General features: G+C 49.7%; 1 protein-coding gene across 3 annotated transcripts; it reads right to left on the bottom strand.

Annotated features, from left to right (window-relative positions):
• Nucleotides 1-15,642: 15,642 nt before the first annotated feature.
• On the bottom strand, nucleotides 15,643-54,369 carry POU2F2 (POU class 2 homeobox 2). Of its 3 annotated transcripts, XM_040419785.1 has the most exons (15): nucleotides 54,290-54,368; nucleotides 48,496-48,555; nucleotides 45,386-45,420; nucleotides 45,264-45,305; nucleotides 44,240-44,404; nucleotides 35,758-35,946; nucleotides 34,222-34,327; nucleotides 33,364-33,455; nucleotides 33,060-33,206; nucleotides 32,189-32,330; nucleotides 31,965-32,113; nucleotides 31,661-31,837; nucleotides 31,215-31,278; nucleotides 30,321-30,462; nucleotides 15,643-15,866 (listed from the first exon to the last, which is right to left on the bottom strand). In XM_040419785.1, exons 1-15 carry the CDS (start codon nucleotides 54,315-54,317, stop codon nucleotides 15,827-15,829), a joined length of 1,578 nt encoding a protein of 525 aa, XP_040275719.1. In that variant the 5' UTR covers nucleotides 54,318-54,368; the 3' UTR covers nucleotides 15,643-15,826. The 3 variants fall into 3 exon arrangements, with proteins under 3 accessions (XP_040275719.1, XP_040275724.1, XP_040275722.1); XM_040419790.1 differs by lacking the exon at nucleotides 35,758-35,946 and having other exon boundaries at nucleotides 30,321-30,483; XM_040419788.1 differs by lacking the exon at nucleotides 15,643-15,866 and having other exon boundaries at nucleotides 29,911-30,483; nucleotides 54,290-54,369.
• Between the last annotated feature and the right edge of the window lie 17,720 nt (nucleotides 54,370-72,089).

Consider the following 72,089-nt stretch of genomic DNA (forward strand, 5'->3'; position numbering starts at 1 on the left):
GGGAGGCAGCACTCTTGGCATTGGGGCGCGACCACAGAACCATCAAACGTGTTGCAGATAGTCAGCAGTGATGGTCAGTTCGCAGTGTTCGCCAGCGGCCATCTTTAGTAAGGTCAGACCCGTCCGGCGATGCACAGGTAAGCCCTTACCTGAGCCGGTCTGAAATCAAATGCGGTCACCGGGAGCAGGCAGTTCAGAGAAGAGCCCGATGAAGGTCCCCGGCGGCTGTTCTCGGAACTGCCTGCTCCCGGTGACTGCGTTTGATTTCAGACCGGCTCCCGACACAGGTAAGGGCTTTCCTGTGCATCGCCGGACGGGTGAGTCTACCTTACTAAAGATGGCAGCCCGCATGTGTTCGCTGGTGAACATTGCGAAATGACCATCACTGGTCAACAGGGCTGCAAGAAAACGCTAATTACCTGCCAAAGATTAGAGAAGAATGAGACGTGAAGCGACCAGGAAGCCATTCTCCTCCAGAGCTGCAACCTCCCGGAGCGCCCAGACGTACAAGGGGCCCATTCACTATGGAGTCTGCGCCTGTTCTCAGGAGTACATAAGCTGTTTCAGACCGTCCTACTTTTTAAGTCTCATTTAGGATTTTGCGCCTGTTTAGCGCTTTGTTCATCTCATTCTCATTTTGAGACTAATTTTGGAGTTGTCTTTGTTTTGTGCCTTATTTCAGATGTATTTATGTTGGTGCGCCGTATATTGCGCCTGAATTTGGAGCAGAAGCAGTTTTCTTTCTACACCGCCCTGGAGGAGGCTTATTGTCACCATCTGTTTTTAGTTGGAACTTGTGCAATTTTTGGCAATAAAGAGATGGAGTTGCGACTTTTTTCTGGTCATTTGTGCAATATTTTGATGTGCAAACCAATGAGACGAGTCTGAAGCCTTTATTACACGGCCCAGTGTGGCAGACCATTGTCGGGTAGGAAGCGCTCCCTCCCAGCAATCACCTGCTGTTACATGCAGCGTTCTCCTCCACAAAAAAATACAACATGTCCTAATCTTGTCCATTTTGTGGAAAAGTGCAGACATTGTTACAATGGGTCCGCAGCCCGGATTGGACAATGTCGGAATAAGTGGACAAATGTCCTCAACCTGGTGACACCCGACCGTTAATTTATACATTTCTAAGAGGAATAACAAAGGAACAGCACAATGCAGTTAGGCCTCTTTCACACGGGCGTGTGCGCCCCGTGGTCGTGCTGCAGGCCGCAATGCACAAGCACAGTCCGTGGGGCAGCCATATCGGATCGCAGACCCATTCAATTGAATGGGTCCGCGATCCGGCCGTTCCGCAAAAAGATAGGACATGTTCTCCGTAGTGCTTCCGTTGGGTTCCGTTCCGTGCTTCCATTCCGCACCTCCGGAATGCCCACGGAACGACACCCGTGTATTGCGGATCCGCAAATGCGGTCCGCAATACGGCAATGGGGCGCACACGCCCGTGTGAAAAAGGCCTTATAAGAAGAGATGCTCCAGTATTGTTATGTAGGGCTCATTCACACGAACGTGTGCTGCCCGTTGCCGCATTTGCGGATCCGCAATACACGGGCACCGTTCCGTGTGCCTTCCGCATCACGGATGCGGACCCATTCACTTCAATGGGTCCGCAAATCCAGAGATGTGGAATGGAAGCACGGAACTTTACGGAGTGCTTTCTAGGGTTCCGTTCCGTGCCTCTTGCTCTATCTTTTTGCGGAACGGACGGATCGCAGACCCATTCAAGTGAATAGGTCTGTGATCCCCACGTGGCTGCCCCACCTGCAATTTGCGGTCCACAGCACGGGCACGGGCTTCACGCGGTCGTGTGAACAAGCCCTTAATGAAGATATAAGGATTTACCAGCACCGACATGTTGGCTGATGGGTTCTCGTTAAAGGGGTTCTGCAGTTTGTTTAAACTGATGATCTATCTTCTCCTATTCTTGTCCGTTTTAGGCATTGTTACAATGGATCCGCAAAAAAAAAGGATGGCATATGGACGTCATCTGTTTTTTTTTTGCGGATCCGGACCGCAAAACACATACAGTAGTGTGCATGTAGCCTTAAGACACATGTAGCACACAACTGTTGTTTTTTGCGGTCCGCAAACCACGGATCCGCAAAAAACGGAAGCCGCCCGTGTGCCTTCCGCAATTTGCGGAACGGAACAGGCGGCCCATTGTAGACATGCCTTTTGTCCGCGAAAATGGACAAGAATAGGACATCTTATATTTTTTTTTGCGGGGCCACGGAACGGAGCAACGGATGCGGACAGCATTGAAGTGAATTGGTCCGCACCTGAGCCGCAAAAACTGCGGCTCAGATGTGGACCCGAACTACGGTCGTGTGCATGAGGCCTTATGACGATCCGTTTTTTTGCAGATCGATTGTAATAATGCCTATCCTTGTCCGCAAACTAGAAAAAAATAGGACATACACAATTTTTTTGCGGGGCTACGGAACGGACATACTGATGTGGACAGCACACGGTGTGCTGTCCGCATTTTTTGTGGACCCATTGAAATGAATGGGTCTGCATCCTATCAGCAAAAAAACGGAATGGACAAGGAAACAAAATACGGTCGTTTGCATGAGGCCTTACGACCGTAGTTCGGGTCCGCATCCGAGTCGCAGTTTTTGCAGCTCGGGTGCGGACCCATTCACTTCCGTTGCTCCGTTCCGTGGCCCCGCAAAAAAAAAAAACATGTCCTATTCGTCTGTTTTGCGGACAAGAATAGGCATGTCTACAATGGGCCGCCCGTTCCGTTCTGCAGGTAGCCTAAAGAACCAGTAAAAGCTCTCACACAAAGCAGTGATTTCTGCTGCTTTTCTCTTCGCTGATTTGGTGACCAAGTGATATAAAACCGTCATAGCAGCGACACCTTTAGTATCTGCAGACTGTCGCAGCACGGAGGCCCCTTCATCAGGTGTGCTCAGAAATGGGGGGAGTGGATTCCCCTGATGGAGTGGCCTCTGCGTCCGAGAACCTGCAGACAGTGACCGTACGGTGGAGCGTGATATCATGTCCGAGAACCTGCGGACAGTGACCGCACGGTGCAGGGTGATATCATGTCCGAGGACCTGCGGACAGTGACCGTACGGTGCAGCGTGATATCATGTCCGAGGACCTGCGGACAGTGACTGTACGGTGCAGCGTGATATCATGTCCGAGGACCTGCGGACAGTGACCGTACGGTGCAGGGTGATATCATGTCCGAGAACCTGCGGACAGTGACTGTACGGTGGAGCGTGATATGTCCGAGGACCTGCGGACAGGGACCGTACGGTGGAGCGTGATATCATGTCCGAGGACCTGCGGACAGTGACTGTACGGTGCAGCGTGATATCATGTCCGAGGACCTGCAGACAGTGACCGTACGGTGGAGCGTGATATCATGTCCGAGGACCTGCGGACAGTGACCGTACGGTGCAGTGTGATATCATGTCCGAGAACCTGCGGAAAGTGACCGTACGGTGCAACGTGATATCATGTCCGAGGACCTGCGGACAGTGACCGCACGGTGCAGGGTGATATCATGTCCGAGGACCTGCGGACAGTGACCGTACGGTGCAGCGTGATATCATGTCCGAGGACCTGCGGACAGTGACTGTACGGTGCAGCGTGATATCATGTCCGAGGACCTGCGGACAGTGACCGTACGGTGCAGGGTGATATCATGTCCGAGAACCTGCGGACAGTGACTGTACGGTGGAGCGTGATATGTCCGAGGACCTGCGGACAGGGACCGTACGGTGGAGCGTGATATCATGTCCGAGGACCTGCGGACAGTGACTGTACGGTGCAGCGTGATATCATGTCCGAGGACCTGCAGACAGTGACCGTACGGTGGAGCGTGATATCATGTCCGAGGACCTGCGGACAGTGACCGTACGGTGCAGTGTGATATCATGTCCGAGAACCTGCGGAAAGTGACCGTACGGTGCAACGTGATATCATGTCCGAGGACCTGCGGACAGTGACTGTACGGTGCAGCGTGATATCATGTCTGAGGACCTGCGGACAGTGACCGTACGGTGCAGTGTGATATCATGTCCGAGGACCTGCGGACAGTGACTGTACAGTGCAGGGTGATATCATGTCCGAGGACCTGCGGACAGTGACTGTATGGTGCAGCGTGATATCATGTCCGAGGACCTGCGGACAGTGACTGTACGGTGCAGGGTGATATCATGTCCGAGGACCTGCGGACAGTGACCGTACGGTGCAGTGTGATATCATGTCCGAGGACCTGCGGACAGTGACTGTACGGTGCAGCGTGATATCATGTCCGAGAACCTGCGGAAAGTGACCGTACGGTGCAACGTGATATCATGTCCGAGGACCTGCGGACAGTGACTGTACGGTGCAGCGTGATATCATGTCTGAGGACCTGCGGACAGTGACCGTACGGTGCAGTGTGATATCATGTCTGAGGACCTGCGGACAGTGACCGCACGGTGCAGGGTGATATCATGTCCGAGGACCTGCGGACAGTGACCGTACGGTGCAGTGTGATATCATGTCCGAGAACCTGCAGACAGTGACCATACGGTAGAGCGTGATATCATGTCCGAGGACCTGCGGACAGTGACCATACGGTAGAGCGTGATATCATGTCCGAGGACCTGCGGACAGTGACCATACGGTAGAGCGTGATATCATGTCCGAGGACCTGCGGACAGTGACCGCACGGTGCAGCGTGATATCATGTCCGAGGACCTGCGGACAGTGACCGTACGGTGGAGCGTGATATCATGTCCGAGGACCTGCGGACAGTGACCGTACGGTGCAGCGTGATATCATGTTCGAGGACCTGCGGACAGTGACCGTACGGTGGAGCGTGATATCATGTCCGAGAACCTGCGGACAGTGACCGTACGGTGCAGGGTGATATCATGTCCGAGGACCTGCGGACAGTGACCGTACGGTGCAGGGTGATTTCACGTCCGAGGACCTGCGGACAGTGACTGTACGGTGCATGGTGATATCATGTCCGAGGACCTGCGGACAGTGACTGTACGGTGCATGGTGATATCATGTCCGAGGACCTGCGGACAGTGACTGTACGGTGCAACGTGATATCATGTCCGAGGACCTGCGGACAGTGACTGTACGGTGCAGCGTGATATCGTGTCCGAGGACCTGCGGACAGTGACCGTACGGTGGAGCGTGATATCATGTCCGAGAACCTGCGGACAGTGACCGTACGGTGCAGGGTAATATCATGTCCGAGGACCTGCGGACAGTGACCGTACGGTGCAGGGTGATTTCACGTCCGAGGACCTGCGGACAGTGACTGTACGGTGCATGGTGATATCATGTCCGAGGACCTGCGGACAGTGACCGTACGGTGCAACGTGATATCATGTCCAAGAACCTGAGGACAGTGACTGTACGGTGCAGGGTGATATCATGTCCGAGGACCTGCGGACAGTGACCGTACAATGCAGCGTGATATGTCCGAGAACCTGCGGACAGTGACTGTACAGTGCAGGGTGATATCATGTCCGAGGACCTGCGGACAGTGACCGTACGGTGGAGCGTGATATCATGTCTGAGAACCTGCGGACAGTGACCGTACGGTGCAGCGTGATATCATGTCCGAGGACCTGCGGACAGTGACCGTACGGTGGAGCGTGATATCATGTCCGAGAACCTGCGGAAAGTGACCGTACGGTGCAGGGTGATATCATGTCCGAGGACCTGCGGACAGTGACCGTACGATGCAGTGTGATATCATGTCCGAGGACCTGCGGACAGTGACTGTACGGTGCAGCGTGATATCATGTCCGAGAACCTGCGGACAGTGACTGTATGGTGCAGCGTGATATCATATCCGAGGACCTGCGGACAGTGACCGTACGATGCAGTGTGATATCATGTCCGAGGACCTGCGGACAGTGACTGTACGGTGCAGCGTGATATCATGTCCGAGAACCTGCGGACAGTGACTGTATGGTGCAGCGTGATATCATATCCGAGAACCTGCGGACAGTGACCGTACGGTGGAGCGTGATATCATGTCCGAGAACCTGCGGACAGTGACCGTACGGTGCAGGGTGATATCATGTCCGAGAACCTGCGGACAGTGACCGTACGGTGCAGGGTGATATCATGTCCGAGGACCTGCGTACAGTGACCGTACAGTGCAGCGTGATATCATGTCCGAGGACCTGCGGACAGTGACCATACGGTGCAGTGTGATATCATGTCCGAGGACCTGCGGACAGTGACCGTACGGTGCAGGGTGATATCATGTCCGAGGACCTGCGGACAGTGACTGTACGGTGCAGCGTGATATCATGTCCGAGGACCTGCGGACAGTGACTGTACGGTGCATGGTGATATCATGTCCGAGGACCTGCGGACAGTGACCGTACAGTGCAGCGTGATATCATGTCCGAGGATCTGCGGACAGTGACCATACGGTGCAGTGTGATATCATGTCCGAGGACCTGCGGACAGTGACTGTACGGTGGAGCGTGATATCATGTCCGAGGACCTGCGGACAGTGACCGTACGGTGCAGGGTGATATCATGTCCGAGGACCTGCGGACAGTGACCGTACGGTGCAGGGTGATATCATGTCCGAGGACCTGCGGACAGTGACTGTACGGTGCAGCGTGATATCATGTCCGAGGACCTGCGGACAGTGACTGTACGGTGCATGGTGATATCATGTCCGAGGACCTGCGGACAGTGACCGTACGGTGGAGCGTGATATCATGTCCGAGAACCTGCGGACAGTGACCGTACGGTGCAGTGTGATATCATGTCCGAGAACCTGCGGACAGTGACCGTACGGTGCAGGGTGATATCATGTCCGAGGACCTGCGGACAGTGACTGTACGGTGCATGGTGATATCATGTCCGAGGACCTGCGGACAGTGACTGTACGGTGCAGGGTGATATCATGTCCGAGGACCTGCGGACAGTGACTGTACGGTGGAGCGTGATATCATGTCCGAGGACCTGCGGACAGTGACCGTACGGTGCAGGGTGATATCATGTCCGAGGACCTGCGGACAGTGACCGTACAGAGCAGGGTGATTTCGCGTCTCCAGACCATATAGATCTTCCCCTTTGCCGTACATTGTGACAGAGACAAGTAAAGAGTCGAGCGGCTGCGGAGCGCCCCTATTCATGATTTAAGATATGTTTAATAGCTTTTTTTTTTGTTTTGAATGTAGACCCCGAGGGGCCCAACTCATAACAGAACAACGACAAATACCACAGAATATACAATACACATCGCTTTCTTTAGGGGCTAGAACATATACTGAGGAGCGGGTTCAGTGTGATGACCGGGACCGAGATGTCAAAGTAACGCAAAACCAATGGCCAAAAATAAAACATAAAAAAGCGACATTTCATCAAGAGAAATAATGAGCACGGCGGCCCGACGGCGCCAGTCTCCTCCTCTCTGCTGCCGAGGCTGGACAGTGCAATGTGCTGCAGCCTCGGCAGCAGAGGAAGAAGGGTTAATCTGGCATCCACAAAGGGACTTGTTCACACCTCAGTCCTGGCGGGGCGAAGCGTGCGCCCTGCGGTCATTCCCTCCGGTTTCCTCTCTCAATTGCTTTGTATCTGGATCCACATTTACATTAAGTGATCGGTACGACGGTGCAACGGGGGCGCCGAGCGCTACTGTGACATACAGAGACGGCGAGGAGAAGGGACATACGATGTATATAACAAGATGGTTAGAGGAAAACGCCCTGCTATTCTCCGGTGGCCGAGATTAGACCGTCCCAACATTTCAACGGCACTTTAAAATAACTTTTTGCGATTTTCTTTTTCAGTGGCTGCGGTACATGGCGACCTCTGGTCACACGCAAGTCTCGGTTCATGTGCTGGTGCGGCGCTTCCCTATGGAATCGTAGCTGCGGATGAACTTGACATATCTGAAAAAGTTCAACCAGGCCAGATTATTTATTTTTTGGTGATTTTACCAAAATCAAATGTTGTCCTGTTCCTCGAACCCGCGCCTCTTCCAGCGCCCCCGATTCCTGGTGATGCATTTACGTATATAAAAATATCAGTGTAACTTCACTTTAATTGGGCTGAGCGCGATACCAAGCACAGGCGCTATACAATGGAGCGCCGGTGCCTTCCCGAGCAGCTGATTGGCAGAGGTCCCGGGTGTAGGACCCCCACCGATCAGACACTGATGACCTATCCTCAGGATCCTAGAAAAGCTCCTGGCCCCCAATAGAAACTCTGTAACCCCCCCCCCACACACACACACATGCCATGTTCCATTTATAATACTACCTCCTCATGTGGCAGGGCGGCCTTTGTGGTCGGGGCACAGCCACAGGGGAGCAGCGGTGTCAGGGGCACCCAGGCCCTGGAGCCCGAAGCTTCTTAAAGTCCATCTGCCACATAAGAGGCACCAGCATTATAAATGGCCCATGGCATATACAGTACAGACGAAAAGTTTGGACACACCTTCTCATTCAAAGAGTTTTCTTTATTTTCATGACTATGAAGGCATCAAAACTATGAATTAACACGTGGAATTATATACATAACAAACAAGTGTGAAACAACTGAAAATATGTCATATTCTAGGTTCTTCAAAGTAGCCACCTTGTGCTTTGATTACTGCTTTGCACACTCTTGGCATTCTCTTGATGAGCTTCAAGAGGTAGTCCCCTGAAATGGTTTTCACTTCACAGGTGTGCCCTGTCAGGTTTAATAAGTGGGATTTCTTGCCTTATAAATGGGGTTGGGACCATCAGTGGCGTTGAGGAGAAGTCAGGTGGATACACAGCTGATAGTCCTACTGAATAGACTGTTAGAATTTGTATTATGGCAAGAAAAAAGCAGCTAAGTAAAGAAAAACGAGTGGCCATCATTACTTTAAGAAATGAAGGTCAGTCAGTCAGCCGAAAAATTGGGAAAACTTTGAAAGTAAGGGCTATTTGACCATGAAGGAGAGTGATGGGGTGCTGCGCCAGATGACCTGGCCTCCACAGTCACCGGACCTGAACCCAATCGAGAAGGTTTGGGGTGAGCTGGACCGCAGAGTGAAGGCAAAAGGGCCATCAAGTGCTAAGCATCTCTGGGAACTCCTTCAAGACTGTTGGAAGACCATTTCAGGGGACTACCTCTTGAAGCTCATCAAGAGAATGCCAAGAGTGTGCAAAGCAGTAATCAAAGCAAAAGGTGGCCACTTTGAAGAACCTAGAATATGACATATTTTCAGTTGTTTCACACTTGTTTGTTATGTATATAATTCCACATGTGTTAATTCATAGTTTTGATGCCTTCATAGTCATGAAAATAAAGAAAACTCTTTGAATGAGAAGGTGTGTCCAAACTTTTGGTCTGTACTGTACGTGGGACCCTGTTAAAGATTTTGTGATGGTACCAGGGCCTGGGGGGAACTGTAACTTTTGCCCCCCATAGCTGCTGGGTCTGTATATGGATAACGTGAGAGAAGCGAAAACTATTGGGGGACGTGACCCCTGCTCTCTTCTGATGGGATCTGCTCCAGCGTCACAGTGTACACAACAGGTTGTCTGGACAGACACATGACGTATAGCCAGAGGAGACATTCAGGGGCACCTCAGTGATCAACCTATCTACAACTGGGGCCACAAGTGCCCCCATGACAGAGGGGCCCCGGATACATCTACTGTGTCGGATAATGGGCAGACGCCACTTCACCTGGTTACACGGACTACACGGCTGCTCTTGTGTATACAGTCAGGTATATCAGATGTACAGTGACTGCGGCGCTGCGCATACATTCAGAGGACTCATAGGGGCACATGGCCGACTCCTGGGGCAGAATTAAAGGGCCGGTATCCTAAAACAAACGCTGCTGCACCGCTGAAAATACTATGGGGGTGAGGGGAGGACTGCTGAGACCACCTCTTCCCAGCTGGGCTTCTGACGCTAGCTCAGTGCTCATTCGCCTCCATAAAATCTTTGAGGGGGGAATTTACTAAGGCTGGCGCGTGAATGATAACTTGGCGCACTATAACTGATTGCACCGGTGTGGCCTGCGTTGTAGTTTACGTCTTTCCAGCATCAGAATTGTGATGCAAATACAGTAATACATTTCTACCAATAAACCTCCACTAATTTGTGGCGCGGCGCGTGCTCAATGGGCGCCAGGAAAATCAGCGCAGTCAGGAGATGGCGAAAGTCCAAACATCTGCTGCACTGAGCAGATTGAACTCACAACGAATCAGAGGTCAGCGGCACTCCAGCTTTTGTGAAACTACAACTCCCAGCATGTTTAATTCACTTCTATGGGAGTTTCGAGAGAGGCCAAGCAAGTTTGCATGCTGGGAGTTGTAGAAGTTTTGTGCAGTCGGGTGACACTGACTTTCAACGAGGTGGCGGCTGTAATCTGCCGGCGTGCACAAGGCCTTGTGGACGGGAGGGAATCCCATCATCCACCTAACAGAGAGAATAAAATGCGTCATCAGTCCGTACATATAATGAGAAGAGAAATCTTCCGGACGACGCGCTCCGCCTATGGCTAACCTTCTTTCTATTGTACATGAGGAATAACACTGTCTGCCCACTATGACTTGGATTTAACCCTTAACTCTCTGTGCATAGCGAATGTCTAGTTTGCACTTCTCTCAGAGATGGTGGGGGGAGACTAGCTGCCATCCACAGCACACAGAAAGTAGAGGAGAATCTGCTTCCTAACCTTCTCTTACTCATTCAGAAACAGCCCCAGGATCACAGGGGACATAACAGAGAAGTACTGACTTGTATGGTTGTGCATTTAGCACTTGTGCTGAGATATAAACCTCCTATGTAGCTCTGTGGTCTCTTTAGTGTCTCTCCGTGGGTTCTGCCTCACTAATGCTGCTGCTCACTCCTCCTCCTCCCCTCTCCTTAGACTTGTTTTCACATGTGGAATAACATACTTCAGCAGAGCTGGAGATGGATTGAAAAGAAATTAGCAAGAAGAGGAGGGCAGGAGGAGAACTGGACATTTATCTCTGATGAGACATATTTGTGGTCACTTATACTACTGAAGAGTTAGTGACCATTTATGATCATGCAGATAAAACGTTCAAGCTGCTGTTGATGGATCTGGTATGGTTAATGGCTTCTGAGTCTGATTTAACAACCTATGTAATATTTGCCTTTCCGTCAATCTCCTTCCCAGAAATCTGTCAGCAGCATCCACCCTACTTGTTGACTGTTTCCAGATAACCTAACTCTGCTCTGCCAGCTTTTATATACTCATTGTGACCGAGGAAATAAAAGGGAGATGGCAGCCCTTTATCTCCGCAGGCGTCATCGTCCCGTCAGTACTCGGAGCAGAGACCTCCCACAAAACCAGAAGCCCCCCTCCCCCCACGCCGGTTTACTTGCTGCTTATTTACTGGGATCCATGTGAATCTTACGCCTCATTTATGGCTCATTTTAGGTTCTCTGTTCTGGGATGTTTATGGCCATGAATTTGAGAAGGTCTGGATGCCCTGGAGGACTTAGCATGCATGTGAATGGGGTTTCTGCAGCCATGTCACTAAGAGAACCCTTTCCATATGTCCTGCCTGAGCTGAGAGTTGTCGAAGCCCCCGAGGATCGCACTATTATGGAGGACTAGCGTTTGTACAGATTCTTGTTCTCGTTCCTGTTAACCGCACTATGTAAAGGTGTCGACCATCACCTGACATAGGATGATCGCATGGGGCACATAAAATCTTCACCCGTTGGCAGCAGATCGTCCGGTGTCAACATGTGCTGCCAGCAAACAATGAATCCGTACGGGGAGGAGCGATCGTCCATCGCCGATCATCGCTGCGTCTACATGCTGCTAGTGCATCAGCAGCTCTCGCTCTGCTCTACATTCGGGATGAGCATCATTCACAATGGATCATTTTTAGATGAGCAGCATAAGACCACGGTACAGCCGATGTGGGGGTCCATGAAGAAGTGACATTCCTATAAAATCTACGGCCAGCTTAATGGAACATTCTGGGCAAAACTTGCCCACTGCCTAGTGCTGGACCTGAGGGGGCGGAGCATGACAGAGGAAAACACCAATGAGAGAAGCCCTGTGTCATGCCCTGCCCCCTTTGGACCTCCACTAGGAAGAACACACCTCTGATATGTAAATCGGTGCAGGCGGTAAAGTGTTGCTCAGCCATGTCCCACCACACGATCCTGACATCATCCGTCACGCAGATGGTATAACGCAGGGATGGCCAACATGCAGCTGTTGCAAAACTACAACTCCCAGCATGCTGAGACTGCCCACAGATATCAGCCTACAGCAGGGAATGGTGGGAGTTGAAGTTTTACAACAGCTGGAGAGCCGCAGGTTGTAAATGGCTCCCATGAAATCACTTTGCGGCCACTAAAGCTTATCTGAGCGCCAAAGTCCAAACACAAGGCAGAAGTTTCTAATGGACTAAAGCGTGATAGCTGGAAACCGCATCACAGTGGCAAATAAGCTGCACGTGACATACGCAGCCGCCATCCCCAACAGTGCATTATCTGATGTAAGCGCCATGACGGAGGTCGTCCACGTAATATCCGAGCGCACATGGCCACGTAACAGATATATAACCCACTGACACCGTATGGCAGCTGGAAGGTGTTATACCTCTATATACCGCTTCAATCAGAGGAAGCGAACCCGTGACCCCGATGCTGCTGAAAATAAGGGGACGCAGTCAAGTGGAAAGGCCAAGTGATTGCTACCTCTCTCCATAGAGATGGATGGGATTATAGGTACATCTGAACGATCCCCCACAATCTCTATGGAAGGGTGAAGCGCTCGTTCACCCTACACTGCAGCAAAGGGAATTTGGGGAAATGGTTTATCAAGCTGTAAACGTGTCTGACAACCCTTTGTGGGGCCACAGCTTGAGTTTCACCCAAAAAATTGCACAGCTGATTGTAATGGCTGCATGGTTTTGTGTGTGAAACAGCTTGGGCGCCCTTAACGCCAGTATCGTGGTTGGTAGGCGCTCTCTTTACGTATGACTCTTACCACCACCAGGGTTGTCAGGACATAGAAGCATCCCACACATCTGCACATAAAGCAACTTCAAAGGGATTTTTTTTGCCTCGATTGGTAAATGTAGACATATTGGGCCTCATATCTAAGGCTACTGGAGGCAAAACCGGATCTGCCGCAGGCGACCAGATTCCAGTCGTTGCTGGGATCTCTGCATTTTGTCGGCATTAGTGGCATGGGGCCCAATATTCTAGCAATTCCGCCTATTTCTAGCACAATGTCAGTAGTACAGGTTCACATAATAAGAGGTACCAGGTTACTCGGTAGATTGCGGCGTTATCCGGGCCCTTGTTACCACAGGGTTCGCCAATTCATTAGGAATCAGAGCGGCAAGCCATCGTCAGTCTGTCCTCTCGGTCCCCCTTGGAGCACCCCGTTCTCACTACACTCAAAGTCGTACCACATGAATGAAAGCCGCGGGGCACAGAAAAGGCGGTTAACCCCTTCACTGCTAGAGAGTCTGCGACAAACGTCAAACTTCACCGGCAGGTAACAGGCTAAGCGACCTCAGGCCGCGTTTTGTAACGCCTCCCTTTTTTCACAGTATCATCTTTCTTTAACCCCTGATTATGTTTTTGATGTTTTTTTTGTTTTTTTTCATTTTTTTCCATCACATCTAAAGCTAAAGCTATAATGAGGCCCATGTCCCTTTAAGAAAGTTCAAAGTTCACATTTCCAAAAAAGGACAGCTAAAAAAAAAGGTAGAAAAAAAACAAAACGAAAGTAAAAGAAAAGGAAGAAGAAGAGAGAGGGAGAGGGTCATTTTTGGTCTTGTTTGTGTCTCTCTTTTCCTTTCATTCACGTTTCAGGTCATGTCCTCCACCGAATGTGGAAATTTTTGGTATGCGATTTGTTCCCCCTCATTTCCATGGCGCTTTCTCTGAAGTTTTAAAGTTTATAACTATTTTTTATACTTTGGCACAGAGAACAAAAAAAATTGTTCGTAAAACCCACAAATAAAATGGGAAAATAAAATGAGAAGTTTTCAAAGAGGCCGTTAAAGCTTTTTGGACGGGGATGCGGAGGGACCGTCGGAGCTCCTCGCACCTCACCGGAGTCTGAGTTTTTGGTTTCGGTAACATTCCCTCCTTGAGTTTCCTTTTTTTTTTTTTATAATATCGGCTTCTTCAGATGAGGTATATAAGACAGAGAAAGACGCACCCTGCAGCCCGCACCTTTGCGACTCTTGTATCGCGGTCCGTGGGGTGTTCGGGCTCAGAAGGAGGGGGAACATGAGATTTTTGGTAACTCTATTTCTTGGTATAGATCTTCCCTCTGCCAACACTCAGAGTCTGTACTTTGGCACAGCGTCAGCAAAGAATAAGTTTTTGTGTTTTTTTTTGGTTTCTCTTTTGTGTCTGTTTTGGTTTCATTTTTGGTTTGCTTGGTTTTTATTTTTGTCCATCCACAGAAATGTGTGATCCTGGAAATGTATCCCATGAGAAGAAGGCAAAAATAAAGCTTGGCAGCATCATAAATAAATAAATAGGCATGAAAGCAAAAAAAGGGCAAAAATATCTGAAAAAGCCATTGTGCAGAGTAAGGGGGGGGGGGGGAGTAAAATCTATAAATATCTGGTGAGTCGGGGAAGGGAAGAGTAAAACTACCGGTAAGTAATACATAAAAATATTACTAACTTCTTTATGAAAGATCTTAGAAAAAAACATCCGGGGAAAGGGGAACATTTTTTGATTTTTTTCCGTCAGCTCGGCAAAAACTACGTTTTCTAACCACATCTAGAGCTGGAACGGGAAATACAGACTGAGCTTTCTGTAAACAGGATTGCGATCAGTTCTTACGCATGGTACGGGGGTGTCAGGCATCTTCTAAATAAATACAGGGTAAATAACGGGGGTTCAGTGCTGGCGAAACATTAAAAAAAGCTATAAATGGATGTACTGGTGTTTTTGGCATGGACGTCACACGTATACACAGAGTTACTCTGAGGTTCTATGTTAGGCTTTGGATAAAGCTGTTATTTTGGTATTTGGTGTAGAAGGGGGGGAGCCATGGGCATCATCTCAGAAGGTCTCCCATGTTTCACCCATGCACCCCACCCTATGAGCGGACTCTCTCCCGCCGCCGCCGCCTCCTACCCTTCCTCCTAAAATCTGTGACATTCATTCTCACTCATAAGAGTACGTAAAGCGTCAGGAGGAAGGAGTTTGGAGGGTCTCCCTGCCCCCTCCTAAATTCACCTTCAGTAACTAAAAATGGCACCTAGCTCAACATGACTAACAAGAGGGAGCAGGGGGGCTTCAGTCTTTGGGAATGCCTTTGGTTGGGGGAGCACTGTACACCCCAGTAGGGTGCAGCATATTTTTGGTTTCTCTGAAGTATTTCCGAGGTTTGGGTTTTTGGTTCTTATTTGGTTTAGGAATTCTTTTTTGGTTCTTCATTTTGGTTCCAATCCCCCCCTCCACACATTTCACGTCTTCGCTTGGAGGGTTGAGGGGGAAAGAGGCAAAACCATCTGAAAAGTACTCACACCTCTACCCCCCTGAAGTATCCAGGAGCCTCCATGTATATGGAGACTCAACTTGGGTGCTGGTGGAGGTTGAAGGGGGGGGGAGAGATGGTTTCCTCTTTCAATCGCTCTCCCCACTGTGCTGGGAGCCTCCTGGGCTGTGCTGTAGGGTAGAGATGGCAGCCTCGCTAGAAGACGTGGTGGAGGCTGGAGACAGACTAGGGGTACCACCAGCAGATGCCATGCGTCCCAGGCCAGACCCGAGAAAAGAGAGACCTCCAGGGTTCAGGAAGAGCGGAGAGCCCACCAGACTGGGAGCATTGGAGATGTTGGATCCACTGGCAAGGATGAGGTTACCGCTGGCATCAAGACCGGAGAGTGGCAGAGAGCCACCACTGGTCAGAGCTAGAAGACAAGAGGACAGGAGAATGACTGCACATCAGCGATACGAGAAATGTGAGATAACCAGAATCACGAGAGATGAAAACATGAAAACATCGAATAAAACGGAAACCACACTTTACACGGAGATAATAACCGCACTCAGCGACTGTAAGTCTCCAGGAGACTCGCCAACCTGCTCCAATAATCCTCAGCAAAGCTTCTCTGGTGCTCGACAACAATGATGTCCCCTCCACAGGAGAAGTTTTATAGTTAAAGGGAATGTGTCACCTATAGGTTTTTTTTTTTTTTGCAAAATCTTTTTTTCTAATAAGTTTTGATTTTCTGATTGCAGAATTTTTTTATTCTATTTCCTGAAGATGATTTTGGTGGCGGCCATCTTGCTGGAGCTGTTGTTGACAGTACGTCTAACTATGTTTAGTGGCTAATGAAGCTAATCAGGAAGGCGGAGAGTGTGATCGGCCACCATCTAGAGAACTTTGACAGGGTACTGAAAAAGGCTGGACATGCTAACCACCTTTACACCGACTGGTAATTGGTCCAGGTAAAACAAAACACTGCAAAAATTTGATGCTCTACAATGGTAAATGCAATTGACAATATATGGCTAAACCATTACTCTGATATTAAAAATGAGACTTTCGCCAATATATTCTTAGATCAAGAACTTACCGGAGCCTGCGCACCTCGTCAAGGTCTCTCATAGTGACACGGGACCTAACGCTAACCTACCTGCGCCGTATGGGCCATTACAGGGGCCATATGGGCTATGACAGGAGCATAAGGTCCGACACACAGCAATCGACTCCCAGGTACCTCCAGCGTGAAATCACACATTGCAATTCCTGCAATTGCAAATACGGTGCAGGTAGGTTAGCGTTAGGCCCCGTGCCACTATGAGAGACCTTGACGAGGTGCACAGGCTCCGGTATGTTCTTGATCTAAGAATATATTGGTGAAAGTCTCATTTTTAATATCAGAGTGAGGGTTTAGCCATATATTGTCAATTGCATTTACCATTGTAGTGCATCAAATTTTTAGAGTGTTTTGTTTTGTTTTACACAATGGATCACATCCACACATTTATCTATACTGTGTAGGATGTCTTTGTGGCACATCTGGTCCGTTGCAGGCATACTCCATTGTATACATTTTTGCTGGGGATCACATGGGCTGGGACCTGCTCCCCCAGTTATAAATGCGCAACAGCATTTGGGGTTTTGAGCATTTCTCTGCCTCTTGAGACCACTTTGCTTTGTCAGTTTAATTGGTCCAGGCCGCTCAGTATAGTGAGCATGCTCTGTGACCTGTGCAGAGGTCATTGTGCAAGGAGGAGAGGAGCTGTGACCACCAAATACTGACTTGTATGGAAGAGTATAGTAAGCATGCTCTGTGACCTGTGCAGAGGTCATTGTGCAAGGAGGAGAGGAGCTGTGGACACCAAATACTGACTTCTATGGAAGAGTATAGTGAGCATGCTCTGTGACCTGTGCAGAGGCCATTGTGCAAGGAGGAGGGGAGCTGTGACCACCAAATACTGACTTCTATGGAAGAGTATAGTGAGCATGCTCTGTGACCTGTGCAGAGGTCATTGTGCAAGGAGGAGAGGAGCTGTGACCACCAAATACTGACTTCTATGGAAGAGTATAGTAAGCATGCTCTGTGACCTGTGCAGAGGTCATTGTGCAAGGAGGAGAGGAGCTGTGGACACCAAATACTGACTTCTATGGAAGAGTATAGTGAGCATGCTCTGTGACCTGTGCAGAGGTCATTGTGCAAGGAGGAGGGGAGCTGTGACCACCAAATACTGACTTCTATGGAAGAGTATAGTAAGCATGCTCTGTGACCTGTGCAGAGGTCATTGTGCAAGGAGGAGAGGAGCTGTGGACACCAAATACTGACTTCTATGGAAGAGTATAGTGAGCATGCTCTGTGACCTGTGCAGAGGTCATTGTGCAAGGAGGAGGGGAGCTGTGACCACCAAATACTGACTTCTATGGAAGAGTATAGTGAGCATGCTCTGTGACCTGTGCAGAGGCCATTGTGCAAGGAGGAGGGGAGCTGTGACCACCAAATACTGACTTCTATGGAAGAGTATAGTGAGCATGCTCTGTGACCTGTGCAGAGGTCATTGTGCAAGGAGGAGAGGAGCTGTGGACACCAAATACTGACTTCTATGGAAGAGTATAGTGAGCATGCTCTGTGACCTGTGCAGAGGCCATTGTGCAAGGAGGAGGGGAGCTGTGACCACCAAATACTGACTTCTATGGAAGAGTATAGTGAGCATGCTCTGTGACCTGTGCAGAGGTCATTGTGCAAGGAGGAGAGGAGCTGTGACCACCAAATACTGACTTCTATGGAAGAGAATAGTAAGCATGCTCTGTGACCTGTGCAGACGTCATTGTGCAAGGAGGAGAGGAGCTGTGGACACCAAATACTGACTTCTATGGAAGAGTATAGTGAGCATGCTCTGTGACCGGTGCAGAGGTCATTGTGCAAGGAGGAGGGGAGCTGTGACCACCAAATACTGACTTCTATGGAAGAGTATAGTGAGCATGCTCTGTGACCTGTGCAGAGGTCATTGTGCAAGGAGGAGAGGAGCTGTGACCACCAAATACTGACTTCTATGGAAGAGTATAGTGAGCATGCTCTGTGACCTGTGCAGAGGTCATTGTGCAAGGAGGAGAGGAGCTGTGACCACCAAATACTGACTTCTATGGAAGAGTATAGTGAGCATGCTCTGTGACCTGTGCAGAGGTCATTGTGCAAGGAGGAGAGGAGCTGTGACCACCAAATACTGACTTCTATGGGAGAGTATAGTGAGCATGCTCTGTGACCTGTGCAGAGGTCATTGTGCAAGGAGGAGAGGAGCTGTGACCACCAAATACTGACTTCTATGGAAGAGTATAGTGAGCATGCTCTGTGACCTGTGCAGAGGTCATTGTGCAAGAAAGAGAGGAGCTGTGACCACCAAATACTGACTTCTATGGAAGAGTATAGTGAGCATGCTCTGTGACCTGTGCAGAGGTCATTGTGCAAGGAGGAGGGGAGCTGTGACCACCAAATACTGACTTCTATGGGAGAGTATAGTGAGCATGCTCTGTGACCTGTGCAGAGGTCATTGTGCAAGGAGGAGGGGAGCTGTGACCACCAAATACTGACTTCTATGGAAGAGTATAGTGAGCATGCTCTGTGACCTGTGCAGAGGTCATTGTGCAAGGAGGAGGGGAGCTGTGACCACCAAATACTGACTTCTATGGAAGAGTATAGTGAGCATGCTCTGTGACCTGTGCAGAGGTCATTGTGCAAGGAGGAGAGGAGCTGTGACCACCAAATACTGACTTCTATGGAAGAGTATAGTGAGCATGCTCTGAGACCTGTGCAGAGGTCATTGTGCAAGAAGGAGGGGAGCTGTGGACACCAAATACTGACTTCTATGGAAGAGTATAGTGAGCATGCTCTGTGACCTGTGCAGAGGTCATTGTGCAAGAAAGAGAGGAGCTGTGACCACCAAATACTGACTTCTATGGAAGAGTATAGTGAGCATGCTCTGTGACCTGTGCAGAGGTCATTGTGCAAGGAGGAGGGGAGCTGTGACCACCAAATACTGACTTCTATGGAAGAGTATAGTGAGCATGCTCTGTGACCTGTGCAGAGGTCATTGTGCAAGGAGGAGAGGAGCTGTGACCACCAAATACTGACTTCTATGGAAGAGTATAGTGAGCATGCTCTGTGACCTGTGCAGAGGTCATTGTGCAAGGAGGAGGGGAGCTGTGACCACCAAATACTGACTTCTATGGAAAAGTATAGTGAGCATGCTCTGTGACCTGTGCAGAGGTCATTGTGGAGGGAGGAGCTGAGCTGTGGCCATTAAACATTGACTACTATGGAAGAGTATAGTGAGCACGCTCTGTGACCTGTGCAGAGGTCATTGTGCAAGGAGGAGGGGAGCTGTGGACACCAAATACTGACTTCTATGAAAGAGTATAGTGAGCATGCTCTGTGACCTGTGCAGAGGTCATATTACAAGGAGGAGAGGAGCTGTGGACACAAAATACTGACTTCTATGGAAGAGTATAGTGAGCATGCTCTGTGACCTGTGCAGAGGTCATTGTGCAAGGAGGAGAGGAGCTGTGACCACCAAATACTGACTTCTATGGAAGAGTATAGTGAGCATGCTCTGTTACCTGTGCAGAGGTCATTGTGCAAGGAGGAGGGGAGCTGTGGACACCAAATACTGACTTCTATGAAAGAGTACAGTGAGCATGCTCTGTGACCTGTGCAGAGGTCATATTGCAAGGAGGAGAGGAGCTGTGGACACCAAATACTGACTTCTATGGAAGAGTATAGTGAGCATGCTCTGTGACCTGTGCAGAGGTCATTGTGCAAGGAGGAGGGGAGCTGTGACCACCAAATACTGACTTCTATGGAAGAGTATAGTGAGCATGCTCTGTGACCTGTGCAGAGGTCATTGTGCAAGGAGGAGAGGAGCTGTGGACACCAAATACTGACTTCTATGGAAGAGTATAGTGAGCATGCTCTGTGACCTGTGCAGAGGTCATTGTGCAAGGAGGAGAGGAGCTGTGACCACCAAATACTGACTTCTATGGGAGAGTATAGTGAGCATGCTCTGTGACCTGTGCAGAGGTCATTGTGCAAGGAGGAGGGGAGCTGTGACCATTAAACATTGACTTCTATGGGAGAGTATAGTGAGCATGCTCTGTTACCTGTGCAGAGGTCATTGTGCAAGGATGAGGGGAGCTGTGGACACCAAATACTGACTTCTATGGGAGAGTATAGTGAGCATGCTCTGTGACCTGTGCAGAGGTCATTGTGCAAGGAGGAGGGGAGCTGTGACCACCAAATACTGACTTCTATGGAAGAGTATAGTGAGCATGCTCTGTGACCTGTGCAGAGGTCATTGTGGAGGGAGGAGCTGAGCTGTGACCATTAAACATTGACTTCTATGGGAGAGTATAGTGAGCATGCTCTGTGACCTGTGCAGAGGTCATTGTGCAAGGAGGAGAGGAGCTGTGACCATTAAACATTGACTTCTATGGGAGAGTATAGTGAGCATGCTCTGTGACCTGTGCAGAGGTCATTGTGCAAGGAGGAGGGGAGCTGTGGACACCAAATACTGACTTCTATGGAAGAGTATAGTGAGCATGATCTGTGACCTGTGCAGAGGTCATTGTGCAAGGAGGAGAGGAGCTGTGACCATTAAACATTGACTTCTATGGGAGAGTATAGTGAGCATGCTCTGTGACCTGTGCAGAGGTCATGCTGCAAGGAGGAGAGGAGCTGTGACCATTAAACATTGACTTCTATGGGAGAGTATAGTGAGCATGCTCTGTGACCTGTGCAGAGGTCATTGTGCAAGGAGGAGAGGAGCTGTGACCACCAAATACTGACTTCTATGGAAGAGTATAGTGAGCATGCTCTGTGACCTGTGCAGAGGTCATTGTGCAATGAGGAGAGGAGCTGTGACCACCAAATGCTGACTTCTATGGGAGAGTATAGTGAGCATGCTCTGTGACCTGTGCAGAGGTCATTGTGCAAGGAGGAGAGGAGCTGTGACCACCAAATACTGACTTCTATGGAAGAGTATAGTGAGCATGCTCTGTGACCTGTGCAGAGGTCATTGTGCAAGGAGGAGAGGAGCTGTGACCACCAAATACTGACTTCTATGGGAGAGTATAGTGAGCATGCTCTGTGACCTGTGCAGAGGTCATTGTGCAAGGAGGAGAGGAGCTGTGACCACCAAATACTGACTTCTATGGGAGAGTATAGTGAGCATGCTCTGTAACCTGTGCAGAGGTCATTGTGCAAGGAGGAGGGGAGCTGTGACCACCAAATACTGACTTCTATGGGAGAGTATAGTGAGCATGCTCTGTGACCTGTGCAGAGGTCATTGTGCAAGGAGGAGAGGAGCTGTGACCATTAAACATTGACTTCTATGGGAGAGTATAGTGAGCATGCTCTGTGACCTGTGCAGAGGTCATTGTGCAAGGAGGAGGGGAGCTGTGACCATTAAACATTGACTTCTATGGAAGAGTATAGTGAGCATGCTCTGTGACCTGTGCAGAGGTCATTGTGCAAGGAGGAGGGGAGCTGTGACCACCAAATACTGACTTCTATGGGAGAGTATAGTGAGCATGCTCTGTGACCTGTGCAGAGGTCATTGTGCAAGGAGGAGGGGAGCTGTGGACACCAAATACTGACTTCTATGGGAGAGTATAGTGAGCATGCTCTGTGACCTGTGCAGAGGTCATTGTGCAAGGAGGAGAGGAGCTGTGACCATTAAACATTGACTTCTATGGGAGAGTATAGTGAGCATGCTCTGTGACCTGTGCAGAGGTCATTGTGCAAGGAGGAGGGGAGCTGTGGACACCAAATACTGACTTCTATGGGAGAGTATAGTGAGCATGCTCTGTGACCTGTGCAGAGGTCATTGTGCAAGGAGGAGGGGAGCTGTGGACACCAAATACTGACTTCTATGGGAGAGTATAGTGAGCATGCTCTGTGACCTGTGCAGAGGTCATTGTGCAAGGAGGAGAGGAGCTGTGACCACCAAATACTGACTTCTATGGGAGAGTATAGTGAGCATGCTCTGTGACCTGTGCAGAGGTCATTGTGCAAGGAGGAGAGGAGCTGTGACCATTAAACATTGACTTCTATGGGAGAGTATAGTGAGCATGCTCTGTGACCTGTGCAGAGGTCATTGTGCAAGGAGGAGGGGAGCTGTGACCATTAAACATTGACTTCTATGGAAGAGTATAGTGAGCATGCTCTGTGACCTGTGCAGAGGTCATTGTGCAAGGAGGAGGGGAGCTGTGACCACCAAATACTGACTTCTATGGGAGAGTATAGTGAGCATGCTCTGTGACCTGTGCAGAGGTCATTGTGCAAGGAGGAGGGGAGCTGTGGACACCAAATACTGACTTCTATGGGAGAGTATAGTGAGCATGCTCTGTGACCTGTGCAGAGGTCATTGTGCAAGGAGGAGAGGAGCTGTGACCATTAAACACTGACTTCTATGGGAGAGTATAGTGAGCATGCTCTGTGACCTGTGCAGAGGTCATTGTGCAAGGAGGAGTGGAGCTGTGGACACCAAATACTGACTTCTATGGGAGAGTATAGTGAGCATGCTCTGTGACCTGTGCAGAGGTCATTGTGCAAGGAGGAGGGGAGCTGTGACCATTAAACATTGACTTCTATGGAAGAGTATAGTGAGCATGCTCTGTGACCTGTGCAGAGGTCATTGTGCAAGGAGGAGAGGAGCTGTGACCATTAAACATTGACTTCTATGGGAGAGTATAGTGAGCATGCTCTGTGACCTGTGCAGAGGTCATTGTGCAAGGAGGAGGGGAGCTGTGACCATTAAACATTGACTTCTATGGGAGAGTATAGTGAGCATGCTCTGTGACCTGTGCAGAGGTCATTGTGCAAGGAGGAGTGGAGCTGTGGACACCAAATACTGACTTCTATGGAAGAGTATAGTGAGCATGCTCTGTGACCTGTGCAGAGGTCATTGTGCAAGGAGGAGGGGAGCTGTGACCACCAAATACTGACTTCTATGGGAGAGTATAGTGAGCATGCTCTGTGACCTGTGCAGAGGTCATTGTGCAAGGAGGAGAGGAGCTGTGGACACCAAATACTGACTTCTATGGGAGAGTATAGTGAGCATGCTCTGTGACCTGTGCAGAGGTCATTGTGCAAGGAGGAGGGGAGCTGTGACCATTAAACATTGACTTCTATGGGAGAGTATAGTGAGCATGCTCTGTGACCTGTGCAGAGGTCATTGTGCAAGGAGGAGGGGAGCTGTGACCATTAAACATTGACTTCTATGGGAGAGTATAGTGAGCATGCTCTGTGACCTGTGCAGAGGTCATTGTGCAAGGAGGAGGGGAGCTGTGACCATTAAACATTGACTTCTATGGAAGAGTATAGTGAGCATGCTCTGTGACCTGTGCAGAGGTCATTGTGCAAGGAGGAGAGGAGCTGTGACCATTAAACATTGACTTCTATGGGAGAGTATAGTGAGCATGCTCTGTGACCTGTGCAGAGGTCATTGTGCAAGGAGGAGGGGAGCTGTGGACACCAAATACTGACTTCTATGGGAGAGTATAGTGAGCATGCTCTGTGACCTGTGCAGAGGTCATTGTGCAAGGAGGAGAGGAGCTGTGACCACCAAATACTGACTTCTATGGGAGAGTATAGTGAGCATGCTCTGTGACCTGTGCAGAGGTCATTGTGCAAGGAGGAGAGGAGCTGTGACCATTAAACATTGACTTCTATGGGAGAGTATAGTGAGCATGCTCTGTGACCTGTGCAGAGGTCATTGTGCAAGGAGGAGAGGAGCTGTGACCACCAAATACTGACTTCTATGGGAGAGTATAGTGAGCATGCTCTGTGACCTGTGCAGAGGTCATTGTGCAAGGAGGAGAGGAGCTGTGACCACCAAATACTGACTTCTATGGGAGAGTATAGTGAGCATGCTCTGTGACCTGTGCAGAGGTCATTGTGCAAGGAGGAGGGGAGCTGTGGACACCAAATACTGACTTCTATGGGAGAGTATAGTGAGCATGCTCTGTGACCTGTGCAGAGGTCATTGTGCAAGGAGGAGAGGAGCTGTGACCACCAAATACTGACTTCTATGGGAGAGTATAGTGAGCATGCTCTGTGACCTGTGCAGAGGTCATTGTGCAAGGAGGAGAGGAGCTGTGACCACCAAATACTGACTTCTATGGAAGAGTATAGTGAGCATGCTCTGTGACCTGTGCAGAGGTCATTGTGCAAGGAGGAGAGGAGCTGTGACCACCAAATACTGACTTCTATGGGAGAGTATAGTGAGCATGCTCTGTGACCTGTGCAGAGGTCATTGTGCAAGGAGGAGAGGAGCTGTGACCACCAAATACTGACTTCTATGGGAGAGTATAGTGAGCATGCTCTGTAACCTGTGCAGAGGTCATTGTGCAAGGAGGAGGGGAGCTGTGACCACCAAATACTGACTTCTATGGGAGAGTATAGTGAGCATGCTCTGTGACCTGTGCAGAGGTCATTGTGCAAGGAGGAGAGGAGCTGTGACCATTAAACATTGACTTCTATGGGAGAGTATAGTGAGCATGCTCTGTGACCTGTGCAGAGGTCATTGTGCAAGGAGGAGGGGAGCTGTGACCATTAAACATTGACTTCTATGGAAGAGTATAGTGAGCATGCTCTGTGACCTGTGCAGAGGTCATTGTGCAAGGAGGAGGGGAGCTGTGACCACCAAATACTGACTTCTATGGGAGAGTATAGTGAGCATGCTCTGTGACCTGTGCAGAGGTCATTGTGCAAGGAGGAGGGGAGCTGTGGACACCAAATACTGACTTCTATGGGAGAGTATAGTGAGCATGCTCTGTGACCTGTGCAGAGGTCATTGTGCAAGGAGGAGAGGAGCTGTGACCATTAAACATTGACTTCTATGGGAGAGTATAGTGAGCATGCTCTGTGACCTGTGCAGAGGTCATTGTGCAAGGAGGAGGGGAGCTGTGGACACCAAATACTGACTTCTATGGGAGAGTATAGTGAGCATGCTCTGTGACCTGTGCAGAGGTCATTGTGCAAGGAGGAGGGGAGCTGTGGACACCAAATACTGACTTCTATGGGAGAGTATAGTGAGCATGCTCTGTGACCTGTGCAGAGGTCATTGTGCAAGGAGGAGAGGAGCTGTGACCACCAAATACTGACTTCTATGGGAGAGTATAGTGAGCATGCTCTGTGACCTGTGCAGAGGTCATTGTGCAAGGAGGAGAGGAGCTGTGACCATTAAACATTGACTTCTATGGGAGAGTATAGTGAGCATGCTCTGTGACCTGTGCAGAGGTCATTGTGCAAGGAGGAGGGGAGCTGTGACCATTAAACATTGACTTCTATGGAAGAGTATAGTGAGCATGCTCTGTGACCTGTGCAGAGGTCATTGTGCAAGGAGGAGGGGAGCTGTGACCACCAAATACTGACTTCTATGGGAGAGTATAGTGAGCATGCTCTGTGACCTGTGCAGAGGTCATTGTGCAAGGAGGAGGGGAGCTGTGGACACCAAATACTGACTTCTATGGGAGAGTATAGTGAGCATGCTCTGTGACCTGTGCAGAGGTCATTGTGCAAGGAGGAGAGGAGCTGTGACCATTAAACATTGACTTCTATGGGAGAGTATAGTGAGCATGCTCTGTGACCTGTGCAGAGGTCATTGTGCAAGGAGGAGTGGAGCTGTGGACACCAAATACTGACTTCTATGGGAGAGTATAGTGAGCATGCTCTGTGACCTGTGCAGAGGTCATTGTGCAAGGAGGAGGGGAGCTGTGACCATTAAACATTGACTTCTATGGAAGAGTATAGTGAGCATGCTCTGTGACCTGTGCAGAGGTCATTGTGCAAGGAGGAGAGGAGCTGTGACCATTAAACATTGACTTCTATGGGAGAGTATAGTGAGCATGCTCTGTGACCTGTGCAGAGGTCATTGTGCAAGGAGGAGGGGAGCTGTGACCATTAAACATTGACTTCTATGGGAGAGTATAGTGAGCATGCTCTGTGACCTGTGCAGAGGTCATTGTGCAAGGAGGAGTGGAGCTGTGGACACCAAATACTGACTTCTATGGAAGAGTATAGTGAGCATGCTCTGTGACCTGTGCAGAGGTCATTGTGCAAGGAGGAGGGGAGCTGTGACCACCAAATACTGACTTCTATGGGAGAGTATAGTGAGCATGCTCTGTGACCTGTGCAGAGGTCATTGTGCAAGGAGGAGAGGAGCTGTGGACACCAAATACTGACTTCTATGGGAGAGTATAGTGAGCATGCTCTGTGACCTGTGCAGAGGTCATTGTGCAAGGAGGAGGGGAGCTGTGACCATTAAACATTGACTTCTATGGGAGAGTATAGTGAGCATGCTCTGTGACCTGTGCAGAGGTCATTGTGCAAGGAGGAGGGGAGCTGTGACCATTAAACATTGACTTCTATGGGAGAGTATAGTGAGCATGCTCTGTGACCTGTGCAGAGGTCATTGTGCAAGGAGGAGGGGAGCTGTGACCATTAAACATTGACTTCTATGGAAGAGTATAGTGAGCATGCTCTGTGACCTGTGCAGAGGTCATTGTGCAAGGAGGAGAGGAGCTGTGACCATTAAACATTGACTTCTATGGGAGAGTATAGTGAGCATGCTCTGTGACCTGTGCAGAGGTCATTGTGCAAGGAGGAGGGGAGCTGTGGACACCAAATACTGACTTCTATGGGAGAGTATAGTGAGCATGCTCTGTGACCTGTGCAGAGGTCATTGTGCAAGGAGGAGAGGAGCTGTGACCACCAAATACTGACTTCTATGGGAGAGTGTAGTGAGCATGCTCTGTGACCTGTGCAGAGGTCATTGTGCAAGGAGGAGAGGAGCTGTGACCATTAAACATTGACTTCTATGGGAGAGTATAGTGAGCATGCTCTGTGACCTGTGCAGAGGTCATTGTGCAAGGAGGAGGGGAGCTGTGACCATTAAACATTGACTTCTATGGGAGAGTATAGTGAGCATGCTCTGTGACCTGTGCAGAGGTCATTGTGCAAGGAGGAGTGGAGCTGTGGACACCAAATACTGACTTCTATGGAAGAGTATAGTGAGCATGCTCTGTGACCTGTGCAGAGGTCATTGTGCAAGGAGGAGGGGAGCTGTGACCACCAAATACTGACTTCTATGGGAGAGTATAGTGAGCATGCTCTGTGACCTGTGCAGAGGTCATTGTGCAAGGAGGAGAGGAGCTGTGACTATTAAACATTGACTTCTATGGGAGAGTATAGTGAGCATGCTCTGTGACCTGTGCAGAGGTCATTGTGCAAGGAGGAGGGGAGCTATGACCATTAAACATTGACTTCTATGGGAGAGTATAGTGAGCATGCTCTGTGACCTGTGCAGAGGTCATTGTGGAGGGAGGAGAGGAGCTGTGACCATTAAACATTGACTTCTATGGGAGAGTATAGTGTGCATGCTCTGTGACCTGTGCAGAGGTCATTGTGCAAGGAGGAGGGGAGCTGTGACCACCAAATACTGACTTCTATGGGAGAGTATAGTGAGCATGCTCTGTGACCTGTGCAGAGGTCATTGTGCAAGGAGGAGAGGAGCTGTGACCATTAAACATTGACTTCTATGGGAGAGTATAGTGAGCATGCTCTGTGACCTGTGCAGAGGTCATTGTGGAGGGAGGAGGGGAGCTGTGGACACCAAATACTGACTTCTATGGGAGAGTATAGTGAGCATGCTCTGTGACCTGTGCAGAGGTCATTGTGGAGGGAGGAGAGGAGCTGTGACCACCAAATACTGACTTCTATGGGAGAGTATAGTGAGCATGCTCTGTGACCTGTGCAGAGGTCATTGTGCAAGGAGGAGAGGAGCTGTGGACACCAAATACTGACTTCTATGGGAGAGTATAGTGAGCATGCTCTGTGACCTGTGCAGAGGTCATTGTGCAAGGAGGAGGGGAGCTGTGACCACCAAATACTGACTTCTATGGGAGAGTATAGTGAGCATGCTCTGTGACCTGTGCAGAGGTCATTGTGGAGGGAGGAGAGGAGCTGTGACCATTAAACATTGACTTCTATGGGAGAGTATAGTGAGCATGCTCTGTGACCTGTGCAGAGGTCATTGTGGAGGGAGGAGAGGAGCTGTGACCACCAAATACTGACTTCTATGGGAGAGTATAGTGAGCATGCTCTGTGACCTGTGCAGAGGTCATTGTGCAAGGAGGAGAGGAGCTGTGACCACCAAATACTGACTTCTATGGGAGAGTATAGTGAGCATGCTCTGTGACCTGTGCAGAGGTCATTGTGCAAGGAGGAGAGGAGCTGTGACCATTAAACATTGACTTCTATGGGAGAGTATAGTGAGCATGCTCTGTGACCTGTGCAGAGGTCATTGTGCAAGGAGGAGGGGAGCTGTGACCACCAAATACTGACTTCTATGGGAGAGTATAGTGAGCATGCTCTGTGACCTGTGCAGAGGTCATTGTGCAAGGAGGAGAGGAGCTGTGACCATTAAACATTGACTTCTATGGGAGAGTATAGTGAGCATGCTCTGTGACCTGTGCAGAGGTCATTGTGCAAGGAGGAGAGGAGCTGTGACCATTAAACATTGACTTCTATGGGAGAGTATAGTGAGCATGCTCTGTGACCTGTGCAGAGGTCATTGTGCAAGGAGGAGTGGAGCTGTGGACACCAAATACTGACTTCTATGGGAGAGTATAGTGAGCATGCTCTGTGACCTGTGCAGAGGTCATTGTGCAAGGAGGAGGGGAGCTGTGGACACCAAATACTGACTTCTATGGGAGAGTATAGTGAGCATGCTCTGTGACCTGTGCAGAGGTCATTGTGGAGGGAGGAGCTGAGCTGTGACCACCAAATACTGACTTCTATGGAAGAGTATAGTGAGCATGCTCTGTAACCTGTGCAGAGGTCATTGTGGAGGGAGGAGGGGAGCTGTGACCACCAAATACTGACTTCTATGGGAGAGTATAGTGAGCATGCTCTGTGACCTGTGCAGAGGTCATTGTGCAAGGAGGAGAGGAGCTGTGACCATTAAACATTGACTTCTATGGGAGAGTATAGTGAGCATGCTCTGTGACCTGTGCAGAGGTCATTGTGGAGGGAGGAGGGGAGCTGTGGACACCAAATACTGACTTCTATGGGAGAGTATAGTGAGCATGCTCTGTGACCTGTGGGGATGGGCAAGCAGTCTCATTTATGATTTTCTATGACTGTTTTCTTTCTTTAATGGAAGGGGCAGACAATTATGTCCACATGTGTATGTACAGTATATAGGTGATATCTGTCATTCTAATCCTGCCTGTGATGATCATGGGATGACTGCTGAGAAGTGATCTCTAAGGAACAGGGGTCAATGTCTTTAAGCAGTGGGGCACGTTCTGAGGGCACATTCCCTTTAATTCTGCTGATTATCAATGTTGGCACTTTCAGGGCGCTGAGGATTATGGGATTCCCAGCTGCTTCCCTCTTTCAGTCCAGCATGTGCACATGTGAGGCGGCCGCCATGTTCACAGATGTGGTGTACGGCTGCAATGTGATGGAAACGTCACAGTCCATCAATACGAATGTGATGACGCATGCTATGAATGTGAGAGGCCATGCGACTCCTCCTGTCCTACAAACCTTGGATGGTGGCCAGTGGGTTTCCAGCCATGAGGGCTGGGTTCAACCCCGGGCTGACCCCGAGCACTGTGCCCCTGCAAGACCAAGAATATGGATAAGATGGGAAAGACAATCTCCAATAACTATTTAGTGCCAAACTGACGCCGTCCATAATACATAATCATCCGGAAATTCCCACCAGCTTGTCACATGGGACGGGTCTAACATACATGAAGTGCCATGCTGTGCACAGAGCGGCCATCTGCTCCGATGCCACCTTCCCAGTTCACTACTTACCCTGCGCTGGGGCTGAGTCCTGTCAGACTGAGCCCAGAATGGGTGCTGCTCTGGGGACTTGCACTTGTGCTGTTGCTTGGAGGGGGGGTGGCAGATGGGGGCGCTGTGTTGGAGGGTGGACGAGGATGTATGAGAGACCCCACTGCGGAAGGTAAGGTAGTCACTACATGGAAGAGATTACAGAGGCCGGATGGTTAGGTAATCACCAGGACACCGCAATGTGCATACGACAACTCGGTGAGGTCATACCAGTACATACCAGTGAGGTCATACCAGTACATACCAGTGAGGTCATACCAGTAGATACCAGTGAAGTCATAACAGTATATACCAGTGAGGTCATACCGGTATATACCAGTGAGGTCATACCAGTAGATACCAGTGAAGTCATACCAGTACATACCAGTGAGGTCATACCAGTACATACCAGTGAGGTCATACCAGCACATACCAGTGAGGTCATACCAGTATATACCAGTGAGGTCATACCAGTATATACCAATGAGGTCATACCAGAACATACCAGTGAGGTCATACCAGAACATACCAGTGAGGTCATACCAGCACATACCAGTGAGGTCATACCAGTATATACCAGTGAGGTCATACCAGTATATACCAATGAGGTCATACCAGAACATACCAGTGAGGTCATACCAGTACATATCAGTGACTCGTACCATACATACCAGGACATCACACCACAGCACACCAGTACATACCACTGAGGTCACACCAGTGCATACCAGTACATACCATGACATGACACCAGTACATACCAGTGAGATCACAGCAGTGCAGCATTCCATGCGTTACTATAACAACGGTGACACCAATGATGGAGGAAGGCAGCAGATACATATATATATATACACGTGAGATGCGTCCGTTTACCTGTTGTGCTGAGAATACTGGAAGCCTGGGAAGTGATCGTGGGGGCAGACACCGGGGGAGACACCTGGAGAGGACCAAGGAAAGGAGGCAATATGAGAGAGTGCAGGGTGGATGAGGACAGAAACAGGAGGGATAACCGAGGGTATGTTTGGGGGGCGGCAGGGCCCTACAGGCCAGACAGATCTTCAGATTCCTGCCATATAACCACTACATTACAGGCTGAACCATGGACAGCCAACTACAAGCTTACTGGGCCACAATGGTCGGGTCTGTATGACGGTGTCACAGGTGAAATCACAAAGATCTGGGAAAACATCACATATAAAGTGAAATGTCTGCAGCAGAAAGTGAGAAGAAGACGAATGTGGTCAGATGCCCATTGCGTGCCATGCATTTAGTGTACAGGTCCCTCATAGAGTGGGGGGAGGGAATCGAGGCATCTTTACCATATGGCTCCCATACAGTTGTCCCTTGCCCTGGCAGGGAATAAGTGGCATACTGCTACAGGGATTGATGCGCTTCTCCTTCTGCCGGCGGTTACAGAACCACACGCGGATCACCTCCTTCTCCATGTTCAGCTGCTCAGCAATCACCAGGATCTCCTCAGAGGTAGGTTTCTGGTTCTGCACAGGGATGAAGAGATGAGACATAGAAGAACAGAAGAGTGAGCAGCCGCCGGCCCGTGTGGTGACAATCCCAGAGGCTGACCACGTCACCATCACGCCGTGAGAGCGTACGCTCATATCTCACCGCAATAAAACTTTTCTCCAGTGCGTAGCGCACATTGGTCTCGATGCTGGTGCGTTTCTTCCGTCTACGACCAGGAAGCCCTTCATAGCCTCCCCCAGGACTGTTCAGAGGGTTGGGGCTCGGCAGTGTGCTGTCTACGGACATTGTTTCTGGGGGGAAGAGATCAGGGTTACCCACAGTGAATGGTGAGTGCGCTCCTTGCACCGCAGCCTTGGCCGCCTTACCTGCATCGCTCAGCCACTTCTGGAGCAATGGTTTCAGCTTGCACATGTTCTTGAAGCTCAGGTTAAGTGCCTCGAATCGGGAGATCGTTGTCTGAGAGAAATCATTGCCATACAGCTTTCCCATGGCCAGGCCGACGTCCCCCTGTCAAACATCAAGACCCTCATTACAGATAGCCAACCACCTCCTGGTCAAAAAGAGGGACATGAGTCCGAAAGAGGGACACTTGGGAGGTCTGTCATCCATCATCCCCACACAACCTGCCATATACACCATAGCCCCTACAGTATCACACACGCCCCGATCATTAGGACGTACTCACCTGTTACCATACACTCCATGATCTACCCCGCAGTGCGACGTGAGCCTGCCTTATCTACAGTCGGATTAGTCCCATCTTATAAAGTGATAATATATCAGCTTATGGGCAGTGGGGGTCCAACCTTGTGAACCCCCACCAAGAATAAGAATGAAGGGTTAAGCACTCCGTCCTCTTGTAAGCATTTCTGGCCACCCTGTCCTGTGCTGGAAGTTGATACCGACCCCATTCACTTTAATGGAAATGTACTGCAGTTCCCTGCAAAGCCAGGTGGTCCTGGGGGGGCGCTGTGCAGATGAACAACAGTGAAGGGAGTGTACGCTAAATCAGCACGTAAACGTATATCTTCATGGAGCAGAAATGCAGAAAACAAATACTGTGCGGTACATGTGGTTTGTCAAGGAGCATATGGGGGGCAGATGCCATTATATGGCCGTAGAGCGACCTACATCAGAGGTATCTGTCTAGACGGACAATGCTAAAAACACTGTATGAAAGTGGCCTCACCAAAACCATGAGCAGCGCAGCCGCCACACGTTATACTCCAAAACTACCTGAGTGAATCCGAGTTTAATCCGACGCTGCTTGAAGGTTCTGGCAAACTGCTCCAACTCCTCCAAGTCGCTGGGCTCCTCAGGGTGGGACGCTGCTTCCGTGTGTGACAATATTGGTGGGTCCTGGTGTCCAGGACGGGACACAGCCTAAAAAGAGACAGCAGACGTCTTAGCGACTCTACCCTTGTATGTACTGCACATACAGGGGGCAATGCTTCACTATGGCGGACGGATGATCGGACAGCAAGGATGTGCTGGAAGTACAGAAATATCACCCGCAGCAGCCACGCTCTCCGACACTCACCTGAGAGGGAAGGCCAGGCCTGGGCTGACCCGGGATGAGATTCCCCTGGCTCTGTTGAGGTAGCTGGAAGAGATTTGATGCAGAAAGGAGGCCTGGAGAAGACGGAGGCAATCAGACTATGAACACGTAGGACACAATACCCTGAGTTATGACCCCATGTGCTGGCCACAATAGGACATTAGAAATATTACCGACATATCGTACCGAGAGCAGTGCCATTGTGTGTGCCATGTAATGCCAGTGTGTCACCGCTCAAACCAAATGCTTCTCTGCAAATGTCCATCTTGTCACCTGGTGTGGGGCTGAGGACAGGACGCCTTGCTCACTGTGCACACCCCGAGGCGCATGCGCAGTGAAGCGAGGTGTACCATCCTCAGGTTCTTAGGTGTAAGGTAGCTGGGCTCGCTGCCGGTAAGGTAGGTCTTCACTTACTATACTTTACAGATGGTTTTGCTATGGGCAGCTGTATGACGGTATACTAGTGCTTTGTTTTTGGTTCTCTTTAAAGGGGTTGTAACATCTGGACACTTATGGCGGGTCATTAGGAGATGCTCTAAATATCTCAGAACGGCTCCAATCTGCAGAATGGGGCCCCGCTGTGAAAGCGGAGAAGCCGCGCAGGCGTGCCTTCCTCTGTTCACTTCTATGTGCGAGTGCTAGGTTTTCTCCAAGAATAAGGTGAATCTTCAGCACAATCTAAATGTATTCCGTGAGGATGTTTCACCGTTTTGCTGTGCATTCATATCGGAAATCCATGGTGTAAATTGGGCAGAATGAAAGGACGTGCTGTGGATTTAGATTCCCCATCGCTGTGACACCCCCGGGCTGTCAGACACAAACTGCCATAAAGGCCCTCACCTTGTTGGCCTTGCCCCGCTTGGGGCAGCAGGAACTGTGTTGGGGACTGGAGATGATGCCCGGGAACGAGGACCAGTTGCTGGAGCTGCAGCAGTTGCTGGATATCCTGCGGAATCGGGAGAACAGGAAGTACAGATTAGCAGATGCAAACCACACGCAGATCAGTATGTCTGCCGAGAACAGTGAACCACCGGGATTAGAACTAAAAGGCCCAAGTCACCTCAATGCTTCACGGATTGTCGTCAAGAAATAAAATTCACATCAGCTGGGGAACGGACAGGACATTTACCTGGTGACCTCCCGTTCATCTTCCTGGGCTGCTCTTCTCTCATCCAAGATGGCCGCACCGCTTCTTCTCAGACTACCTGATGCATACTGTGTATTGTAGTCTAAGACACTTCCTGTTGTCCAGCGCTGGTCTTGGATTGGTCAACACTGTTCAGGTGAGCAGCGCTGGCCAATCCGAGATCAGGGCTTGACAATACACAGTATGCATCAGGTAGTCTGAGAAGAAGCGGTGCGGCCATCTTGGATGATAGAAGAGGAGCCCAGGAAGATGAACAGGAGGTCACCAGGTAAATGTCCTGTCCGTTCCCCAGTTATTATGAGGTTCCCTTAAAGGGGTCCTCTCGCTTCAGCAAATGGCATTTATCACGTAGAGTCAGTGAATACAAGGCACATACAATACCATAGCGCCAGACCAATGCGACTGCTATGGGGCGCAGGGCAAGAGGGGGCCCAGTCTTAGTTGGGATCACTCCGAGGTGAACACTTGGTCAGGACTCTACCCCGAGGACAAGGGTCACTGAAAGGGTTTAGGCAGAAAGCCCTCAGTCCTGTCTGGGGGGGGCCTGGTCTGATCCTTGCTATGGGGCCCTTACTTCTCTGCTTGTATTAACTCTGTCTACATGATAAAAGCCATTTGCTGGAGTCAGACTGCCCCTTTAAGTTTATGGATCTCCTCTCTGGGGCTGAGGGCGTTAAGATAATCGGATGTACTGCTGCAAACCGCCATGTTAGGAGCAGCAGAGACTTTATGTTTGCTATATTGAGTAACTGGGGTCCGGTCTCATTCTCCACCGATCTTATATTTGAGGAACCCTGGGGATCCGTTGAGATAAGACCCGTCAGCCATGTGTCAGGGGGTTTTACAAGGGAAGGAATAGTAATAATAGATGTGCACCGGGCTCAGGCGCTTGTAAGAAGAGAAGATAGAGCCTGGTGGGGGGACCGTTCCTGCACGCGGCGGCTTCCTGTCACCTGCCGGGTAGACACAGATGACTGATAACAGCGAGCACTAACATGAAAATAAATGTCAGACGCCGGATATGAACCCACAGCTGTTCTGTCATGCTAGTCAATATGGAGGACACGGGCACATTGCTCTTCCATTCCTTCTCCCTCCAAAGTGCCCCTAGCACCCTGGACCCCACCTCACCTCGGACCTGCTGCAGTATCATACACCTTTAGCTCAGTCTTCACCGGTGGACGCGATTCCGTTACCATATACAATCACATCATGATGGCCTTGCTCACCTGTGCAGTGAGGTGGATGGGCTGGGACAAAGCAAGTTGGTGGGGTTGCTGTTGGCTGTTGGGGGTAGAATGGGAGTCAGACCCTGACTGGGAGGCGCTGGCGGCGGCGTTGGATTGCTGGACAGCGGCTGCGAGAAGCTGAGCTTGCTGGAGAAGCAACTGTTGCTGTGCAGGGAGGAGTGCAGTGAGCTGCAGCGGGAGGAGAGGAGCAAAGGGGCACCAGAAACAGAAGAGAAAGGGGGCGAGAGAAAGCAAAAAAGTGAGAACCGGTCATCTGAATGGAGCAAAGCAGCAAACACGTAGTCATACAGCACACAACATGCAGGAGACGTGAAGAAACGGGGTCACCCTACTGCATTCAGGGGCAGACTCTGAGCATTAGGCCATAAGAGCCTGCAGGTTCCCCAATATCTGCCCATCCATGTCCATTCTGGGAGCAGGACAACCATAATAACACAGGTGGCAGAGTCAGAACACAGCCCACGTAGAATATAATGGGTTTTGTTCAGGGGTACGGGCCGGCATCATGTCCAACTGAAGGTCTTGAATGAGTCCCACATTCAAGACCTTCTTCTCCACTACTGTAAATGGAATCTCCGATGGAGATCCTGAACGCAGCCTGTGACACCGACCATCATGCAGGGCATAATAAAGGCTTATTCCACATCTGCAACCAACACGAAGCATGAAGCAAAATATCCTATCGCTTTGTCTCTAAAGTTCCTATGCCGACCTGTGTGTCTCCATGGTAACAGACAGCAAACAATCCCTTTGTAGTCTGACCCTGCCGTCACAGGGGTAACTTATTAATCTATTTATGACAGTTTTCAGTCATATAAAAGTTATAAAATTTTTCCACAAGTCACATTTTGCGAGAAAAAAAACATCAACCCTTTCCCCATCAATTTTTAAAAGTGAAATGAAAAGTGGGTGGGGCATAGTGGGAGAGGCGTGGCCTCAATCAGCCCAAAAGAGTTACTAAAATTTCCACCAAACACTGGGGTAATTTGTAATGCAATCTGTCATGGCTCATAGCCAGCGAGAGGTGCCATATTTATTAGCAGGGCTGCGCCTCTTCATAAATTTGATGCCTCTTACTCCTGAGACTCAAACACCAGTCTTAATAAATTCCTTCCATGCTCTCCTCATTTTCTCCCACCTTTAAGTAGTGTTGATCGAGCATGCTGTGTGCAGATAAGTACTGCCCTCACTGTAATGCCATAGCCATGTTGGTTACTGGCATTGCAGTGATTGGCTGGCCGGAACGCCTCATCGGGTGCGATATAGCAGCCGATGACACGTGTTCGGCTCAGTGTTAGTCAGGGAGACCTGTGCAGAAGAAGGGAAGTGAAATTTTTTTTTTTTAAGTTTAAAAACTTGTCAAGAGACCCAAAAGTCCTTTTAAGGACTATTGTTGTGTGTGGCAGCAGCAATATATATTTTTAGCGCAACCTGCGCTAAATTGCTAAAACTTTACAGACCCAAAAGTCCTAAATAGCGTGCAATAGTTAGGCTACATCTCCTGTGTAACGTGTGCGCATCCCAAAAATATCTGTCACATCCAGTGTACTTTTTCCGTAGGCGGTATCCGCTGCTGACAGTGACATTATCTGCGGTATTTCTCCTGTGTAACGTTTCCACATCCCAAATACCTGTGACATTCCCTGTAATTTTATATTAGCCGCTGCTGACATCAGTGACATTATCTGCGGTATTTCTCCCGTATAACATTTCCACATCCCAAATACCTGTGACATTCCCTCTAATTTTATATTAGCTGCTACTGACATCAGTGACATTATCTGCGGTATATCTCCTGTGTGATGTTTCCACATCCCAAATACCTGTGACATTCCCTGTAATTTTATATTAGCTGCTGCGGACAGTGACATTATCTGCAGTATTTCTCCTGTATAACATTTCCACATCCCAAATACCTGTGACATTCCCTCTAATTTTATATTAGCTGCTGCTGACATCAGTGACATTATCTGCGGTATATCTCCTGTGTGACGTTTCCACATCCCAAATACCTGTGACATTCCCTGTAATTTTTAATTAGCCACTGGTGACATCAGTGACATTATCTGCGGTATTTCTCCTGTGTGACGTTTCCACATCCCAAATACCTGTGACATTCCCTGTAATTTTTAATTAGCCACTGGTAACATCAGTGACATTATCTGCGGTATTTCTCCTGTGTGACGTTTCCACATCCCAAATAACTGTGACATTCCCTGTAATTTTTAATAAGCCACTGGTGACATCAGTGACATTATCTGCGGTATTTCTCCTGTGTAACATTTCCACATCCCAAATACCTGTGACATTCCCTGTAATTTTTTATTAGCCGCTGCTGACATCAGTGACATTATCTGCGGTATTTCTCCTGTGTGACGTTTCCACATCCCAAATACCTGTGACATTCCCTGTAATTTTTAATTAGCCACTGGTAACATCAGTGACATTATCTGCGGTATTTCTCCTGTGTGACGTTTCCACATCCCAAATAACTGTGACATTCCCTGTAATTTTTAATAAGCCACTGGTGACATCAGTGACATTATCTGCGGTATTTCTCCTGTGTGACGTTTCCACATCCCAAATACCTGTGACATTCCCTGTAATTTTTAATTAGCCACTGGTAACATCAGTGACATTATCTGCGGTATTTCTCCTGTGTGACGTTTCCACATCCCAAATAACTGTGACATTCCCTGTAATTTTTAATAAGCCACTGGTGACATCAGTGACATTATCTGCGGTATTTCTCCTGTGTAACATTTCCACATCCCAAATACCTGTGACATTCCCTGTAATTTTTTATTAGCCGCTGCTGACATCAGTGACATTATCTGCGGTATTTCTCCTGTGTGACGTTTCCACATCCCAAATACCTGTGACATTCCCTGTAATTTTTAATTAGCCACTGGTAACATCAGTGACATTATCTGCGGTATTTCTCCTGTGTGACGTTTCCACATCCCAAATAACTGTGACATTCCCTGTAATTTTTAATAAGCCACTGGTGACATCAGTGACATTATCTGCGGTATTTCTCCTGTGTAACATTTCCACATCCCAAATACCTGTGACATTCCCTGTAATTTTTTATTAGCCGCTGCTGACATCAGCGACTATCTGCGGTATATTTCCTGTGTGACGTTTCCACATCCCAAATACCTTTTTTCATTTTTTTGAGCATACACTTACAAATCCTACGCTACTGTACGTGTGACATACCTTAAAGCATATATAACATTTAATATGAACAAGGCGAGCAGTAAGACAGGGAAGTGGCCGTGATGCTGATGGTGCACGTAGAGGCCGTGGCCCTGGGCGCGTTTAAACTGTGCCTGCTGCCAGAGCACAAGAAAAACAATCATCTACGATACCTAGCTTCATGTCCCAGTTTGCAGGGCGGCACAAGACAACGTTCTCGAAGTCAGACCAGTGCAACCAGGTGGTTGGTTGGATTGCAGCAGATAATGCTTCCAGTCGGTTAAGCACCACAATCCTCACCCTGATCCTCCTTCCTCCCACCATGGAGAGTCCTGGCAAACAAGAGATCCCACAGTCGGATATTTCGAACAGCTTTTTTCAGCGTCATTCCTTCATTTGGGCCCTGTCGACAAGCACACTTGAAGAGGGGCATGAGATCTTGTGCCCTGATTCCCAAACTCTTGAGCATCTACAGTCACAAGAAGATGATGGTGGGGAACGGCAATTAGTGTTTCTCGAGGTGGATGATGATGATGAGACACAGTTGCCAATAAGTCAACGGCAATTAATGTCTCAAGAGGTTGATGATGAGGATGAGACACAGTTGTCAATAACTGAGGTTGTTGTTAGGTCAACAAGTCAGGAGGATGAGCAGAGTGAGGAAGTGGAAGAGGAGGTGGTGGACGATGAAGTCACTGACCCAACCTGGTAAGGTGGCAAGCTGAGCGAGGACAGCAGTACAGAGGGGGAGGGATCCGCAGCACCGCAACAGTCTGGAAGAGGCAGTGGGGTGGCAAAAGGGAGAAGGCGGGCCACACCAAACAGGCCCGCAACTGTTCCCCGGAGCACACCCATGCGAAAATCTCCCTTGCCAAGGGGTAGGTGTTCCACAGTCTGGGGCTTTTTTGAGGAAAGTGCGGACGACAAAAGAATTGTAATTTGCAACCTGTGACATACAAAAATGAGCAGGGACGTGAACACTAGCAACCTCACCACCAGCAGCATAATCCGCCACATGGCATCAAAGGACCGTAATAGGTGGGCCGAACGCCTGGGTCCACAATCTGTGTCTGCGGGTCACACCACTGCCTCCTCTCCCCTGTGTTACCGTGCTGGCCAAGGCGCAGGCCCGGATGCCTCCCGCCCTGCACCTGGACCTTTGCAAGAACCATCAGCGACCACATCCACTTCCATGCCCCAGCGCAGTGTTCAATTGTCCTTACCCCAGGCATTTGAACGCAAGCGCAAATACCCAGCCACCCACCCACAGGCCATAGCACTAAATGCACAACTTTCCAAATTACCGACCCTGGAAATGTTGCCATTTAGGCTTGTGGAAACTGAGGTCTTCCACAGCCTGATGTCGGCGACGGTCCCTCGTTACGCAATCCCCAGCCGTCACTATTTTTCATGGTGTGTGGTGCCCGCCTTACACCAGCATGTGGTCTGTAACATCACACGTGCCCTGACCAACTCAGTTACTGGGAAGGTCCACTTAACCACTGACACATGGACAAGTTCTTTCGGCCAGGGACGCAAAATTTCCCTGATGGCACACTGGGTGAACGTTGAGGAGGCCGAGAGATAGTCGTACCCTGGGGTGGCACAGGTGCTACCATCAGGGTTTCCGTCACCACCTACGTTAGTGGCTCCAACCCCCACTTCTCCTCCTCCACTTCCACCTCAGAATTATCGCGTGCAGCAACAGGCCGCGCTTAAGCTGATCTGATTAGGTGACAAACAGCACACCGCCGCAAAGCTGCGGCAGGGGATAAGGGACCAGACTGAGCTGTGGCTCTCGCCTTTCAACCTAGAACCAGGCATGGTTGTGTCTGATAATGGCCGTAACTTGGTGGCGGCTTTGGAGGTCGGCAAGCTCACACACATCCCATGACTAGCCCATGTCTTCAAATTAGTAGTTCAGCAGTTTCTCAAAACCTACACCAATTTGCCTGAGCTACTGGTGAAGTTGCGCCGCGTGTGTGCCCATTTCCGCAAGTCATCGACAGCTTCCGCCGGTCCGTCAACGCTGCAGCAGCGCTGGAAATTGCCAGCTCACTGACTGTTGTGCGACGTGAGCACGCACTGGAACTCGATGTTCCACATGTTGACCAGGATTTGTGAGCAGCAGAGGGCAGTAGTGGAATACCAGCTGCTACATGGTCGTCGCCTTTCCAGTCAGCTTCCGCTCTTCACAAGCAAGGAGTGGGCATGGATGTCTGACCTCTGTGAGGTTCTAAAAACTCTGAGGAATCAACACAGATGGTGAGCGGCGATAACGCTATTATCAGCATCACCATCCCACTTCTGTGTCTACTCAAACGCTCGCTACTCACTAGTGATGAGTGGCAGGTCCCATATTCGAATTCGCAATATTTTGTGAATATGTGGTAGAATATTCGTCACATATTTACGAATATTCATATTCGAGATTATTTTGCGATTGCGAAAAATCTGCAATGTAAAAGTCGCGTAATGCGAAGTGGGTCAAAAACGAATATATAACACTATAGAATATAGTGCTATATATTAGTTTTTTAGAATATTCGTCATTGTCCCACAGGCAATTTAGGCAGGGAGGAATCATGGTTTCAGATGGAAAAAAATGACGAATATTCGATATAGCGAATATATAGCACTATATTAGAAATATTCTCGAATTCTCGAAGTTGCGATATTTGCGATAAATATTCGTAATTCGAATATTCGCGCTCAACACTACTGCTCACAATTAAAGGGAACCTGTCACCTCCAAAAACCATCCCAAGCCGCCAGCAGTACCTGGGAGTTTTTCGTTCAGCAGTTTTTGTTATCCCGTGCACGCTCTGTTTTCTAGTCATGCTTGAAGTCAAGGTAACCACGCCCCCTTCCCTGCCCCTTTGCTGTGACTGACAGCAGCAGTTCGGCTGTGTGGCAGGTGCAGCACTATGAAGTGGCTTTTGCGCTGTGGCATTAGAAGAATTCTGATATCTCTGACTTTTAGTCTAACCAGACTGTCTGTTACTCTGTAATTCCTCTAGCGCCGTTCTATGGAAAGCAGTAGGCTTAAAGAGCAAAACAAATGCTTGAAATAACTTCTTTATTAACTTCAACTTTTCTTTATATATAACACTGCCGCCTCCGCAGCAGATAGTCCGTGTACAAAACACGTGTTGAAAAGATATCATAAAATGGCGGTATGCATAAGATGGTGGTTCAACTGTTCAATCTTGTCATTCAACATAAATGGTGGATATATTTCTCTTTTCAGTGTCTGTACTGTCACTTTAAGTTATTTAAGCACTTTATGATCTCTCTGAGAGGTCTAACTAATAGTTCTGCTTGCTCAACTTAGTTTGCAGTATGCAATTGCTTATGATCTGGTATGAGCAGTTTGTATGCTTGCAATTTGGTGGAACTGTAAGTAAACACATATATACAGTTCTAATCACTATACTAACAATAGGAACATTGTATAACTGTATCATATCAACATGCTTATTAGTTTCCCCTCGCCCCTAATATTGTAAAGGGTCAGCTCACCCGCAGACCCTCGCATATGTTTTAGAGGGTCAGCTCACCCGCAGACCCTCGCATATGTTTTAGAGGGTCAGCTCACCCGCAGACCCTCGCATATGTTTTAGAGGGTCAGCTCACCCGCAGACCCTCGCATATGTTTTAGAGGGTTAGCTCACCCGCAGACCCTCGCATATGTTTTATAGGGTCAGCTCACCCGCAGGCCCTCACCTACAATCTTTTAGAGGGTCAGCTCACCAGCAGGCCCTCACCTACAATCTTGTAGAGGGTCATCTCACCAGCAGGCCCTTGCATGTAATGTTTTAGAGAGTCAGCTCACCAGCAGGCCCTCACCTACAATCTTTAATAGGGTCAGCTCACGCGCAGGCCCTCGCATATAATGTTTTAGAGGGTCAGCTCACCAGCAGGCCCTCACCTACAATCTTGTAGAGGGTCAGCTAACCTGCAGGCCCTCAACCCTAAAGTTTTACAGGGTCAGCTCACCAGCAGGCCCTCGCCCATAATTTTTTCAATGGTTAGCTCAGCAGCAGGCACTCGCCCCTAATGTTTTAGAGAGGAGGAAGCATAGGCGATACGCGCGTTGGGGTTGGTGGTTCCGCTGCACTACCAGTCTGTATGACACTCCAGCAGTATGTAATATTGATATTACATATTATTTGGTTGCAGTTATAACATCAGACATTAGATTATTATATGTTAAAGATGTGGTCTCTTTGTGGACTCTGATCCGCTTGGATTAACCATATGGGCAACTATACTATTACTGTGCAATAGCTAGGTCCGGATATAGTGTCGCTTACTAGATAGTGTACTTTGTACCAGTAATTTGGGACTTCATATGTCCCTTTTCTTGTGTCATTTCGGACCCGGTGGGTTCAGGGGGAACATCCAGTGTAATAACACCTCTAACATTGCTGCTAACTTTTATATTTATTTTATGTGTATTGTGAAATTTTTGTAATAAAATATATCATTATATTATATGTGTGTCTTGTTTTTGGTATTTATTGATTCAGTGTCACACATATTCAATTATCATCGGTGGTTCATTTGTATTGGTTCTGCTAACAATTTTTCCTCTAAAATAGATTTTATCTTCGGTTTTGTGCGTATTATTGTCAGTCTGTAAAAGTGGCGTACTACTCGGACAACATCGGAACCAGCAGCGTCCTGGGAGTCCAAGATGCATCCAGACGTCCTCCCCATACTGTTCCCGAACCATTTCGGTGGTGTTTCCATCAATGTCTGACCTTTTCCTATGAACCAGACACCCTCCCCTCTTCAGAGCAGGGGTGCCTGGTTTAATGCTCGGGTTCTCCTATTGACTTCCATTGAGCATCCCGAGGTGTTCGACCTGAGCACCCGAACACCTGAGAACTTTGGTGCTCGATCAACACTACCTTTAAGCTAACATACTTTTCACAGACTCGGAAGAAGCAGAAGACAGATGGAAGAGCATATTACGGCAGGGTCAGACTACACAGGGTTTGTTTGTAGTCTGTTACCATGGAGACACAGGTATTCATAGGAGCTGTGTTAGCAAAACAATAGGACATTTTTAATGACAGATTATAGCTTCAAGGTTAATTTGAGCTGCATTGGGAAATAGAAACATTATGGTTGTGAAGGCAGACATGGACCACATGGGGGTCCACAGCTCTCAGCACCAAAGGACCACAATTTCCCCCAATAAATTCAGGAATGACGCAACACAAACAATACTCTGACGGGAGGTGGAACTTACCCCAGCCAGCTGGCTGCCAGCAAGGAGGAGCTGTGTTTGGGGAAGGGAGGTAGGTGGTTGCTGAGGGGCAGAAGAGGCCTGTGGGGTTGGAGGAGCAGAAGGCATTGGGGGAACTGGTGTGCCAGGAAGGGATGGGGACCGCTCCCCACATTCTTCATCTGTAATCTACATAGAAAAGGCAGAATGACATATGCACAGTAAGCAAAGGTAAGGTATATATTCACACGGATGTAGACTTATAATATGACCGTCAAAGGCCGTAAGAAGGGAACCATTAGTAAAGCACTGACTGATTGTAAGTGTAGATTGTACTTCTCCTTTAAATCAGTTCAGATTCAGCACTTTATGGAGGTTTGGGGAAATACTTGATGAACAGAATATACAGAACTGTGGTCTGTAGGGAAATACGGTAACGGGGGAAATGGGGAAGTTAGAAAATGAAGAGAGAAGTCAGGAAGCGGGTGCAAGGCTGCAACGGGCGCGGGGATTCCCCTGCCGTGTCCCTGACGTACGTGCAATGTCAGTCAAGCACACACAGGCCTCCCAGACCGCATCATACTGAATCTATGTTTACACCTGTGCTGACATTACAGCTCCAGGTGTGGTCCGTCAGGGCAAAATGGGAGTGGTAGTCATGGAAGAGCTGGAGAGCCAAAGTGCTGGAGACACTAATCTATAGAGATGTGCGTGACTGTGGCACATGCTTATCTGGAGCCACCCCCAAAGGAGACCATACTATTCAGAAAGCTGTCAGCCAAAAGGCCATCAGACGGACAGCCATTCCTTCACATCCCCCATACACATGACCCTCCCGACTACTCTGGCCTCGGCTTCTCACTCTTGAGAACAGAAGAACCGGGCCAGCTTACTGCTTCCTTCCCCCAACTTCTGCCCTCAGGGGAGACTCGGAACACCCTCGTAGAAATTAGATGCTTGGTCGGTCCTGCCAAAATCGGCTAATTCATCCAACATTGGTCGAATGTGTCTGGTCACCTCACAGAGCCGTCGGTAACAGGCTACATACCTTTGGAGACATTGAGAAGGGAGATCCCTTACTTTGCTGCACCTGGAAGAAGAAAAACAGGGGCTGAGCATCGAAAGTCTCATGAGATGTGTAACGAAGGTGGAGCGGAGAACGAGCCTTACCTCATGGAGAGAATCTGCGCCGTTCCTCTCACCATCTGAAAAACAATGAATAATCAGGTTATCAGCAGCAGTAAGATCTACGATCCCCAGAGCTGCCACATCCCCCCTATAGGAGGCAAGCCACAACAACATAATCTGATGGATGCCACATTTATGGGCATTCTCCCCGATTCCGCTGAACATGACATATTCACCCAGCATTCATATGGACAGGCTGAGATCTCACCAAAGATGGCCAAGACATCTACCTGGAGCAATGAACGCCATCCTCAACTCTTGTAGAAGAAAATGGAAGGATACCTGTGACAGACTGAACCGTCACTGGGGCTGCTGGAGAGGCCTGAGGGCTAGCCTCCTTCCTATGGACCCAGAACTATGGAGACCCCCCCCCCCCCCCCGGCTCATTATTCTAGAGGGGGGAAAGGGAAAAATGGGTGTTTTCTGCCTGTGAGTGATTACGTTATCCCATTGTGTTGGTTAATTGTATCACAGGTGGGTGTTTTCTGCCTGTGAGTGATTACGTTATCCCATTGTGTTGGTTGATTCTGCCTGTGAGTGATTATGTTATCCCATTGTGTTGGTTAATTGTATCACAGGTGGGTGTTTTCTGCCTGTGAGTGATTACGTTATCCCATTGTGTTGATTGATTGTATTACAAGTGGGTGTTTTCTGCCTGTGAGTGATTACGTTATCCCATTGTGTTGGTTAATTGTATTACAAGTGGGTGTTTTCTGCCTGTGAGTGATTACGTTATCCCATTGTGTTGGTTAATTATATCACAGGTGGGTTGTTTTCTGCCTGTGAGTGATTACGTTATCCCATTGTGTTGGTTAATTGTATCACAGGTGGGTGTTTTCTGCCTGTGAGTGATTACGTTATCCCATTGTGTTGGTTAATTTTATCACAGGTGGGTGTTTTCTGCCTGTGAGTGATTACGTTATCCCATTGTGTTGGTTGATTGTATTACAAGTGGGTGTTTTCTGCCTGTGAGTGATTACGTTATCCCATTGTGTTGGTTAATTGTATCACAGGTGGGTGTTTTCTGCCTGTGAGTGATTACATTATCCCATTGTGTTGGTTAATTGTATCACAGGTGGGTGTTTTCTGCCTGTGAGTGATTACGTTATCCCATTGTGTTGGTTAATTTTATCACAGGTGGGTGTTTTCTGCCTGTGAGTGATTATGTTATCCCATTGTGTTGGTTAATTGTATCACAGGTGGGTGTTTTCTGCCTGTGAGTGATTACGTTATCCCATTGTGTTGGTTGATTGTATTACAAGTGGGTGTTTTCTGCCTGTGAGTGATTATGTTATCCCATTGTGTTGGTTAATTGTATCACAGGTGGGTGTTTTCTGCCTGTGAGTGATTACGTTATCCCATTGTGTTGGTTAATTGTATCACAGGTGGGTTGTTTTCTGCCTGTGAGTGATTATGTTATCCCATTGTGTTGGTTAATTGTATCACAGGTGGGTGCTTTCTGCCTGTGAGTGATTACATTATCCCACAGTGTTGGTTAATTGTATCACAGGTGGGTGTTTTCTGCCTGTACCTGCATGTGATTGGTTTATGTAAAAACTGTCTCAATCTTCCACAAGGTCCCTTGCTGGGAGACCTGCATAAAAGGCTGGCATGTAGCCTCATTAAAGTGTCCTGTTCTACTCTTCATGATGTCTGGGCTCATGTTTGGGTAATTGGAAAACTACACTCTACGGAATGCTATAATCATTATACTCTTGAGTATAATCCCTAGCTCTTGCAAGAGCTTGTTCCTGCACCGCTCTCTGAAAGAAGAGAGGTTCACCCACTGGAACCTGGAAGCCTTGTCGTAGGTCCAGGGTGGGTAGAAGACGACGAGATCCCAACCAAGCTACGGCGGTTCGTGGGGTCGGCAGTGCTTATGGTGTCGAGCGGAGTGCTTGGAGCCCTCGGGAAGCACTAGGAGCATCCATCAATGGAGGTACCCAGTCAGGGTGCTAGGAGAACCGTTACAATACTATTCATCACAACAAAACAAGACTTCTCCAACATGAGCACCCCCAGCCATTACCGGAAGTCCTGAACCCGTTTTACCCCCTTCATGGCCAGACACATTTCTTTCTTTACTATATGAGAGTTCACACACAATGCTACCACCAAGCCGCTCATGCACTTACCCGGGACCTAGCAATCACATAATCTCAAGGACTGGGGCAGAAGGCATCATGGCTCCGTGAGGGCTGTGTAGGTAAGGACCATAATACATCATCTTTGCCTTCTCTGCTCAGTTGTCACTGACAACCACCTCCCAGCATCTGCACAACCTCCATGCAGCTACAGACTCAGTATGGATGTTCACAAATGAGCTCGCAGAGTCATATGCGGATGTCCAGAGATTAGAAGTCTGCAACCCCCAATTATTCTATCCACCCACTGATCTGTACGGCGATGAGGATAGATGAGATACGGCCAGTCAGCAATAGTGCCACCAAAAGCCCCAGAAGATAAACTTCCTAATTACACAATGTAAGACACGGCAGAAGAGCTTCCCATCACACATCTCATCACACTCTGCGGGAACTGCACACAGCAGACTCGGACCAGATACAGGAAAGGATTTCCTCAATGTGTCATACCGGTGAGAGACTCCCACGGTCTATAAAAACCTGGACACCCCTTGCTTCAACCGAGAGGGGCGCAGGTCACAGATCTGGTCACAAATCAGCACAGAAAAAGGTCAGACAAGCAAACATATGGATTTATCACATAGTGCCTTCTGCAGGATGCTATGAATTGTATAAGACAGAGGCTGCAGAAATAAAAGGGGCAACATTTTACAAAAATGTTATTATCCCAAAAATCAATAAAAAACACTGTAAAGGTGTCCGCAGCCTTAACAGGGAAACCCCATTAAAAACTGCTGCTGCCGCTCAGTGGCCATCACTTGTGTCTGAATGCCCAGGCCACGGCAGACTGGCGCACTGGCGGCTCCTCGGCACCAATATTCCTTCCTGATTGCCAACTGTATAGTCTTTACTGAGCGGGCAGCCTCCGCAGTCTGACATGCAGGAATGATCTCCAAGATGGTGACACACACATGAGAAGAGGCAGCACCCGCTATCTGTCATCATTACCTGAGACTCCCCCTTCTGCGTGCAGTTTGCCGAGATGTCCCGGTTTAGACATTCTTATTTCTGTAGAGAGAAAGTGAGAAGGTTGATCAGAACCGGACATACAGACATAGTATATACAGACGAGCAGATACACATAGGACACGGTCAGCTGACATCCGCCATCCCCCTGCGAAGGAACATACGTGATTATGAGCGCTGGCCTCGCTCCCCATATGGGATGTAAACCCCTCACAGCAATGCCGCTGCGCCACTTACAGAACAAGATGAATCTGATGGTTCCACATGTGGTCTCCGCATGCCACCATTTCATGCCTGTGCTCCTCCTCTACAGACAGCCCCCGGCTGCTTCCCTTTCCTATTACAGATAGCCACTAATAATAAAGCGGACGGAAGGGCCGAAGGCATTGAGAAGAGCGCGACTTTCCTGTGTTTTCTTCCTATTACTTCTTCGCTTCCAGTTTTCAAAGTATCCTTACATTTCTACACCGTGTACGATGCTCAAAAAACTGCGCCAAAACATCAAAAGCTCAGAAAATGGGGAATAAAAGGTAGATCCTGTAATAAGAATCCCAGCGCGCCCGTTACCACATGCGCGCCGCGGGAACCGGTGAATTCATGAATACAGACTGATGAAATAGGGAACACAAACGGAGGCAATGTCCACAAGACTTGCGGCCATTATGCCAACCGCGCTGCGGTAGCCCTGAGGAAGCGGCACCATTATATCTACTCGTCCCCAGGTTCACACCACTCGGGCAGAGAGGTCGTGGGGATTCGGGAGGCTGAGGTCGGCTCTCACTTCTGCTTCTGGTTTCCCTGCTAGCAGTCAATTTACTGAAAAATAACCTAAAAATACACACTGTACTGAAGAAACAGCGTCCCGCGCACACACGTACCGTACACGCTTACATAACATACAGCCGCCACATCTTATTTACTATTCTGCAGGTGCAGAGTTAGGAGATCCGTGAATGACGAGCGCCGCTTCGTACAGTTCTCCATTTAGCCCCAACTACAATATTATTCCTGTGTCATCCGCCCATCGACATTACACTGACAGTCTGCAACCCAGGCTCTCAGCTCTGCAGATAACTGACTGTTCCCTGCACATACTGCATCAAACTGCTGCGGGCTGCACTGTACTTCAGAGCTGCATTCACAATTCTGCAAGCTTCACAGCATTTCTTTGCTGGATTCATGTCCACACAAAAGATGCTTTAGTGATATACATCTTGTGACATTATGTATGTACACAGTGACTGCAGCAGCAGAATAGTGAGTGCAGCTCTGGAGTATAATACAGGATGTAACTCAGGATCAGTACAGGATAAGTAATGTATGTACACAGTGACTGCAGCAGCAGAATAGTGAGTGCAGCTCTGGAGTATAATACAGGATGTAACTCAGGATCAGTACAGGATAAGTAATGTATGTACACAGTGACTGCACCAGCAGAATAGTGAGTGCAGCTCTGGAGTATAAGTCAGGATGTAACTCAGGATCAGTACAGGATAAGTAATGTATGTACACAGTGACTCCACCAGCAGAATAGTGAGTGCAGCTCTGGGGTATAATACAGGATGTAACTCAGGATCAGTACAGGATAAGTAATGTATGTACACAGTGACTGCACCAGCAGAATAGTGAGTGCAGCTCTGGAGAATAATACAGGATGTAACTCAGGATCAGTACAGGATAAGTAATGTATGTACACAGTGACTGTACCAGCAGAATAGTGAGTGCAGCTCTGGAGTATAATACAGGATGTAACTCAGGATCAGTACAGGATAAGTAATGTATGTACACAGTGACTGCACCAGCAGAATAGTGAGTGCAGCTCCGGAGTATAATACAGGATGTAACTCAGGATCAGTACAGGATAAGTCATGTATGTACACAGTGACTGCACCAGCAGAATAGTGAGTGCAGCTCTGGAGTATAATACAGGATGTAACTCAGGATCAGCACAGGATAAGTAATGTATGTACACAGTGATTGCACCAGCAGAATAGTGAGTGCAGCTCTGGAGTATAATACAGGATGTAACTCAGGATCAGTACAGGATAAGTAATTTATGTACACAGTGACTGCACCAGCAGAATAGTGAGTGCAGCTCTGGAGTATAATACAGGATGTAACTCAGGATCTGTACAGGATAAGTAATGTATGTACACAGTGACTGCACCAGCAGAATAGTGAGTGCAGCTCTGGAGAATAATACAGGATGTAACTCAGGATCAGTACAGGATAAGTAATGTATGTACACAGTGACTGCACCAGCAGAATAGTGAGTGCAGCTCTGGAGTATAATACAGGCTGTAACTCAGGATCAGTACAGGATAAGTAATGTATGTACACAGTGACTGCACCAGCAGAATAGTGAGTGCAGCTCTGGAGTATAATACAGGATGTAACTCAGGATCAGTACAGGATAAGTAATGTATGTACACAGTGACTGCACCAGCAGAATAGTGAGTGCAGCTCTGGAGTATAATACAGGATGTAACTCAGGAACAGTACAGGATAAGTAATGTATGTACACTGTGACTCCACCAGCAGAATAGTGAGTGCAGCTCTGGAGTATAATACAGGATGTAACTCAGGATCAGTACAGGATATGTAATGTATGTACACAGTGACTGCACCAGCAGAATAGTGAGTGCAGCTCTGGAGTATAATACAGGATGTAACTCAGGATCAATACAGGATAAGTAATGTATGTACACAGTGACTGCACCAGCAGAATAGTGAGTGCAGCTCTGGAGTATAATACAGGATATAACACAGGATAAGTAATGTATGTACACAGTGACTGCACCAGCAGAATAGTGAGCGCAGCTCTGGAGTATAATACAGGATGTAACTCAGGATCCGTACAGGATAAGTAATGTATGTACACAGTGACTGCACCAGCAGAATAGTGAGTGCAGCTCTGGAGTATAATACAGGATGTAACTCAGGATCAGTACAGGATAAGTAATGTATGTACACAGTGACTGCACCAGCAGAATAGTGAGTGCAGCTCTGGAGTATAATGCAGGATGTAACTCAGGATCTGTACAGGATAAGTAATGTATGTACACAGTGACTGCTCCAGCAGAATAGTGAGTGCAGCTCTGGAGTATAATACAGGATGTAACTCAGGATCAGTACAGGATAAGTAATGTATGTACACAGTGACTGCACCAGCAGAATAGTGAGTGCAGCTCTGGAGTATAATACAGGATGTAACTCAGGATCAGTACAGGATAAGTAATGTATGTACACAGTGACTGCACCAGCAGAATAGTGAGTGCAGCTCTGGAGTATAATACAGGATATAACTCAGGATCAGTACAGGATAAGTAATGTATGTACACAGTGACTGCACCAGCAGAATAGTGAGTGCAGCTCTGGAGTATAATACAGGATGTAACTCAGGATCTGTACAGGATAAGTAATGTATGTACACAGTGACTGCTCCAGCAGAATAGTGAGTGCAGCTCTGGAGTATAATACAGGATGTAACTCAGGATCAGTACAGGATAAGTAATGTATGTACACAGTGACTGCACCAGCAGAATAGTGAGTGCAGCTCTGCAGTATAATACAGGATGTAACTCAGGATCAGTACAGGATAAGTAATGTATGTACACAGTGACTGCACCAGCAGAATAGTGAGTGCAGCTCTGAAGTATAATACAGGATGTAACTCAGGATCAGTACAGGATAAGTAATGTATGTACACAGTGACTGCACCAGCAGAATAGTGAGTGCAGCTCTGAAGTATAATACAGGATGTAACTCAGGATCAGTACAGGATAAGTAATGTATGTACACAGTGACTGCACCAGCAGAATAGTGAGTGCAGCTCTGAAGTATAATACAGGATGTAACTCAGGATCAGTACAGGATAAGTAATATAACGTATCTACACCTCCAGGAGCATTTTTTATGATTACATTTTACTTATTTTTAGCTAAAATCATTTCTTCAATTGGTCTTTATTAAAATGTTTAGCCATTTCTGAGATTCAAGGGTTAAACATCAGTGTGTTTACAAGCTGTCACAGTCTGTTTTATTTGAATGACATCACCTGATGGTTCATGTGTAGCTCTTATCTCTGATCTCCTCCCCTCATAAACCCTCATTATAGCTCACTTTAAATTCTACATGAGCCGTCAGCTGACAGGATTTAAAAAAAAAACAAAAAAAGTCACAGCCTGCAAACAGAATGATTTTTAACCCTTGTATCTCAGAAACAGCTGAACATTTTTAATAAAGACCAAATGAAAATTTTTTTGGTGCGCATTCCTTTAACGCTTAACAATACTTAGATTTATACAGGTGAAGGTGTGCATGTCTTTAAGCATTTTTCAGGCTACGTTCACCTTAGCATTTAGAAATAATGGCGGGAACTGCCGGATCCCATTGTAGTGGCGGATCTTTCTGGCATAAATGATGGCTTTTGGCCGGACAAAAATATGCACGACTTTTGTCCAGTCGAAACCCTGCATTTATGTTGGAAAGAGGCCAGACACCCGTTGGATCCGGCTATGCTGGATATGGTGAACTCTGGCAGGCTGTTCCTAAAATAGACCCAGAGCGGCCCTTTAACTATGTATAAAGCATTTTGAATAGAAACTGCATTCACGTGTGCACCGCACTCCTTTCAGTGTTGGCGGAGCTGGTCTCAGGACTTATACACAACGTCTGCAGGTGGTGGAGACTGTAGTGCCACAGTCTTAGACATCAGCACGACATACACGCAGTCCTGACACCTCCCATCGAGCTGGGGTTGCACAGTTGTCATGCTATCAGCATGCTGCCAGTATTGTCATGCCCACTCACTTACACTCTGCCCTGCTCGCTGCAGCACTCTCGCCCTCATCATCCTCAGTAAGGATATCAGAAAGTAACCTGCAGAGTCATCCCAGCCCAGGCCGGAGAAGAGTCCTGGCTGCCGGAGAAGAGTCCTGGCTTCCCGGAGAAGAGTCCTGGCTGCTAGAGAAGAGTCCTGGCTGTTGGATAAGAGTCCTGGCTGCCAAAGAACAGTCCTGGCTGCCGGAGAAGAGTCCTGGCTGCCGGAGAACAGTCCTGGCTTCCGGACAAGAGTCCTGGCTGCTACAGAAGAGTCCTGGCTGCTAGAGAAGAGTCCTGGCTGTTGGATAAGAGTCCTGACTGCCAAAGAACAGTCCTGGCTGCCGGAGAAGAGTCCTGGCTGCCGGAGAAGAGTCCTGGCTGCCGGAGAAGAGTACTGGCTGCCAGAGAAGAGTTCTGGCTGCCGGAGAACATTCCTGGCTGCCGGAGAACAGTCCCGGCTGCTGGAGAAGAGTCCTGACTGCCGGAGAAGAGTCCTTGCTATTCATGAGCTCATGGATCCCGGTGACTCTTCTTCAGGTTGTGAGGACACTAAGGTGCCATCACGTGAAGAAGGCAGGGGATGACAGGAGGCCAGTAACTTGCTGCACAGAGAGTTATGATGTATAGATGCAGGTGATGGCTACAAGCCACCTAATCCCGACCCATCCAACACATGATGTTTTTTTTTTCTTTTGCCCACACTTTACTCCAGTGTGCCCACATTAACCCCTCCAGTGCTGTATACCTGTGCCCACATTAACCCCTCCAGTGCCAAATACCTGTTCCCCCATTACCCCTCCAGTATTGTATACCTGTGCCCCATTAACTCCTCCAGTACTGTATAGCTGTGCGAACGTAAACCCCTCCAGTACCATATACCTGTGCCCACATTAACCCCTCCAGTACTCATCTCACCTGTTGCCCACATTAACCCCTCCAGTACTCGTCTCACCTGTTGCCCAGTGATTAGAGATCACCATGATGAGAAGTGGGAGCTGAAGACGAGTGGAGGTCACAGGAGATAGAAGAAAGTCGTGAAGCAGAGACACATATAGGAACTAACCCTCCCACATTCGCTGTTAACCCTGAATCTGCCACACTCCCTGCATTAACCAATGAGTGGCTAGGTTCATCCTCAATGCTACTTCATCTTGTGGGTAAATCTCCCACGGCGAGATGTACATTCAGCAGACAAACCCCCGCTGTGTTATAGGGAACCTTTCTGTGTCTCGGATACTACGGAACCTAGTAAACAGCCGCTGTATGGAGGACCCCATAGTCTACCTCCGTACGGGCCAGGAGAGGGAACTTTAAGACTATGTCTGAAAGTACAAGTCCCAGCATCCTATGAAAGCTGCACTCTCTCAGAGCATGCTGGGACCTGTAGTATCAGAGCAGACGATGTCGCCGGAGGAAGCCAGACACTGGCATCCTCCCTTAGTCCTGGAGCTTCATATATCAGTGATGCCCAAAAAGATTTCCAAGCAGGATCCGTACAAGTCTGACGGTGAAAACGATGGCGGCACAGTAAGAGACATTGGCTCACAGTAATCACGGATTGCTTCTTGATGTAAACTGATCCCCAAAAAGTGTAAACTGTGCAAAAATATAACACCATTTTTTTGCACCACTCTCAGTAAAGTGTAAAAACCAGGTGATTTATTAATGGCAAAGCCAGAAATCGGATCAACGCCTGCTCGGAACATTTCAAAGATTTCGTATGTTTCAAAAGACGTTCGCAATTCACGCCAGTCTTTTTTCTGGCATGTGAAATGGCAGTTATAATAAACCTGCCCTAATATGTCATATGCCCCATACGGTAGGATAAGGAGCGCCGCTATCGCTGGCGCTGATTTACTTATATTAGATGTGGACGTCAGATCGGCATCCTGGACTCCAACACCTCCAAACTTGTGTTCTATAAGGAGATAAGCCAACATGGCCGACTCACAGGCACACTCGGCCGAGTATGACAAGCCTGATACTTTCCTCGTATCTCCTTTCCGCACTTCTTCAGACAAGTGTAATAACTCGCGGATGCGGCCTCGTTATTTCCCGCTCAGACACTTGCAGTGCTACGACGACGTTCCCCGGAGCTCAGCACTAACCTGGTCACTAATAGACGCGCTGCGTAATTTACAGCTTGCCTAAACATTATTTCTGTGATAGGGAAAGGATTAACCACGAAGCTGCCTACATGCAGTAATGGCGTCGGTGATGCCCCCTCTAGTTCTAATAGTGCAGACGACCAGAGAACCCCGGGAATCCTTCTCCTTATATATACCGCCGCACCTTATATTACTGCATGCTTATTAAGCTACAGTTAGGGCGTTACATGGCTGCTTGGCGCATACATAGCAGAGCCGGTGTGTTCGTTGGAGCGTGGGACAGTCCCTTAAACCACATCCTGCAATAACAGAGCGACTTGGAGCAGACGCGATGACAGAGCGGCACCTGTAGCCAACTCCACAGAGCGGCCATACTATACACAGACCGAGGACTGATGGGCCGGGGGGGGGGGAAAGGACAGCAATCACAGTGGAGCCCCCTTCTGGCGCAGGCTCGCACTAACACGCCCCACAGTCTGTCGACATTTGTCTGCCCCCCTCTGCAATGACTGGTGGTGCAGATGTCAGCTCGGGGGTCTCCGGGATGACATACATAGCGGTGATTGAATACTACAAATCAGTCCCTAAATTGTCCCTTATTGTGGGGACCTCCACAGGAAGTGCTGTGTGACCCCTCAGACCGACCAATCCGTCCTGTGAATATACCGTATACATCGCTGAGGCTGGGATACACAGGTGTGACCCCTCAGACCAACCAATCCGTCCTGTGAATATACCGTATACATCGCTGAGGCTGGGATACACAGGTGTGACCCCTCAGACCGACCAATCCGTCCTGTGAATATACCGTATACACCGCTGAGGCTGGGATACACAGGTGTGACCCCTCAGACCGACCAATCCGTCCTGTGAATATACCGTATACACCGCTGAGGCTGGGATACACAGGTGTGACCCCTCAGACCGACCAATCCGTCCTGTGAATATACCGTATACATCGCTGAGGCTGGGATACACAGGTGTGACCCCTCAGACCGACCAATCCGTCCTGTGAAGATACCGTATACATCGCTGAGGCTGGGATACACAGGTGTGACCCCTCAGACCGACCAATCCGTCCTGTGAATATACCGTATACATGGCTGAGGCTGGGATACACAGGTGTGACCCCTCAGACCGACCAATCCGTCCTGTGAATATACCGTATACATCGCTGAGGCTGGGATACACAGGTGTGACCCCTCAGACCGACCAATCCGTCCTGTGAATATACCGTATACACCGCTGAGGCTGGGATACACAGGTGTGACCCCTCAGACCGACCAATCTGTCCTGTGAATATACCGTATACACCGCTGAGGCTGGGATACACAGGTGTGACCCCTCAGACCGACCAATCCGTCCTGTGAATATACCGTATACACCGCTGAGGCTGGGATACACAGGTGTGACCCCTCAGACCGACCAATCCGTCCTGTGAATATACCGTATACACGGCTGAGGCTGGGATACACAGGTGTGACCCCTCAGACCGACCAATCCGTCCTGTGAATATACCGTATACACCGCTGAGGCTGAGATACACAGGCGTGACCCCTCAGACAGACCAATCCGTCCTGTGAATATACCGTATACATCACTGAGGCTGGGATACACAGGTGTGACCCCTCAGACCGACCAATCCGTCCTGTGAATATACCGTATACACCGCTGAGGCTGGGATACACAGGTGTGACCCCTCAGACCGACCAATCCGTCCTGTGAATATACCGTATACATCGCTGAGGCTGGGATACACAGGTGTGACCCCTCAGACCGACCAATCCGTCCTGTGAATATACCGTATACATCGCTGAGGCTTAGATACACAGGTGTGACCCCTCAGACAGACCAATCCGTCCTGTGAATATACCGTATACATGGCTGAGGCTGGGATACACAGGTGTGACCCCTCAGACCAACCAATCCGTCCTGTGAATATACCGTATACATCGCTGAGGCTGGGATACACAGGTGTGACCCCTCAGACCGACCAATCCGTCCTGTGAATATACCGTATACATCGCTGAGGCTGGGATACACAGGTGTGACCCCTCAGACCGACCAATCCGTCCTGTGAAGATACCGTATACATCGCTGAGGCTGGGATACACAGGTGTGACCCCTCAGACCGACCAATCCGTCCTGTGAATATACCGTATACATGGCTGAGGCTGGGATACACAGGTGTGACCCCTCAGACCGACCAATCCGTCCTGTGAATATACCGTATACACCGCTGAGGCTGGGATACACAGGTGTGACCCCTCAGACCGACCAATCCGTCCTGTGAATATACCGTATACACCGCTGAGGCTGGGATACACAGGTGTGACCCCTCAGACCGACCAATCTGTCCTGTGAATATACCGTATACACCGCTGAGGCTGGGATACACAGGTGTGACCCCTCAGACCGACCAATCCGTCCTGTGAATATACCGTATACACCGCTGAGGCTGGGATACACAGGTGTGACCCCTCAGACCGACCAATCCGTCCTGTGAATATACCGTATACACGGCTGAGGCTGGGATACACAGGTGTGACCCCTCAGACCGACCAATCCGTCCTGTGAATATACCGTATACACCGCTGAGGCTGAGATACACAGGCGTGACCCCTCAGACAGACCAATCCGTCCTGTGAATATACCGTATACATCACTGAGGCTGGGATACACAGGTGTGACCCCTCAGACCGACCAATCCGTCCTGTGAATATACCGTATACACCGCTGAGGCTGGGATACACAGGTGTGACCCCTCAGACCGACCAATCCGTCCTGTGAATATACCGTATACATCGCTGAGGCTGGGATACACAGGTGTGACCCCTCAGACCGACCAATCCGTCCTGTGAATATACCGTATACATCACTGAGGCTGGGATACACAGGTGTGACCCCCTCAGACCGACCAATCCGTCCTGTGAATATACCGTATACACCGCTGAGGCTGAGATACACAGGCGTGACCCCTCAGACCGACCAATCCGTCCTGTGAATATACCGTATACACCGCTGAGGCTGGGATACACAGGTGTGACCCCTCAGACCGACCAATCCGTCCTGTGAATATACCGTATACACCGCTGAGGCTGGGATACACAGGTGTGACCCCTCAGACCGGCCAATCCGTCCTGTGAATATACCGTATACATCGCTGAGGCTGGGATACACAGGTGTGACCCCTCAGACCGACCAATCCGTCCTGTGAATATACCGTATACATCGCTGAGGCTGGGATACACAGGTGTGACCCCTCAGACCGACCAATCCGTCCTGTGAATATACCGTATACATCGCTGAGGCTGGGATACACAGGTGTGACCCCTCAGACCGACCAATCCGTCCTGTGAATATACCGTATACATCGCTGAGGCTGGGATACACAGGTGTGACCCCTCAGACCGACCAATCCGTCCTGTGAATATACCGTATACATCGCTGAGGCTGGGATACACAGGTGTGACCCCTCAGACCGACCAATCCGTCCTGTGAATATACCGTATACATCGCTGAGGCTGGGATACACAGGTGTGACCCCTCAGACCGACCAATCCGTCCTGTGAATATACCGTATACATCGCTGAGGCTGGGATACACAGGTGTGACCCCTCAGACCGACCAATCCGTCCTGTGAATATACCGTATACATGGCTGAGGCTGGGATACACAGGTGTGACCCCTCAGACCGACCAATCCGTCCTGTGAATATACCGTATACATCGCTGAGGCTGGGATACACAGGTGTGACCCCTCAGACCGACCAATCCGTCCTGTGAATATACCGTATACACCGCTGAGGCTGGGATACACAGGTGTGACCCCTCAGACCGACCAATCCGTCCTGTGAATATACCGTATACATCGCTGAGGCTGGGATACACAGGTGTGACCCCTCAGACCGACCAATCCGTCCTGTGAATATACCGTATACATCGCTGAGGCTGGGATACACAGGTGTGACCCCTCAGACCGACCAATCCGTCCTGTGAATATACCGTATACATCGCTGAGGCTGGGATACACAGGTGTGACCCCTCAGACCGACCAATCCGTCCTGTGAATATACCGTATACATCGCTGAGGCTGGGATACACAGGTGTGACCCCTCAGACCGACCAATCCGTCCTGTGAATATACCGTATACATCGCTGAGGCTGGGATACACAGGTGTGACCCCTCAGACCGACCAATCCGTCCTGTGAATATACCGTATACACCGCTGAGGCTGGGATACACAGGTGTGACCCCTCAGACCGACCAATCCGTCCTGTGAATATACCGTATACATCGCTGAGGCTGGGATACACAGGTGTGACCCCTCAGACAGACCAATCCGTCCTGTGAATATACCGTATACATCGCTGAGGCTGGGATACACAGGTGTGACCCCTCAGACCGACCAATCCGTCCTGTGAATATACCGTATACATCGCTGAGGCTGGGATACACAGGTGTGACCCCTCAGACCGACCAATCCGTCCTGTGAATATACCGTATACATCGCTGAGGCTGGGATACACAGGTGTGACCCCTCAGACCGACCAATCCGTCCTGTGAATATACCGTATACATCGCTGAGGCTGGGATACACAGGTGTGACCCCTCAGACCGACCAATCCGTCCTGTGAATATACCGTATACATCGCTGAGGCTGGGATACACAGGTGTGACCCCTCAGACCGACCAATCCGTCCTGTGAATATACCGTATATATCGCTGAGGCTGAGATACACAGGTGTGACCCCTCAGACAGACCAATCCGTCCTGTGAATATACCGTATACACCGCTGAGGCTGGGATACACAGGTGTGACCCCTCAGACTGACCAATCCGTCCTGTGAATATACCGTATACATCGCTGAGGCTGGGATACACAGGTGTGACCCCTCAGACCGACCAATCCGTCCTGTGAATATACCGTATACATCGCTGAGGCTGGGATACACAGGTGTGACCCCTCAGACCGACCAATCCGTCCTGTGAATATACCGTATACATCGCTGAGGCTGGGATACACAGGTGTGACCCCTCAGACCGACCAATCCGTCCTGTGAATATACCGTATACACCGCTGAGGCTGGGATACACAGGTGTGACCCCTCAGACCGACCAATCCGTCCTGTGAATATACCGTATACACCGCTGAGGCTGGGATACACAGGTGTGACCCCTCAGACCGACCAATCCGTCCTGTGAATATACCGTATACATGGCTGAGGCTCGGATACACAGGTGTGACCCCTCAGACCGACCAATCCGTCCTGTGAATATACCGTATACATCGCTGAGGCTGGGATACACAGGTGTGACCCCTCAGACAGACCAATCCGTCCTGTGAATATACCGTATACATCGCTGAGGCTGGGATACACAGGTGTGACCCCTCAGACAGACCAATCCGTCCTGTGAATATACCGTATACATCGCTGAGGCTGGGATACACAGGTGTGACCCCTCAGACCGACCAATCCGTCCTGTGAATATACCGTATACATCGCTGAGGCTGGGATACACAGGTGTGACCCCTCAGACCGACCAATCCGTCCTGTGAATATACAGTATACATCGCTGAGGCTGGGATACACAGGTGTGACCCCTCAGACCGACCAATCCGTCCTGTGAATATACCGTATACACCGCTGAGGCTGGGATACACAGGTGTGACCCCTCAGACCGACCAATCCGTCCTGTGAATATACCGTATACACCGCTGAGGCTGGGATACACAGGTGTGACCCCTCAGACCGACCAATCCGTCCTGTGAATATACCGTATACATGGCTGAGGCTGGGATACACAGGTGTGACCCCTCAGACCGACCAATCCGTCCTGTGAATATACCGTATACACCGCTGAGGCTGGGATACACAGGTGTGACCCCTCAGACCGACCAATCCGTCCTGTGAATATACCGTATACATGGCTGAGGCTGGGATACACAGGTGTGACCCCTCAGACCGACCAATCCGTCCTGTGAATATACCGTATACATCGCTGAGGCTGGGATACACAGGTGTGACCCCTCAGACCGACCAATCCGTCCTGTGAATATACCGTATACATCCGCTGAGGCTCGGATACACAGGTGTGACCCCTCAGACCGACCAATCCGTCCTGTGAATATACCGTATACACCGCTGAGGCTGGGATACACAGGTGTGACCCCTCAGACCGACCAATCCGTCCTGTGAATATACCGTATACACGGCTGAGGCTGGGATACACAGGTGTGACCCCTCAGACCGACCAATCCGTCCTGTGAATATACCGTATACATCGCTGAGGCTGGGATACACAGGTGTGACCCCTCAGACCGACCAATCCGTCCTGTGAATATACCGTATACATCGCTGAGGCTGGGATACACAGGTGTGACCCCTCAGACCGACCAATCCGTCCTGTGAATATACCGTATACATGGCTGAGGCTGGGATACACAGGTGTGACCCCTCAGACCGACCAATCCGTCCTGTGAATATACCGTATACACCGCTGAGGCTGGGATACACAGGTGTGACCCCTCAGACCGACCAATCCGTCCTGTGAATATACCGTATACATCGCTGAGGCTGGGATACACAGGTGTGACCCCTCAGACCGACCAATCCGTCCTGTGAATATACCGTATACACCGCTGAGGCTGGGATACACAGGTGTGACCCCTCAGACCGACCAATCCGTCCTGTGAATATACCGTATACATCGCTGAGGCTGGGATACACAGGTGTGACCCCTCAGACCGACCAATCCGTCCTGTGAATATACCGTATACACCGCTGAGGCTGGGATACACAGGTGTGACCCCTCAGACCGACCAATCCGTCCTGTGCATATACCGTATACATCGCTGAGGCTGGGATACACAGGTGTGACCCCTCAGACCGACCAATCCATCCTGTGAATATACCGTATACATCGCTGAGGCTGGGATACACAGGTGTGACCCCTCAGACCGACCAATCCGTCCTGTGAATATACCGTATACACCGCTGAGGCTGGGATACACAGGTGTGACCCCTCAGACCGACCAATCCGTCCTGTGAATATACCGTATACACCGCTGAGGCTGGGATACACAGGTGTGACCCCTCAGACCGACCAATCCGTCCTGTGAATATACCGTATTCACCGCTGAGGCTGGGATACACAGGTGTGACCCCTCAGACTGACCAATCCGTCCTGTGAATATACCGTATACATCGCTGAGGCTGGGATACACAGGTGTGACCCCTCAGACCGACCAATCCGTCCTGTGAATATACCGTATACACCGCTGAGGCTGGGATACACAGGTGTGACCCCTCAGACCGACCAATCCGTCCTGTGAATATACCGTATACATCGCTGAGGCTGGGATACACAGGTGTGACCCCTCAGACCGACCAATCTGTCCTGTGAATATACCGTATACATCGCTGAGGCTGGGATACACAGGTGTGACCCCTCAGACCGACCAATCCGTCCTGTGAATATACGGTATACATCCGCTGAGGCTGGGATACACAGGTGTGACCCCTCAGACCGACCAATCCGTCCTGTGAATATACCGTATACACCTCTGAGGCTCGGATACACAGGTGTGACCCCTCAGACCGACCAATCCGTCCTGTGAATATACCGTATACATCGCTGAGGCTGGGATACACAGGTGTGACCCCTCAGACAGACCAATCCGTCCTGTGAATATACCGTATACACCGCTGAGGCTGGGATACACAGGTGTGACCCCTCAGACCGACCAATCCGTCCTGTGAATATACCGTATACATCCGCTGAGGCTGGGATACACAGGTGTGACCCCTCAGACCGACCAATCCGTCCTGTGAATATACCGTATACATCGCTGAGGCTGGGATACACAGGTGTGACCCCTCAGACCGACCAATCCGTCCTGTGAATATACCGTATACATCGCTGAGGCTGGGATACACAGGTGTGACCCCTCAGACCGACCAATCCGTCCTGTGAATATACTGTATACATCGCTGAGGCTGGGATACACAGGTGTGACCCCTCAGACCGACCAATCCGTCCTGTGAATATACCGTATACATCGCTGAGGCTGGGATACACAGGTGTGACCCCTCAGACCGACCAATCCGTCCTGTGAATATACCGTATACATCGCTGAGGCTGGGATACACAGGTGTGACCCCCTCAGACCGACCAATCCGTCCTGTGAATATACCGTATACACCGCTGAGGCTGGGATACACAGGTGTGACCCCTCAGACCGACCAATCCGTCCTGTGAATATACCGTATACATCGCTGAGGCTGGGATACACAGGTGTGACCCCTCAGACAGACCAATCCGTCCTGTGAATATACCGTATACATCGCTGAGGCTGGGATACACAGGTGTGACCCCTCAGACCGACCAATCCGTCCTGTGAATATACCGTATACACCGCTGAGGCTGGGATACACAGGTGTGACCCCTCAGACCGACCAATCCGTCCTGTGAATATACCGTATACATCGCTGAGGCTGGGATACACAGGTGTGACCCCTCAGACCGACCAATCCGTCCTGTGAATATACCGTATACATCGCTGAGGCTGGGATACACAGGTGTGACCCCTCAGACCGACCAATCTGTCCTGTGAATATACCGTATACATCGCTGAGGCTGGGATACACAGGTGTGACCCCTCAGACCGACCAATCCGTCCTGTGAATATACTGTATACACCGCTGAGGCTGGGATACACAGGTGTGACCCCTCAGACCGACCAATCCGTCCTGTGAATATACCGTATACATCGCTGAGGCTGGGATACACAGGTGTGACCCCTCAGACCGACCAATCCGTCCTGTGAATATACCGTATACATCACTGAGGCTGGGATACACAGGTGTGACCCTTCAGACCGACCAATCCGTCCTGTGAATATACCGTATACATCGCTGAGGCTGGGATACACAGGTGTGACCCCTCAGACCGACCAATCCGTCCTGTGAATATACCGTATACATCGCTGAGGCTGGGATACACAGGTGTGACCCCTCAGACCGACCAATCCGTCCTGTGAATATACCGTATACACCGCTGAGGCTGGGATACACAGGTGTGACCCCTCAGACCGACCAATCTGTCCTGTGAATATACCGTATACACCGCTGAGGCTGGGATACACAGGTGTGACCCCTCAGACCGACCAATCCGTCCTGTGAATATACTGTATACATCGCTGAGGCTGGGATACACAGGTGTGACCCCTCAGACCGGCCAATCCGTCCTGTGAATATACCGTATACATCGCTGAGGCTGGGATACACAGGTGTGACCCCTCAGACCGACCAATCCGTCCTGTGAATATATCGTATACACCGCTGAGGCTGGGATACACAGGTGTGACCCCTCAGACCGACCAATCCGTCCTGTGAATATACCGTATACATGGCTGAGGCTGGGATACACAGGTGTGACCCCTCAGACCGACCAATCCGTCCTGTGAATATACCGTATACACCGCTGAGGCTGGGATACACAGGTGTGACCCCTCAGACCGACCAATCCGTCCTGTGAATATACCGTATACATCCGCTGAGGCTGGGATACACAGGTGTGACCCCTCAGACCGACCAATCCGTCCTGTGAATATACCGTATACATCGCTGAGGCTGGGATACACAGGTGTGACCCCTCAGACCGACCAATCCGTCCTGTGAATATACCGTATACATCGCTGAGGCTGGGATACACAGGTGTGACCCCTCAGACCGACCAATCCGTCCTGTGAATATACCGTATACATCGCTGAGGCTGGGATACACAGGTGTGACCCCTCAGACCGACCAATCCGTCCTGTGAATATACCGTATACACCGCTGAGGCTGGGATACACAGGTGTGACCCCTCAGACCGACCAATCCGTCCTGTGAATATACTGTATACATCGCTGAGGCTGGGATACACAGGTGTGACCCCTCAGACCGACCAATCCGTCCTGTGAATATACCGTATACATCGCTGAGGCTGGGATACACAGGTGTGACCCCTCAGACCGACCAATCCGTCCTGTGAATATACCGTATACATCGCTGAGGCTGGGATACACAGGTGTGACCCCTCAGACCGACCAATCCGTCCTGTGAATATACTGTATACATCGCTGAGGCTGGGATACACAGGTGTGACCCCTCAGACCGACCAATCCGTCCTGTGAATATACCGTATACATCGCTGAGGCTGGGATACACAGGTGTGACCCCTCAGACCGACCAATCCGTCCTGTGAATATACCGTATACATCGCTGAGGCTGGGATACACAGGTGTGACCCCTCAGACAGACCAATCCGTCCTGTGAATATACCGTATACATCGCTGAGGCTGGGATACACAGGTGTGACCCCTCAGACCGACCAATCCGTCCTGTGAATATACCGTATACATCGCTGAGGCTGGGATACACAGGTGTGACCCCTCAGACCGACCAATCCGTCCTGTGAATATACCGTATACATCGCTGAGGCTGGGATACACAGGTGTGACCCCTCAGACCGACCAATCCGTCCTGTGAATATACTGTATACATCGCTGAGGCTGGGATACACAGGTGTGACCCCTCAGACCGACCAATCCGTCCTGTGAATATACCGTATACATCGCTGAGGCTGGGATACACAGGTGTGACCCCTCAGACCGACCAATCCGTCCTGTGAATATACCGTATACACCGCTGAGGCTGGGATACACAGGTGTGACCCCTCAGACCGACCAATCCGTCCTGTGAATATACCGTATACACTGCTGAGGCTGGGATACACAGGTGTGACCCCTCAGACCGACCAATCCGTCCTGTGAATATACCGTATACACCGCTGAGGCTGGGATACACAGGTGTGACCCCTCAGACAGACCAATCCGTCCTGTGAATATACCGTATACATCGCTGAGGCTGGGATACACAGGTGTGACCCCTCAGACCGACCAATCCGTCCTGTGAATATACCGTATACATCGCTGAGGCTGGGATACACAGGTGTGACCCCTCAGACCGACCAATCCGTCCTGTGAATATACAGTATACATCGCTGAGGCTGGGATACACAGGTGTGACCCCTCAGACCGACCAATCCGTCCTGTGAATATACCGTATACACCGCTGAGGCTGGGATACACAGGTGTGACCCCTCAGACCGACCAATCCGTCCTGTGAATATACTGTATACATCGCTGAGGCTGGGATACACAGGTGTGACCCCTCAGACCGACCAATCCGTCCTGTGAATATACCGTATACACCGCTGAGGCTGGGATACACAGGTGTGACCCCTCAGACCGACCAATCCGTCCTGTGAAGATACCGTATACACCGCTGAGGCTGGGATACACAGGTGTGACCCCTCAGACCGACCAATCCGTCCTGTGAATATACCGTATACACCGCTGAGGCTGGGATACACAGGTGTGACCCCTCAGACCGACCAATCCGTCCTGTGAATATACCGTATACATCGCTGAGGCTGGGATACACAGGTGTGACCCCTCAGACTGACCAATCCGTCCTGTGAATATACCGTATACATCGCTGAGGCTGGGATACACAGGTGTGACCCCTCAGACCGACCAATCTGTCCTGTGAATATACCGTATACATCGCTGAGGCTCGGATACACAGGTGTGACCTCTCAGACCGACCAATCCGTCCTGTGAATATACCGTATACATCGCTGAGGCTGGGATACACAGGTGTGACCCCTCAGACCGACCAATCCGTCCTGTGAATATACCGTATACACCGCTGAGGCTGGGATACACAGGTGTGACCCCTCAGACCGACCAATCTGTCCTGTGAATATACCGTATACATCGCTGAGGCTCGGATACACAGGTGTGACCTCTCAGACCGACCAATCCGTCCTGTGAATATACCGTATACATCGCTGAGGCTGGGATACACAGGTGTGACCCCTCAGACCGACCAATCCGTCCTGTGAATATACCGTATACACCGCTGAGGCTGGGATACACAGGTGTGACCCCTCAGACCGACCAATCCGTCCTGTGAATATACCGTATACATCGCGGAGGCTGGGATACACAGGTGTGACCCCTCAGACCAACCAATCCGTCCTGTGAATATACCGTATACACCGCTGAGGCTGTGATACACAGGTGTGACCCCTCAGACCGACCAATCCGTCCTGTGAATATACCGTATACATCGCTGAGGCTGGGATACACAGGTGTGACCCCTCAGACAGACCAATCCGTCCTGTGAATATACCGTATACATCGCTGAGGCTGGGATACACAGGTGTGACCCCTCAGACCGACCAATCCGTCCTGTGAATATACCGTATACATCGCTGAGGCTGGGATACACAGGTGTGACCCCTCAGACCGACCAATCCGTCCTGTGAATATACCGTATACATCGCTGAGGCTGGGATACACAGGTGTGACCCCTCAGACCGACCAATCCGTCCTGTGAATATACCGTATACATCGCTGAGGCTGGGATACACAGGTGTGACCCCTCAGACCGACCAATCCGTCCTGTGCATATACCGTATACATCGCTGAGGCTGGGATACACAGGTGTGACCCCTCAGACCGACCAATCCATTCTGTGAATATACCGTATACATCGCTGAGGCTGGGATACACAGGTGTGACCCCTCAGACCGACCAATCCGTCCTGTGAATATACCGTATACATCGCTGAGGCTGGGATACACAGGTGTGACCCCTCAGACCGACCAATCCGTCCTGTGAATATACCGTATACATGGCTGAGGCTGGGATACACAGGTGTGACCCCTCAGACCGACCAATCCGTCCTGTGAATATACCGTATACATGGCTGAGGCTGGGATACACAGGTGTGACCCCTCAGACCGACCAATCCGTCCTGTGAATATACCGTATTCATCGCTGAGGCTGGGATACACAGGTGTGACCCCTCAGACCGACCAATCCGTCCTGTGAATATACCGTATACACCGCTGAGGCTGGGATACACAGGTGTGACCCCTCAGACCGACCAATCCGTCCTGTGAATATACCGTATACACCGCTGAGGCTGGGATACACAGGTGTGACCCCTCAGACCGACCAATCCGTCCTGTGAATATACCGTATACACCGCTGAGGCTGGGATACACAGGTGTGACCCCTCAGACCGACCAATCCGTCCTGTGAATATACCGTATACATCGCTGAGGCTGGGATACACAGGTGTGACCCCTCAGACCGACCAATCCGTCCTGTGAATATACCGTATACATGGCTGAGGCTGGGATACACAGGTGTGACCCCTCAGACCGACCAATCCGTCCTGTGAATATACCGTATACACCGCTGAGGCTGGGATACACAGGTGTGACCCCTCAGACCGTCCAATCCGTCCTGTGAATATACCGTATACACCGCTGAGGCTGGGATACACAGGTGTGACCCCTCAGACAGACCAATCCGTCCTGTGAATATACCGTATACATCGCTGAGGCTGGGATACACAGGTGTGACCCCTCAGACCGACCAATCCGTCCTGTGAATATACCGTATACATCGCTGAGGCTGGGATACACAGGTGTGACCCCTCAGACAGACCAATCCGTCCTGTGAATATACCGTATACATCGCTGAGGCTGGGATACACAGGTGTGACCCCTCAGACCGACCAATCCGTCCTGTGAATATACCGTATACACCGCTGAGGCTGGGATACACAGGTGTGACCCCTCAGACCGACCAATCCGTCCTGTGAATATACCGTATACACCGCTGAGGCTGGGATACACAGGTGTGACCCCTCAGACCGACCAATCCGTCCTGTGAATATACCGTATACATCGCTGAGGCTGGGATACACAGGTGTGACCCCTCAGACCGACCAATCCGTCCTGTGAATATACCGTATACATGGCTGAGGCTGGGATACACAGGTGTGACCCCTCAGACCGACCAATCCGTCCTGTGAATATACCGTATACACTGCTGAGGCTGGGATACACAGGTGTGACCCCTCAGACCGACCAATCCGTCCTGTGAATATACCGTATACATCGCTGAGGCTGGGATACACAGGTGTGACCCCTCAGACCGACCAATCCGTCCTGTGAATATACCGTATACACCGCTGAGGCTGGGATACACAGGTGTGACCCCTCAGACCGACCAATCCGTCCTGTGAATATACCGTATACATCGCTGAGGCTGGGATACACAGGTGTGACCCCTCAGACCGACCAATCCGTACTGTGAATATACCGTATACACCGCTGAGGCTGGGATACACAGGTGTGACCCCTCAGACCGACCAATCCGTCCTGTGAATATACCGTATACATCACTGAGGCTGGGATACACAGGTGTGACCCCTCAGACCGACCAATCCGTCCTGTGAATATACCGTATACATCGCTGAGGCTGGGATACACAGGTGTGACCCCTCAGACAGACCAATCCGTACTGTGAATATACCGTATACACCGCTGAGGCTGGGATACACAGGTGTGACCCCTCAGACAGACCAATCCGTCCTGTGAATATACCGTATACATCGCTGAGGCTGGGATACACAGGTGTGACCCCTCAGACCGACCAATCCGTCCTGTGAATATACCGTATACATCGCTGAGGCTGGGATACACAGGTGTGACCCCTCAGACCAACCAATCCGTCCTGTGAATATACCGTATACATCGCTGAGGCTGGGATACACAGGTGTGACCCCTCAGACCGACCAATCCGTCCTGTGAATATACCGTATACACCGCTGAGGCTGGGATACACAGGTGTGACCCCTCAGACAGACCAATCCGTCCTGTGAATATACCGTATACACCGCTGAGGCTGGGATACACAGGTGTGACCCCTCAGACCGACCAATCCGTCCTGTGAATATACCGTATACATCGCTGAGGCTGGGATACACAGGTGTGACCCCTCAGACCGACCAATCCGTCCTGTGAATATACCGTATACATCGCTGAGGCTGGGATACACAGGTGTGACCCCTCAGACCGACCAATCCGTCCTGTGAATATACCGTATACATCGCTCAGGCTGGGATACACAGGTGTGACCCCTCAGACCGACCAATCCGTCCTGTGAATATACCGTATACATCGCTGAGGCTGGGATACACAGGTGTGACCCCTCAGACCGACCAATCCGTCCTGTGAATATACCGTATACATCGCTGAGGCTGGGATACACAGGTGTGACCCCTCAGACCGACCAATCCGTCCTGTGAATATACCGTATACATCGCTGAGGCTGGGATACACAGGTGTGACCCCTCAGACCGACCAATCCGTCCTGTGAATATACCGTATACATCGCTGAGGCTGGGATACACAGGTGTGACCCCTCAGACCGACCAATCCGTCCTGTGAATATACCGTATACACGGCTGAGGCTGGGATACACAGGTGTGACCCCTCAGACCGACCAATCCGTCCTGTGAATATACCGTATACATCGCTGAGGCTGGGATACACAGGTGTGACCCCTCAGACCGACCAATCCGTCCTGTGAATATACCGTATACACCGCTGAGGCTGGGATACACAGGTGTGACCCCTCAGACCGACCAATCCGTCCTGTGAATATACCGTATACATCGCTGAGGCTGGGATACACAGGTGTGACCCCTCAGACCGACCAATCCGTCCTGTGAATATACCGTATACACCGCTGAGGCTGGGATACACAGGTGTGACACCTCAGACCGACCAATCCGTCCTGTGAATATACCGTATACATCGCTGAGGCTGGGATACACAGGTGTGACCCCCTCAGACCGACCAATCCGTCCTGTGAATATACCGTATACACCGCTGAGGCTGGGATACACAGGTGTGACCCCTCAGACCGACCAATCCGTCCTGTGAATATACCGTATACATCGCTGAGGCTGGGATACACAGGTGTGACCCCTCAGACCGACCAATCCGTCCTGTGAATATACCGTATACACGGCTGAGGCTGGGATACACAGGTGTGACCCCTCAGACCGACCAATCCGTCCTGTGAATATACCGTATACACCGCTGAGGCTGGGATACACAGGTGTGACCCCTCAGACAGACCAATCCGTCCTGTGAATATACCGTATACATCGCTGAGGCTGGGATACACAGGTGTGACCCCTCAGACCGACCAATCTGTCCTGTGAATATACCGTATACACGGCTGAGGCTGGGATACACAGGTGTGACCCCTCAGACCGACCAATCCGTCCTGTGAATATACCGTATACATCACTGAGGCTGGGATACACAGGTGTGACCCCTCAGACCGACCAATCCGTCCTGTGAATATACCGTATACATCGCTGAGGCTGGGATACACAGGTGTGACCCCTCAGACCGACCAATCCGTCCTGTGAATATACCGTATACATCGCTGAGGCTGGGATACACAGGTGTGACCCCTCAGACCGACCAATCCGTCCTGTGAATATACCGTATACACCGCTGAGGCTGGGATACACAGGTGTGACCCCTCAGACCGACCAATCCGTCCTGTGAATATACCGTATACACCGCTGAGGCTGGGATACACAGGTGTGACCCCTCAGACCGACCAATCCGTCCTGTGAATATACTGTATACACCGCTGAGGCTGGGATACACAGGTGTGACCCCTCAGACCGACCAATCCGTCCTGTGAAT

This window comes from Bufo bufo, chromosome 1 (assembly GCF_905171765.1).
Source record: "Bufo bufo chromosome 1, aBufBuf1.1, whole genome shotgun sequence".
In the NCBI taxonomy this organism is placed as follows: Eukaryota; Metazoa; Chordata; class Amphibia; order Anura; family Bufonidae; genus Bufo; species Bufo bufo.

What these genes read in the sequence shown, in the direction of transcription:
- POU2F2 (XM_040419785.1), bottom strand. Translation starts at nt 54,317, where the DNA reads ATGGTGATCTCTAATCACTGGGCAACAG. An exon ending in AGCGGGGCAAGGCCAACAAG is followed by an intron (nt 33,456 to 34,221) that starts GTGAGGGCCTTT and finishes CGTCTTCTCCAG; the next exon opens with GCCTCCTTTCTGCATCAAAT. An exon ending in GGACTCAGCCCCAGCGCAGG is followed by an intron (nt 15,867 to 30,320) that starts GTAAGTAGTGAA and finishes CTTGTCTTCTAG; the next exon opens with CTCTGACCAGTGGTGGCTCT.